This window comes from Gigantopelta aegis, chromosome 1 (assembly GCF_016097555.1).
Source record: "Gigantopelta aegis isolate Gae_Host chromosome 1, Gae_host_genome, whole genome shotgun sequence".
NCBI classification, from domain to species: Eukaryota; Metazoa; Mollusca; class Gastropoda; order Neomphalida; family Peltospiridae; genus Gigantopelta; species Gigantopelta aegis.
In genome coordinates, this window is record NC_054699.1 from 14,343,598 (window position 1) to 14,415,686 (window position 72,089).

The following is a 72,089-nucleotide window of genomic DNA, read 5'->3' on the forward strand; positions in this document are numbered from 1 at the left end:
TACACGAGACAATCGACGATTTCCCCAGTTTCTACGCTGTATACACCATTGGTGCCTGTTTACCATGTGGCAATTCTTTAACGTCGGCACAACACGTGGTGCATGCGGATAAGCTGCATGTAGACGATTTCAAATCGTCTGACCCGTAACTGGGATACTCGTAGTCTGGAATAACTATGCAGCGATTTAAGTCAATGTTTGGGTTCGAGTTTGTAGAACCTGTGTTCTAATGAATCGATCAAGGACTCGTGTGGTTAACTGGAACGCCCTGAACGAGGCCGATCATAAATATCACAGACGCGAAGCATTGAACGCATCGGCTGCATCACGCTGAAGCATGCCAATAGCCCTAAGGCGTTCTTCACGTCGCAGACACCACATTATTAATTCAAAGACAAGCAGTTCATAGTATTCAAAGAACAAAAGCTTAATTGATCATGAGATTCAGCAAAATTAACAGTAGTAATCACTCAAACAAATTTATCGACAGCTCTGTGAAGTGTGAAAATCCTGAATAACTCCCTACCAACGTGTACAGGGCTACTGCGTTTTACATGTGTGCATATGTGGCTGTGTTTGGTTGTAAAGCCATGAATGTTCTTTCCTAGGCAGTCATTTGTTAAAGCTAATCTCTGTTCCAATCATTGGTAAAGACATTTGCATGTTAAATTCCTCTAAAAAATTTAAAGAGTATATATGCGTTTACTTAAATATGCGTCTTCTCCCAGTAAGTAAAAATACATTTTGGTTGCTTGAAAATCATTTATTATTGTGTTGTTGCTGTTGTTTTTGTTGTTTTTGTATTTGTTATTGGGTTTCGTTTTTGAAACATCAAGGTGAACAGTTAAAACTGAACATCTTGAAACACATTGCACAAGATTTGCTAAACATTACAAAATTAAGTTTGTTTTATTTAACGACACAATTAGAGCACATTGATTTATTAATTATCGGCTATTGGAGGGCAAACATATGGTCATTTTGACACAGTCATAGAGAGGAAACCCGCTACTTTTTTTCCATTAGCTGCAAGAGATCTTTAATATGCACCATCAAACAGACAGGATAGCACATACCACGGCCTTTGTTATACCAGTCGTGGTGCAATAGCCCAATGGGCCCACCGACAGGGATCGATCCCAAAGCGACCGCACATCAAGTGAGCGCTTTACCACTTGGCTACGTCATATATGCCGTTTAGATGGAGAGTTGTATATGAAATATCCCAATGTGAGAAAACTAGTTACAAATAGGTATTAAAGGCGCTCAGTCACGGATGGTTGACTTAATTAATGACCCAACAAAGTACTATATGACAATATATACATTTGATTTGTACATAAAAGCACTTTATTGACATAACTACCATATCCCGCTTATTATTGATATTTTATAATAATAATTGAATTATGTCGACGGTCCATAATTCAGAGAAAAAAAATAACGGCTATTTGGAGAGAAGAGGTGTGAAGTATTATTTTGAGTCACGTGACGGGCATCCCGAATAACCGCAGTGTCAAAACGATTTACCAAGCTCATGTAACGAGAACGTTTGATCGTCCTAATTAATAAATTAATTAATAAAAATATGTACTGAATGATAAAAAGCTTATACATTAATTTATTTTAGTAACAGAAGCATGTTAAACGTCAACAATTCTGACTAGTTAGGCCTTTGCATTTGTAGTTAAATTTATCGTTAGTCATAAGCAAAACAATCTAAACATCTGCATCACAAACATCTTCATTTTCCACCTTGTCAAATTCATTATTATGCAAAATATGCCATAACAGCTGACTTGAACTAGACGGTGTTTATATATAATGTGACTATATATACGACGGCCGTGTATATAGCCTCCGCTAACGAGGGCTGGCTATATTCACAGCAAAAATGTATATAGGCGGTAAATAAGTATTTGATTGATCCATATTACCGAACCATCTGAAACAGGAGGAATACATAGTAAGTACTGTACGAACAGTGCGTTTTCTGAACAGGCGAGGAGGGGTGGGGTGGGGTGGGGGGGGGAGAGATTGTTTATGAATCTAGTGGACCCTTTTGTGTACGTTTTCAATAGACATATGAATAGCGTAATATTGCCCCAACAGTACTAAAAAAAATTAAAAAAAATAAAAAATGTTTTTTTTTAAATACAAAATAAATAATAATAAAAAGAATAATAATAATAATAATAATAATAATAATAATAATAATAATAATACGGACAGTACACAAACTAACAAAAGGGCCTGATCTTAATCATTTTTCACTGATTGCAATTTTGAGGCTGCTTACGTAAACAAAAAGAAGAAAAAAGAAGTTAATTTTACCGCAACTAAATATGACTGAAAGGTTATTTTGCTGTATTTAGTCGTATTTCAAATGTGCAAGTGGCAAAAAAAATTAAAAATATATTTCTTTTTATACCGTAACGCTGAGACCACTCCCGGGTCCCCCTCTAAATTTATGTAATGTCTCTGTAACTGGATTCAACTGGGTTAAGTAATAATTAAGCCAACATTTGGACGGCAAAACATGCGACAGTACACTGTTGGTTTTATGCTATACATTAAAGGGACATTCCTGTGTTTGCTGCAATTTTTAAGATGTTATCAGACTTTTTAACAATTGTAATTACGTAGCAAATATATTTTTCTTCATAAAATATTAGTGATTGTGTATTAAACGATGTTTCTGATCGTTCTACTATTAGTACTATTATCCTGTTCAATTATTTAGACCCAAAGTTTTTTGCAAATGTTACGTTTATTTCTTATTCGATATTTGTTTTCTTTGCATTTGCATGAAAACAAACCCAAACCCCGACAGGTTTTATATACAAATCATCATATAAAATGCACGAAGTTGACTTAATTCCACTTTTTAAAAATCTCTGTGTCTTTTGAATGCACGTTATTTCGCCTATAAATAACTAAGGTCATTTGCATATCAAAACATTGGGATCTGAGGCTACGTGAAGGCCATTATAGCTTGTTTCACTAAATCAAGGTTATTATTGTTTTGCAGTGTGTAACAGCATTGTCTAATCTTTCCGTTAAACATAGATGTAAACAAACAGAACATGTAACCCTTTCTTGTAGGTGCATTATATTTATAAATTTAGCTAATGTATTATGTATTTTTATTTTATTATATCAATTATATATTAGCATTCCATACCTAACCTAACACAACTGAGGTGTAGCACAGTAATAAACACAAATCACCTCACACACCGCAGAAATGTGCTTTCCAAATTTATAAATAAATTTAATGCAGGGCCGGACCCAGAAGACCAGGGGGTGGGGGGGGGGGGGGGATAAAATGTCAAAGGCCATCAACATCAAATAATAACAAAAATGTTATTTAATTTGCCTCTAAATTGGGAACTCATACGTGTATATATATATATATATATATATATATATATATATATATATATATATATATATATATAGTATTTAGGGTGGTGCTAGGGGCTGGGGTTTGGGGGTGGGTGTTACATTTGTAATGCGAAAAACCAAAGGGCTATCGTTCGGACTCATATGGGTTCAACCACTTTTTCATCCCGCAGACACAGCCCTGAATGTTCAAAATACGATAGCATTGCTTGGTCAATAACATCATTATTTCGATCTATGACTGCACGTGCTATTGTAGCAATGTGTAAACCACGTAAAATACATGTTAGGTATGGTATATAAATTCATTGAAAATGTATTAGTCGACATTCTTGTTATTGTTATTTGAGGAAAAATATGGGTAAATCAAAAAACACTTCAGTTGATGTAAAATCGTGTATTAAGAACGTTTTCGATTATTTTGAAGATGAATATTAGCGCGGTAGACCTAGGTATGCTTCTTATCGTATTGTCGATCGAGTTTCCGCTGCACTTAAAGTTTCGGTTTCAACAGTAAAAAGAACTGTGAAAAATCTAAGTTCTACGAATCCAAGCACAGAAATCACTGTTAAAAAACGCGACCAAAAACTCCTCGATTTATTTGATAAAGATGTTATTAGACGACGAATATACAGATTTTATAGAGAGGGCGAATTACCTACATTACATAAGATTAACGTGGCTTTAAGGGAGGAATGTGGAATCAACATATCCATATCAACTTTACGAAGAACACTCCATGACCTCGATTTTAAATACCAACATATGTCTACAACCGGAAAAGTTATTTCTGAGGACGCCAATATATCAGACAGGAGACTGTCCTATCTCCATGAAATATCCAGTTTACGAGAACAGGGGTATTTAATAGTGTATCAAGATGAGACCTGGGTGAATGTCAACCACACAACATCCCACCACTGGACAGATATCCACCCGGGCACAAGTACCGCCAATCACCTGCCGAAATCAGACGCTGCTGATCGAGTTCCTAAACTCTGTTCGGTGACTGGGAAGGGAAAAAGACTTATTATTTGTCATGCTGGCTGTGATAAATATGGATTGATAGATGGCTGTGAATTGATCTTTGAGGCTAAAAAAAACAGACGGAGACTATCATGGTGAGATGAATCATGACAATTTCATCAAATGGTTTGAAGAACAACTTATGCCTTCTCTACCAGAACCTTCTGTTATCGTCATGGATAACGCAAGCTACCACAACAAATTAACTGAGATTACACGATGTCCTGCACTAAACGCTAAAAAGGAAGAAATTCAGTCGTGGCTACATGACAAAGCCAGTTCTTTATGAACTTGTGAAAAGTAACAAATGTGCAAAGCAATTTGTTACTGATGATATTGTTGAACGCCATGGGCACTTGTGTCTAAGACTGCCGCCAAGACATTCTGAACTCAATCCGATAGAACTGATCTGGAGTCAAGTCAAAGGGCACATAGCTCGTCATAATGATGGTAAAATGACCACGGTGCGGAGAGAACTTGCACATGCATTGAACTCTGTCACACCTACACACTTCTCTGACGCAGTTAAACATGTAATAAAGATCGAAGAAGATTTTAGAAAACAAAATAATTTTATAAGAAATAAAATACCCCCTGTGATAGTTCCCCTTAACGAAGATAGTGATGAAGAAATGAGTTCGTCAAACTGATTAAGTTATTTCTCCATACCCATCAGGAGTATTACTTTAATGTATGCATGAACTCTTTAACACCAAAAACTATTTATTTCCATATCATTCACTATCAAACAACCTAACAACCTATAAACTAATCGACTAGAAATGCATATACGCATACATACGAGAGAAATGTTTATTTAACGACACACTCAACGCATTTGATATACGTTTATGTGGCGTCAGACAAAACGGTTAAGGAGCATTATGACAGTGAGAAAGAAACTCGCTACCGCCACATGGGCCACTGTTTCCGATAAGCAATTTTGATAAGCAATAAGGGACGTTTTATATGCACCATCCCATAGACAGGATAGCACATACCACAGCCTTTATACATCAGTTGTGGTGCACAGGCTGGAACTAGACACAACCCAATCGGTCCACCATGTGGGATCGATCAGTCGACCTACCATGAGCGAACGCTTTACCTCTGAGCTACGTCCCGCTCCATATACAAAAGAAGCCTCAAGTGGGGTTGGGGTTGTGCAGAGGGTCACACCTCCACCAATCGCATGCATACCATATTCTTCTCTCTCTCTCCCTATAACCATATAACCATAGATTAAAATATGTTGAGTGCGTCGTTACATAAATGACGTCTCTCTCTCTCTCTCTCTCTCTCTCTCTCTCTCTCTCTCTCTCTCTCTCTCTCTCTCACTCTCTGTCTGTCTGTCTGTCTCTCTCTTCAGCGCGCGCGCTTGTGTATTCCACAATATAATTATAATAATTGATACTTTTTTTTTTTAAACTGAGGTTTTGTCACTTGAACTCCCCACCTGAATCCGCGCCTGCTTCATGTTTACAGATGTTTTCTTAAATATAGGTCGTACTACGATTTGTGCGGATAGGACGACAGAACCGAACATTAGTTTGAAACGCACTATAGGCCTAGAATGATGCTTTTGATATGCAAATGACCTTAGTTATTTATAGGCGAAATAACGTGCATTCAAAAGACACAGAGATTTTTAAAAAGTGGAATTAAGTCAACTTCGTGCATTTTATATGATGATTTGTATATAAAATCTGTCGGGGTTTGGGTTTGTTTTCATGTAAATGGCAAAGAAAAAAATATCGAATAGGAAATAAACGTAACATTTGCAAAAAACTTTGGGTCTAAATAATTGAACAGGATAATAGGTTAAATTACATTTTATTTCCTAAAATAAATTTTAGTTTCAGCTTCTTACAAATATTAAGACGATCAGAAACACACTGATATTCTAAACAAGAAAATATATTTAATATGTAAGTTTAATCGTAGAAATATTTCATTTTTCGGAAACATCTTACAATGCAGCAAACTCAGGAATGTCCCTTTAAACCGAATGACCACTTTGCGAATCAGTCAAAATAATTTGCAAACGTTTAAAGGGACATACCCTAGTTTTTAAACACTAAGGCATATTTTTTACTATTAGAGCCGTTTTTGATAACTGAAATCATGCTTTACTTAGATTTTATTGTTTAGATTATCCATTTCCGTACATTCGAAGTGGTTTTGGTCATTCTAGTGTTTTAAATATCAAAATATGCATTTCACGCATTTTTTTAAAAACACGTGCGTCTGAGAAGTAACAACTATGGAGTCCAGTTTTGGTCTATTTTTAGAGAGTATTTTACAATTTCAAAGTCACAGACTCATGTTTCACTCAATTGTAACTTTATCCAAATGTGTTACAGGCTTATAGATTAACTGAACTTAGTGTTAATTTTCACGGGGTGAAACTAGGGTATGTCTCTTTAACGAAAAACGACTGGCTGGTCGTAGCCCACATTGGTGATGCTGGAACCAAGCACTATAACGTTGTAACCGTCTAGACTTTCTCCCCTGCTAAATTCCATGCACGCGCGCCTGATAATAATAATAATAATAATAATATTAATAATAATAAATGGTGAGTTTATGTTCCGACTGTTTATTATTTTATTTCAGCGTATTCGCAGCTATTTTCGTCATGAAATAATGTATTTTTTATTATTTGACATGCATATAGTCGGCCCTCACTTGCCAAATCTCTATACACGTCGGTCGTTTATATAAAATTCACAAATACATTATACGGTTGTCGTATATATAGCCTCATCACTACAAGTCTGTTTTGCCGTATTGTTTGTGACTTTTCACAAGAAGAGATCCAAATTTTAAAAATGAAGCGTGTCTTGGAATCCCCTCGATCGTAGTTCAATTAAAATGTTTTGGATCATAAAATAACTAGGTTTGGTATTCCAAATGAATGTAATTTCCATTTGTGATCCATATTTAGAGAAACAAGGCCCACTAAATCCGTGACTGCGTGTCTTTAAAGGTAAAATTATCAAAATACCGTATGAAGTGAAATTTTTGACACGGTTAGTCTATATCAGAGTTCTGTTGAGATATAAGTGATCATTCCACAGTATAGAAGAAGCAACCAGAAATGGCGGTGGGGGAATTCAAATCAAACTTAAAGATGGGGGAAAGATTCGGATGTCCATTGCAACAGGAAATTACTTCTCCAATTATCAGGCAACAAAGCTGATCAACAATATGGAGCTCGCTCACACACAGGAAAGTGGTCATCTTCACAGATGCGCGCTCTCTCTCTCTCTCTCTCTCTCTCTCTCTCTCTCTCTCTCTCTCTCTCTCTCTCTCTCTCTCTCTCTCTCTCTCTCTCTCTCTCTCTCTGTGTACTCCAAGCTCTCAAAGACCCAAAAAACAAAGACCTGAATGAACTTGCGTCTACTCTTTCCGCACTGAGCTGCACCATTGAACAAACAACAATACAATGGATACCATCACACTGCAACATGCCCGGTAATGAGGAAGCAAACAAGTTAGCAAAAGAAGGAGGGAAAATGTTCCAAGAAGAGCTACAAATGACCAACGAGGAGATGAAGGTCATTGTAAAGCGCACGTACAAGAGACGGTGGCTCCTTCAACACCCTGATCATAACAGCAGAGACAGTTACTACCAACTTTCAAGAGAAGGCCAGGTGATAATGATGCGACTGAGAACAGGCCACTGTAGATTCAACTACCACATCTATACCCAATTCCGTGTGGGAAACAGTGGAACCTGCCAGTGTGGTACAGCAACCATGACTGTGAAACATTTCCTGCAACATTGTCCCACCTACCAGAACTAAAGAAAAGCAGTCTGACCTTCAGATGAACCCATGAAGGAGAAACTCTTTGGCACCTTGGAGAACCTACGGAATACAGCAGCTTTTGTTCGAGTCACTGGGGTCCCTGTCTGAGCGTACGACGAAGAATTCCACAGTATTAGCTGAATGTGAAAATGTAAAAAAAAAAACATGTTTTATTTAACGACGCACTCAACACATTTTATTTACGGTTATATGGCGTCAGACATATGGTTAAGGACCACACAGATATTTAGAGAGAAAACTCGCTGTCGCCACGTCATGGGCTACTCTTTCCGATTAGCAGCAAGTGATCTTTTATATGCACCATCCCACAGACAGAGTAGTACATACCACGGCCTTTAATATACCAGTCGTTCTGCACTGGCTGCAACGAGAAATAGCCAAATGGGCCCACAGACACTAGGCTACGTCCCGCCCTTATGAAAATGTAAATATACACAGACAAAAACAAATGTACAACATACAATAATATTACACGAAAACATTAACAGATATTTTAATACGTTTATTATCCAAGAAACAAATAGGGTAGTGTCAGGGATGGGGCCCTGATTTCACTACCTTATATTCGCAATGTGGAAAAGTATTCTACAGAAGATGAATTATATAGATACAATCATAATCATAGTATATTGCAACAGAAATAACAAACATTGATATATGGAAACACAGACATTATTTATTACCCCAGCAGGCACTCATAACGGGGAAAATAAAAATAAAAATCATAATTTCTCACTGAGAAATTATTATGCTTTGTTTTAACATACACTACTATTGGACAATTTGATGTCAACAAACCAATCACCTTGTCGATACTAAATATGACGTAATCACGATTTGGCAAAGCACACACAATGACGTCACGTACTTTAAAGCGTTGCGTTTACTCTTTTTGGTTTCAGTGTTAAACTTGTAATCAATGATAGTTTAATGCAATTCATTATTTACAGAATATATAGAACTTTAGGTTTTGAAAATTATTTGTCATCCGTGAATAAAATACAAAGTTAAAGCAATACCCAGAACAGTAAAGTAGTTTCCGTCGTTTCTATATACATGGACGTGTAGCCGATGTAGGGTATATCGAAAATAAAGGATTTTTAAAAACCCAAATAGCTGAGGTAATAAATAGTATAACAAACTCTGTACCAGTTATTGTCAAATCGTGATAAGTGAAAATTATTTCACTTGGGACATAAATTTGATAATAACTGGAAACTCGTTTATTACCATCTATATATTTGGGGCCGACAGTGAAAACTGGAGGTAAAGAAAACATATTTACAGATTGGAAAAAGAGAATAAAGACGTGAGAGAGAGAGAGAGAGAGAGAGAGAGAGAGAGAGAGATGTGTTTTATTTAACGACGCACTCAACACATTTTAGTTACAGTTATATGGCGTCAGACATATGGTTAAGGACCACACAGATATTGAGAAACGAAACCCGCTGTCGCCACTTCATGGGCTACTCTTTTTGAATAGCAGCAAGGGAGAAAAGATGAAATATTGAATGGCTTTGAAGATCTATAGAAGTTAGTGCCTTTTGTAATGTGATAAATTCATCTACCGAGATGGCAGAAATAAATTACTTATAAGCATATCGGTGTGATTTGAGCTCCATACTTAATTAACATATGTTTGCATGCATATGTACAGTTTCTGTCTTTTTCCATCTAAGAGAGAATATTATCCGTGTGGTTCAACATAACCGAGTTAATAATAATCATACGAAACACGTATAATAACAAATGTAATGACGTAATTTTTGGAAGCTACGTCATAACATGACGTTGCTTCTCCAGTCCTAGCTCAGACTGAGCATTTGAAATATGACTTGTGTCTTGTTATTCATAAAGAAACCAACAATAATAAAATGGATAATAAAGAAATTATTACATTCGCGGGTGAGTCGTACTAATTTTACGAAACTCGCGTCAGGATTCATAATTTACACTGCTCTCCCTCGGGCAATATAGAAATCATGACACACGTTTCGTAAAATCAGTACAACACACAAGCTCGTATAATAATCTCTATTTATTGCATACCTATTTAAGCTTACTATAGTGATAAAGACAGTTTCAAGCCGTGTGATAAATGTATCTGTATCACTCATATGTGCGATCTGGACCGGAACTTGTAAATAGAGACTTCCCTTTTTACTTTTATTAAAGTTAGCACCTTTTTTTTACTGACGTCATGTGTGATTTACATATTACGTCATATGTATTTCAAACATTACATAGAATATGATTCTAAACGTTAAGTAAATCCATGAAAGGAGGATTGATCATATATTTAAGAAAGTGTAATTATGACGTTAAATTAAAAACCGACTTCCTATTTATTGGACTTGTTAATTTTGCGCAAGAACATAACACTCAACCGCTACGCGGTCTCATGGTATATATATTCTTGCGCCAAATAAACTTGTGCAATATATAGGAAGCGTAAACAACGTATGTGAAATTTTGTATACCGTATATCCTCTAATATGCCCCGGCCTCCAATAAGTGCCGGGTTTGTAACATTTAGCAACAAAATAAACGCCGGGCCTCTACTAAGCGCCGGTGTAAACGGAATGCAAGTCCGTAGGAACAGTGGTCTGCCCGGACTTAATCTTCTAGGAATGCAGGTCCTAGGTCTAATATACCTAGGAATGCAAGTCCTAGGACTTACGTTTCTTAGGAATACTGGTCTGATTGCCAGGATATGAAGTCCGGGCCGGAGTTGCATTCCTGGACAATCAAAATTTAAGTCCGGTCGTACACATAAAAATTAAATTATAAATGTAAACAAAACGAAAACTTAATTAACTTAGGATATTAGCGCGTCTCTTTATTTAAATATTTTCTATTTATTCCAATATTTTCCATTTATATAATTTGCAAGAGTTTGTACACATTTTGTTGACCTTATTACATGAGCAGAACCAAGGTTTTTATTCAATGCGTATTGTTCCAACTAATAAAACTCAAAAACATTTACCATAATTCGAAGCATATTAGTACTCGCAAATAAGTATAACTTGCCCATATGATATACCAACACAATTATCTGTTAGACATTATATATTGGTATTTGATAATAATAATAATAATAATAATAATAATAATAATAATAATTTGACTATAAAAATGTGATATTTGCGTTATATACAATATCTTGTTATTATATAATTTTAAGTTTGTGCCTTTCTGTCAATAATGTTGCAGGCGCGTGTACATAGGGTGTGAGGGTGGGGTGGCGTGTTCTAAACACCCCTCTTCAAAGCACATTTCTTGACCTCTCCCCTGCATAGCTTACTGAAAATGTGCCTGCTTTGTCAATTTTGCTCATTTTACAAATTAATTTGGTCTAACATATGACATATCAGACTCTAGCCTCTATGATATCTTAGTCCCAACAAACCATACCTTCGATAAATAAATATGTTAAATGGTTTTTATTAATGTTTATCAATTAATAAAAATATCAATGACTAAGAGTGGGTTTTAGCAGCTCAATGGGCTACTAGACCGACTGAAACAAAACAGTAATCATAGAACAATTATCATACTGTTAATAATATGCACACGCAATTTACAAAGATCCTTTTAAACAGATTACTACTCATGACACTTTTACACCTGACCGTTTTGGTCGCAATAGGCATTCAGACTCCCTTTTTGGGGGAGGCATGCTGATCATTATTGCCCGAAAGAAATCTGGAACACAACGTATATTTATATTCGCATTACTACCAAGACGCTAAATAGGATTCCAAACAAATCAGTCTGCAGTTTTACATGGATTACAACTAATATTGTGAGTAAAATTATGGAAATGCATGGTGAAGATTTTAGGTCATCTCATTTAGCCCGAACGTGTCCATTGCCCCCCCCCCCCCCTCCCCCACTGGGGGAGTGACGTGACACCCCCCCCCCCCCCCCCCCTCGACTCACACCTCCACCCAGTATCGAACGCTTATGATGTTCCTAACGGCCAGGTATTATAGTAGAGACCCTTTCCCCAACTCATATCTTATGCTTTTTATGGTCGAAACTGCCATAAGGCAGTCAGTGATAATTAATTTCAAGTGTTTTGATGCTATTTTTAATTGTCCATCAATAAAAAATCTAATTTTCATCCTTATTATTCCTGTTATTTTATATTGTAGTAACTGGTCATTATAGTACTAGTTATAAGTACTAACTACTAGAACTAAGTACAGTTTTTAAAGTTTAATTTCTGGGATTTTCAGGAATCATATATATGTAATAAGCAAACTATCGGAAATAAATTCCAGAGGACTAGGAATACTAGGATTGAAAGGCCTGTGGACTAGGAGTACCAGAAATAAAAGTCCTACGGACTTTTATTCCTAGAGATACAGGTCCCACAGACTAGGATTCCGAGGAATGGAAGTCCGATCGGACAAAGATTAAGAAAATCACAATTAATCAGATTGTGACTTACCGTCAAAATATAAACTTACAAAACATATTATTATTGGTGCATATAGAAATTGTCTTTTGTTGTTCACCAAATTTTAGTTTTTTTGGAGTTACCAGTTTTCATATATATATATATATATATATATATATATATATATATATATATATATGAAAACTGGTAACTCCAAAAAACTAAAATTTGGTGAACAACAAAAGACAATTTCTATATGCACCAACATATATATATATATATATATATATATATATATATATATATATATATATATATATATATTTTTTTTTTTAATTTGGGCTACATATTGAAAGGGGGGGGTATATTTCATCGTGTTGGACACATGGACATATAGCCTACTTTATATCTGTAGTTGCTGTATATACTTTTGAAAAAAGCAAGATATTCGTCCTACTTCAATATTGTAACAAAAATGTAAGACGATTACAAAAATTCACTTACGTGTCTGATCCACAAGTCTATGACGTAAAAAAAAATTAAGTTGATATTCAAACCTAAAAATATTTTTTGATATGGAGATTTGATCCCACAATAATCTTAAGGGACTCGTACACTTAACCATCACACTACGAGGGAAGGCTGCCAAAACCTCTGTTTTGTTCTCGTGTCTTTCTGGTAGGTCGTGCAAATTGCAGAGTGTAATAAACGGACATCTAATTTGCCGGACTAGTATTTCTGTCACTGTTGTAGAAGGAATGTAAGTCCGATAGGAATACAAGTCCTAGGATAAAAACAACTTTAAAATAAACCAGGAATGAAAGTCCAGGTAGGACTATGGTTCCTAAGCTATGGAGGTCCGATAGGACTACTGTTCCTTTTACACCGGGCCTCCAAGACAAGACGAAAACTGATTACTCCCTAATTTACGCATAATTTATGCAGTTTACGTGGACAAGTAATATTAATTTATTCATTGTTTTGTTAAAGGGACATTCCCGAGTTTGCTGCATTGTGAAATATTTCCGACTAATAAAATATTTCTACGATTAAACTTACATATTAAATATATTTTCTTGTTTAGAATATTAGTGTCTGTATATTCAATGTGTTTCTGGTCGTCTTAATATTTGTAAGAAGCCCAAACTGGATTTTGTTTTCAAATAATTTCGTACGTACGAAAAAATATATTTTAGAAAATATAATGAAAATCAACCTAGTATCAATATTAGAACGATCAGAAACACGTTTAATATACAGCCACTAATATTCTAAACAAGAAAATATATTTAATATGTAAGTTTAATCGTAGAAATATTTTATTAGTCGATAACATCTTAAAACATTGCAGCAAACTCAGGAATGTCCCTTTAAAGTTTAAAGTTTTGTAACAGTTCGAAATTAAAGTAAAAAAACAAACAAATTGTAAGTTTGTAGTTTTTAGATTTAATTTCTAAAATTGGTTTTAAAAAATAAAGGCGGGGTCTCCAATAAGCGCCGGATCTGCGACCATTTTGAAATGAATTTGCGCCCCGAGGAAATACAGTATTTATAGTCTTAAAATGTCTGTGTGGTTGTGGGGTTTTTTTGTTTTTGTTTGTTTGTGTGGTTTTTTTGGTCGGTTTTTTCTTCCTTTTTTTCTTGTTTTCTTGCAGCTTTGGTGGAAAGAAACGTGTGCTGGAATCGAGTACAGTGCGTACTTGTAGCTACCCTTGAGCACCGAACACCGAGCATCTGTTTTCTACCGACCAGGTCCCATCGGTGTTACACGTCGCCGCGCTTGATTCGTAAGACGGGAGTTTACACGTGTAGGTCAACCTGGTGCCTATAGACCGATCAGCTGTGGCTGGGTCGAAGTCTGGATGCGCTGAGGAGATAACGGGTGGCGCAATACATCTCACTGAAATATTCAAATAAAATATGTTCCAATAGCTTTCAAATCACGTGTGTTTGTGTGTCTGTTTGTCCGTGTGTGTGTGTCTGTCTGTCCGTGTCTGTCCGTGTGTGTATGTCCGTGGTTGTGTGTGTGTGTGTGTGTGTGTGTGTGTGTGTGTGTGTGTTTGTATGTGTGTGTGTGTGTTTGTATGTGTCTGTTCGTGTGTGTCTGTGTATGTGGGTGGGTTTGGTTGGGTAAGTGGATGGGTGGGATTTGGGTATGTATACAATTTAGTTTCTCTATGTATGTGTGTGTGGGTGCGTGCACGTACAGGGACGGATGCACAATTATTTGCAAAGTGGGGATGTAAGGAAGGAACTGTTTTATTTGACGCACTCAAAACATTTTAGTTACGGTTATATGGCGTCAAACATATGGTTAAGGACCACACAGATATTAAGAGAGGAAACCCGCTGTCGCCACTTCATGGGCAACTCTTTTTGATTAGCAGCAAGGGATATTTTACATGCACAATCCCACAGACAGGGTAATACCGGTACATACCACAGCCTTTGATATGCCAGTCGTGGTGCACTAGCTGGAATGAGAAATATCCCAATGGGTCCACCGACGGGGATCGATCCCAGATTGACTGCGCATCCAGCGAGCGCTTTACCACTGGGCTACGCCTTGCCCCCAGAGGGGATGGAGTCCAAAACTACTTATATATGAGAATGTTTTTTAAACAAAACTGTGTCTAGCGTACATTTTTTAATTAGCCAAACAAACAAACGCAAAACCCTGGGATCTGTGTCTGAGTGTATATATATATATATATATATATATGTATATATGTATGTATGTGTCTGTCCGTCTATCTGTGTCCGTCTGTCTGTGTGTGTATGTCTGTCTGTGTGTGTCTGTCCGTCTGTCTGTTTGTGTCTGTCTGTGTGTATGTCTGTCTGTATGTGTGTGTATGTGTCTGGTCTGTCTATCCGTGTGTATGTTTGTCTCTGTGTGTGTGTGTGTGTGTGTGTGTGTCAGTCTGTGTCTGTCTGTATGTGTGTGTATACAATGTAATGTTCTCTATGTACGTGTGTGTGTGTGTGTGCAGGCACTGATGCACAATTGTTTGCAAAATGGGGATGTAGTCCAAAACTACTTATATATGAGAACACATTTTAACAAAAACGTTTAGTGTACGTATACATCTTTTAATTATCCAAAAAAAAGAAGCAGAAGTGTAGAGACCCAAAATGTACACTCTGTGTGTGCGCGCGTGTGTGTGTGTGTGTGTGTGTGCGCGTGTGTGTATTTGTGTGTGCGTATGTACGTGTATGTGCGTGCGTGTGTGTAACATGGTTTAACATGATGTGTGTGTCTGTGTGTGTGTGTGTGTGTGTCTGTGTATCTCTGTGTGTGTGCGCGTGCGTGCGTCGGCGCGAACGCTCACTGATCTAAAAACACCATCAGAGGGTCACCTGGATTAACTCGACAGATGTATCCATATTCGTCTCCGTTGCAGCTTTTATCCTTGATCTGCCCACTCTTGTGCCAACTAGCACAGTTTTGGCTTCTTTGTCCTTCAGTTTCCCCGGCTTTCCACGGAATAAAGCCGTCGGTAGTTCCGTCGATCCACTGCCAGACGCCCTCTATCTGTTTGTCCGATAGGCCAATCCAGTAATTAATGTTGGGTCTGTAAGTGTAAAGTTTGCTGCAATTTGTAAGATGTTATCGACTAACAGAGATTTTTTAACGACTGTAATTACATATCAAATACATGTATATTTATCTGCATAAAATATTAGTGGGTGTATATTAAACGTGTTTCTGGTCGTTCTAATATTTGTACTAGGTTAAATTTTATTTTATTTCCTAAAAAAGATTTTTTCGTACGTACGAAATCCAGTTTTGGCTTCTTACAAATATTGAGACGACCAGAAACACATTGAATATACAGACACTGATATTCTAAACAAGAAAATATATTTAATATGTAAGTTTAATCGTAGAACTAATTTATCAGTCGGAAACATCTTACAATGCAGCAAACGCGGGAATGTCCCTTTAACATTAAACCCAGATACAATAGATTTTCTGCCAGAAATTATATAGTATGTACTAAATGTAATCTCAGTTTCATTCAGGGTTGCTATATTTTCCTTTTAAAACTTTGTTTAACTGAAAACTACTAGAGCACATTGATTTATCAGTCATCGGCTATTGGATATCAAACAGTTGGTAATTCTGACATATACTAGTAGTTTTAGATAAGAAACCCACAACATTTTGCGTTGGGAGACTATCGATTTTAAGGTATGGAGAGTAGGGTACCAGTTTAAAAAGAAACGCACTGAAACTGAATAAAACGTGACAAAACACACCGCGTCTGTGCGTGCGCGAACTACAGCAGCAGAAGACATAGAACTTGCACTATATTTTGACAGCGCTAGATTCAATTTCTGGGGGTTTGGACCGGGTCTTTCTAAAACTAGACCTCAAAACGAATTGCAGACATGCATGTATTTTTTTTTAATCTGGAAGTCGTCTGTTTACTGGAATGGACTGGATGCGCCATAATTATCTAGTATACCTACTTTTTGACAATTGTTATTCATATTTAATTAGCTTATACTATTCTGGGACAAAATCAAAATCAATCTTGTAGTTTTTATTCACTCTAACGTGAGATCATGCGCCCATTTAAAAATAACAATGGAATTGTTCATTCCTACATTGATTATTCCAAAGGTCAGTTAATTGATTTCTGGTTTAAGTTCAAGCGATTTGCATGAAATAAGAACAGATCAGATCTAAAGTCTTGACACCAACACTTACATGATGACATAACCATCCAAATATTCCTGTAATAAACAATAAGTAAGTGTTTATGCTTTGTAATATGATAACAAAGTACATCTTATATTTTGGTAAAATGTTGGGGGTTTTTAACAAATTTATTTTTGTTTCGATATTTATTTTATTAATAGCCTATTACTGTAGCATTTACAATATCCAAATTAAACGCACACGTGTGCGAGCGCGCGCGCACACATACACACATTATTATTATTATTATTATTATTACATTTTACTGAGGCAGACCATTTTCATTTTTGGGCTATTGTCCGTTTGCTTCAAAAGGGAACCAATGTTAGATCTTCGTTTCTGATACAGGTTTTAAGACAATTGATAGAACATCCAAAGTGATATGAACGACAAAATCCTGATTCATTATCAGGGACGTATCTCTGCACAATGTAAAGTCGAATGGGCATTTAGCAAATTAGTGGATGATTCCGTGGAACTCTATCTAGTGCCTCGTCTATTGGAGGACAGCCACTCCCAAGGAACTCGTTTACTGAAAATTTGACACCTTTTGCATCGGCACACAGTTTATTTCATACCATAGTTTGACATCCAATAGCCGATGTATGTTTCGTGCTAGGGTGTCATTAAACATTCATTCATTCATTCATTCATTCATTCATTCCCTCTTGCATCTCCAAAAAGAGGACTGCCGCTCAGACTAGTTTACTAAAGCACGCGAAGTTTTAATTTAGTCTCTTTGTACTGCATTATCTTTTACTTGCAAGTCAAGCTGCATACCTTTGCTGTTCTAGGTTTAAAACATAATAATATATTTGTATATGAATTTTAACTTTATTCATTAAGAGATTACATGCTAATTCATCGCTTTCCTATTGTATACGGTGAGCACATCGTCATTATTCAACAAAAAAACTTTCTAGTTTAGATTTTGGCTGTGCAGTTAAAGGGACATTCCCGAGTTTGCTGCATTGCATGATGTTTCTGACTAATACATTATTTCTACGATTAAACTTACATATTAAATATATTTTCTTATTTAGAATATCAGTGTCTGTATATTCAATGTGTTTCTGGTCGTTTCAATATTTGTAAGAAGCCAAAACTGAATTTTGTCTTCAAATAATTTCGTACGTACGAAAAAAAATATTTTTTAGGAAATAAAATGAAATTTAACCTAGTCCAAATATTAGAACGACCAGAAACACGTTTAATATACACACACTGATATTTTATGCAGATACATATATTTGATATATAATTACAGTCGTTAAAAAGTCTCTGTTAGTTGAAAATATGTTTCAAATTGCAGCAAACTCAGGAATGTTCCTTTAAATTTCAATGTGATAATTGGAGGGCTTGTTGAATTTGAGAAGGGCCAGTAAAATTTTTGTTCAACTGGCCCTGCTGGCGACCATGGTTTTTATGTTAATCTTCAACCCTGCCATCTACCTTCATACAGGTCGGGACGTAGCTTAGTAGTAAAGCGCTCGACTGATCGACTGATCTAGGATCGATCGCCGTCGGTGGGCGCATTGAGCTATTTGTCGTTCTAGCCAGCGCACCACGACTGGCATATCAAAGACAGTGGTATACTAGGTATACTATGCGCTATCCTCTGTGTGTGCGTTCGTGTGTGTGCGTGCGCGCGCGTGTGTTTGTGTTTTAAAAAGTAAACACTCACGTTACAATGCTTGCTATAAAATTATAGTCCTCTTCTTTTTTGATGTCCGTTAAAAAGCCAGTTTTAGCACACTTGTTCTTCGCTTTTGACCACTTCACCTCTTCAGTGGTTAACGAGTAGCACTTGGTCCTCGCTGGGTCATAGTATGTCGAAGCAGGACATATAGTGTCTGAATAATAATAATAATAATAATAATTATTTGCGAAATTTTGAGATTTTAAGTATTTTAGTCAATATGTGAGCAATTGTTATATCCCTTTAGGCGTCATTAACAAGTAACTATAGCGCGCTAGAATAAGTTTCATTATTACGATATTAAATTTATCGAATATTGGGGGCTGGATGTAGTCCAGTGGTAAAGCGCACGCCTGATGCGCGGTCGGTCTTGAATCGGTGAGCCCATTGGGCTATTTGTCGTTTCAGCCAGTCGACCATGACTGGTATATCAAAGGCCGTGGTATGTGCTATCCTGTCTGTGAGATGGTGCATATAAAAGATCCGTAAAAGCTACTAAATGAAAATGTAGCGGGTTTCCTCGCTATGACTATGTCAAAATGACCATATGTTTGACATCCAATAGTCGATGATCAATAAATCAATGTGCTCTACTGGTGTCGTTAACCAAACCAAACTTTATCGAATACTGTTAACAGATTACTGTAAATCATGCTGAAAGAGGCGTAAGACGGGGGGGGGGGGGGCGTTTGGCAGCAGCAAAAACAGGTTCTAGAGCTTTAATCGCCTGGAGAAAGTGTTATGTTGGTGTACCGCGTGGCAAAGCAAAAGTGCCAAAAAGCCGGCGGTACGATCTCGACTCAGGGGTGGTGCTATAGGAGGTGTCCGGCTCGACCCAACCAGCCCGTGAGTTTGAAAATCATACAGGTCAGTTTGAGAGTAGGAAAAACATATGTATAATTGACACCGACATTTTAGCTTCGTGTACAATTGTAAATTAACAAGAAATGCCCGAAATGGCTAGGCGTATTTCACCAGAACTGGATATCCATTAACAAAAGTCACAATTGGGGGATTAATAATGGGGGGGGGGGGGGGGGGGGGGGGGGAAGACTTATTCTATTGGCCAAGAAAAAAAACTTTCATTAATTTGGGAGTGTTGTTAAGAGGTGCTAACGAGGTTACCTCCCCTTCCGTTAATGAGCATGGGATGCTACAAATAACGAAATCGTCAGCACCCCATAAAACTATAACCAGCTTTGTCGAGAGGATAACAGCGTTCATAATTTACATATGAGTGTCTATTTGGAGGCTTTACCTTAACGGCATCAGGAGTTGTTAACTTGCGTCAATACAATCAGGTGAGCCGCCTTGCGTTTTTACAATATGGGTTGGAAAATTTACGACGAACAGTTTAGGCAAAAGCTCTATCTTAGCCAGACGCGAGCAACGCGAGCGGTTATTTAGAAATCATTGACTTCATTTCCCCGTGTCCTAACCGGACGCATGTGATGCGACATAGAAGGATACAGCGATTCAAATCCATGGTTTCTAAAATAATCGCTCGCATCGCTTGCGTCCGGTTAGGATACAGCTTAAGGCAGGCTAAATATCCAAACAACTCTAGGGCAGAGTTGAATGTGCAAGTGTGGGTCCTGCACTTTATTAGTGTGTTCTCATGCCTAGGGTTGCAAGCACCTTTATCAGTCCTCTTCAGATTGGGCAGAGCTTCCTGGGGTGTTTATACCAAAGAATGCAAGTGGGTGCAGAAATGCAAATATAGACACATCTGCATGAAATATCAAGGCCCTCGTCCATCCTCAGTCTGTTTTCGCCCAAATTCGTCATTTCAAAAAGGGAATAAAGGAAAATCTAGTCAATAATTTATTACATGTTGGGAAATCTCCATCTCTTGATGTTCAAGTTTATGTTCAATGGCAGAGGGTAATCCAAACAAACAGACGTCAAAATGCGTTGCAAATGGTTTCACATAAGAGTCCATATTATAATATAAAGGTGATCATGTAAGAATAGAATCACAGAATTTAAAATCCGTTGATATATGACCATCACTAGACAAAGAAGTGGAAATGGGAAGGTTTGCAGAGACTATCATTCAGCCCCGACTTTCACAATTTGCGAGATGGTCACTTTGGTTTTGTCCCTAAAAGTAGCCGGAGAATATAGGCTGATCCATCATCTTGTACACCCTATTGGAAGCTCAGTCAATGGCTATATTGATTATGCTGTGGCATCCGTGAAATACACTAATTTTAGTAGCACTGTGGATGTAAATATTAGGTAAGTGTTCATTGCTAGCAAAAGCAGAAATTAAAAGTACATTTAAATAGATTGTGACTTTGATCTTCTTGCCTTTGAATTTAAAAATATGTACTATTTTGACAAACGTTTACCTATGGGTTGTAAAATAAGCTGTTCCATCTTTGAAAACATATCTACATTCTGTTGAACACAATTTACCAGAAACACATTTGTTGCACGATGTGGACAACTTCCTTCGTAGTGGAGTAAGTAAAGCTTAGTATTGAAAAACTTTGAAAACTTGTATGCAGGTTTGTTTTGATCTCAAAGTTCCAATTGCTGAAGAAAAAAACCTGTCGGTCCTTACACACAGTTAGTATTGTTGGGTTTAGAAATTGATACCATGAAGATGCAAGTAAGGGTAACGGGTTCCATTAGATAAAGTTAATGTGTTCAACGTCACCATAATTAAGTTTCACCATATCAAAAAGATCACCTTAAATTAAAAGAAATACAATCTTCGATTGGGCAGCTTAATTCCATCAATAAAGCGATGCCAATGACTAGGTCAATTAATGGAGGTTAATCAATTCAACGTCACTGCAAAGTAAACACTCCTCATCACATGATCAGGCCCAATACCCAATACTAAAAATGACCTTGCAGTTTGGTCTGGACTGTTTTGCAGGAGCATAATGTTTTTTTAGTAATGTTAAACAGATTTTGGACAGATAATAACCATTATAACCATTAAAGTTGTTTACGGATAGTGCATGGAGTCTAGGTTTTGGCATTTACTTTGATGGAAAACGGGCTTGTAATACGTGGCCACTAGCATGGGAAACTGACGGCATTACAAAGAACATAACTTTGCTCGAGTTTGTTTCTATTGTTATTGCACTACGAGTATGGGGTAAAGATTTAGCAAACAACAAATTAATTTTTAATTCAGACAACCAGTGGGTAGTAAATATTCTGAATAGCAATGTATTACGCTGTCTCTGTGTGATGCATTTGGTACGTTAATTGGTGGGTATATGCTTACATTTTAATAGTTTAGTGCGAGGTCAATACATTGCTGACTCCTTGTCCCCATTTCAATTCCATAAGTTCAGACTACTTGTTCCAGAGCAAGATATATTTCCGACTCGTATTCCGGTGGAAGTATTGAGCACCGATTACCATAGAGATAGTGTCAAACCTGTCGGAATCAGATGTTGTTTGTTCTTCCATCTATGAGGCTGAATGATTTAACGCTCCTTTCTCCTTAGCATTCTTTGCGTTTGTAACGGTGGAGGAAATGGTATTTACAACTCAAGCATATACTGATAGGTCTCTTAAGGTATCAGTTGTATGCGTTCAGTAACAGTTTATAGAAGTCACTGTTAGGTTTTCAGAGACTGGTCAAAGTGGCCATGAAATAACCATTAGGCTGCCTCAGTTGCAAAATATCCAGTTGTGCCCATTGCATACTATGCGCAGATAATTGTGTGTCAGAAAAAGCAGGGGTGTTTATCTTTTCCAACACATTGATGGTAAATGTGTTACACGTTCACAGTTTAGTAAAGTTTTGGCCAACGCTTTAACCTCCTTGCAGCTAGATATTTCACAGTTTAATGTTCATTCGTTTAGGATAGATAGCAACCGCGGCAGCTATTCAGAGGGTGTCGAAGGAAAATAAGCAGATGTGGGGTCGGTGGTCTTCTGGTTTATATCTAAGATATATCCGAGTCCCCTGGGTTCTGTGAATTATGTGTAATAATGTACATGTAACTAGGTTTTGCAGATTGTTGGATTATTAGCTCATCAGTTATTTTACTGAGCGCATAGAAGAACAGTTAGACTTGGGTCTGCAGAATACATCATTAATCTGGTTTGGCCATAGAGGCATGGAGTGGGAGTGGCTTCTACCATGTATACAGCAAAAACTTGAGATGTATTGTAGATCTAATAGGTCTGGTTCATCTGGGTTCCAATGACCTAGTTAGCTGCAGTGGAAAGGATTTAGGAACAACGACTTGAAAGAGTTACCAAACATCCACAAAAATTGTATGGTCCGAAATTGTACCGCGGTTGAACTGGCATGGAGCAACTTCATGGTTGGGAATCAGGGGGGAAAAAACCAGAGTGAACAGATATGGGTTTACATGAGTCGGAAGAAATAATTTTTCGCAATTAAGCATGACACAACGCACACAGATAGATGCTTATTTAGGGCTGACAATGTCCACCTCTCTGATATTGGCAATGACCGTTTCATTAATACATTTCAGGATTGCTTAGAGGTAAACCTTAAATAACTGAACACACATATATATATGACGCTTTTAAAGTGACAGACCCCAATTTTAAAGGAACAGACACTAGTTTTTAAAGACTAAGGCATATTTTTCACCTAGACCCTAGTTTCAACGCGTAAAAATGGACACTAAGTTTGGTTAGTAGCAAATGTGGTTACGATAGAGTGAAACAAGAGTCTGTGAGGTTGAAATACCCTTAAAAATAAACTAAAACGCTACTCAATAATCCTTACTTCTCAGACGCACGTGCATTTTTAAAAACACTTCGGTTGTACGGAAATGGATAATCTAACCAATAAAATATAAATACTGTTTGATTTCAGTGATCATAAACGGCTCTAATGGTGAAAATAATATGCCTTAACGTTTAAAAATTAGGATCTGTCCCTTTAAACACTACGGCGTATTTTTCACTATTATACACTTTTTGATGATATAGACCAGACATTTAGATTTTATTCTTTAAAATATCCATATCAGTATTCCAAGGTGTTTATGGTCATACTAGTGTTTGTAATGCCTCAATATGCATTGGGTTGTTTTTTGTTTTTGTTTTTTTGTGTGGGTTTTTTGGAGGGGTTAAGATTTTTTGTAATTCAGGTGTTCAAACTATTAGTTTCTACGTTTATGTTGTTATGAGTGCAGTGGGATGTCCTCGTATAAATGAGTCCTGTGGTGGATTTGAATGAATGAATGAATGAATGTTTAAAGACACCCCAGCACGAAAAATACATCGGCTATTGGGAGTCAAACTATGGTAATGGGTGTGGCGGATTTGTGTCAGTTTGGCAATCTCATTCGCGTGGGACACTCGTTTGGGATTGGTAAGCCACTGGTTGAGGATTAGGTGCATTCCACCATTTTGTAGGGGACCCTCAATTAGAAAATGTATATAAATAAATTTTGCGTTAAAATGTACTTGCTCAAGTTGTTATAGTAAACTTGCCTTAATTTCTTAATTCCTTGTGACAATAATAATAATAATTATTATTATTATTATTATTATTATTATTATTATTATTATAACATAAATAATAATAACAAATAAATAATGACGATGATGATAATGATAAATGTTTTCTTTTGCTTTCGGGAGGTCTTGCTTTTTTTTTTGCTTTTTTTTCTTGTTTTTTGTGGTGGGTTGATGTTGGTTTTGGGGGTTTATTTCTTGTTTCTTGCCTTGTTTTGATTTTGTCTTTTGTTTTGTTTTTATTGTGTTTTTTATTTTACTGTTCGTTGGTTGGTTGGGGTTTTTGTGTGTGTTTTACTTGTTTGTTTGTTTGTTTTGTTTGTTTTTTGTTTTTGTTTTTTTGGGGGGGTTGTCTGGGGATTGTTGTTGTTGTTTTGTTGTTTACGGTGGGGTGTGTGTTCGTTTTGGGTGGGTTTTTTTTGGGGGGGTGACTTTTCTCTGAAGACTCTATGTCAGAATAACCAGATATTTGACATCCAGTAGCCAATGATGAATTAATCAGTGTGCTCTAGTATTATCGTTAAACAAAACCAACCTATTTGAAAACATAATTTACAACGCACATGTACAAGAAAAGCTTGTCCAGGCACCATTGCTCTGACATCTCATTTCTCCAACTCCCACATAGTTCTGACTACAGGTGTAACTGAGAACGACTCCAATCGATGTGTCAGGCTCATCTATATCAAAGTCTGGGCTAGCGTTCGTAACGACAGGTGGTGGAGGGCAGTCTGCAACAAACAAAAAGACAATTGTAAGATTGTCAAAACAACAGAAATGACTATATACATTAATTTAACAAGAAACCAATTGACTTGACTCCGAGTCGGATAACAAAATGACTTGTAGTGAGTACATACTTGTTTTTTTAGAGAGATATACTACTGAGAGTCTAAATCAAATAAAGACTGATATGTATTAAGGTAGTACTAAAACAAATAACATCCAGCTGGGTCAACGTTCGAGATGCACCGAACCTTTGATAGTTCAAGTTCAAGTTCTTTATTTGCGTTGAGTTTTACAACTCATCAGCTGAATATATAACATATATAATACAACATAGTTATACAAAATACACACGGGCAAAACAATGGTAGGTGTGGTTTATATATAACCATGGACAAATAAAGTGATATAAGTTACATTTATTACATTAACTATTATCCTGCATTAACCGATCTCTAATTGTATTCGCTTGCGCTAAATATTTGCCTAGATTATTCAATTCCTTGTTGTTACCGGTGGTTGGCCGCTTATAATAATACATTTTTATATAATATTTACAACGCAAATCATTGTATTGTGGACGCTCTATTATAAAGTGATATTCATCTTCTATAGCATTAGCATGACACAGAGTACATATTCTTTCTGATCGTTCGATGTTTCGATGCCTGCCAGATTCTACATTTAATTTATGAGTGCATATTCTAATGTTACATATTTCTTTTATATAACGCGTTTCCATTGGCAATCTTAAATAGGTTTGTAATCTAAATTCATCTAATAAATGTTGATGTAAAACTCCTTTAGGCGTTGTCATTGTTTGCTTTAACATAATTGCTTAAAAATATCTAATATCCTTTCTTTGATTATAATGTAGATACTGTCATCAACATACGATCAAATCAAAATATAGTTTAATCCAAGTGAATACAGTTCGTGCCTAATATTAATTAACCAATTATCGTTATAGTGTGCCATTTCGTCATATATACCCCTTAGAATACAATTTTTAGTGTTACGTAATTTTATCCAATATTTAAAAATTCTCAGTTTTCTTGTTATTTGAAGTGGAAACCGTCCCAGTTCGCTATAAACAAATTCGTTACACGTTCCTTTTCTTACACACAATAATCGTTTACAAAATTGTATATGTACTTTTTCAACATCATGACCTGGGTGAAAGCCCCAAACTTCAGCACCATAACTAAGGATAGAGTTAATATATGTTCCTGCATACATTCAATATTGAAAATAATCCCTTGCGTCCTTGTTCTGCAAATCGTTTCTGTACATGCAAATTTACCATTATAGAAAAATAAAACACCAAGATAAATCAATTAATTTACAACCTCTAGTTTACACCCATTAAATACCACTTCTCATTATCTCGTAATTTACCTCCGTTTCTAAAAACAACACTTTTTGTTTTATTTGTATTGACAGTTAAATCCCAGTTTTGGGTATAATTAAACAAAGAAGTGTCAATTTTTTGTAACCCTTCTGCTTTTTCAGCTAACAGAACATTGTCCATTTTTTTTTAACCCTTCTGCTTTTTCAGCTAACAGAACCATGTCATCAGCGTACATTATCAGGAATATATTTAACATTTGTATATCGATATAAGGAGAGTTGTCTGATATTAGCTGCATCTCACAGTCATTGATGTACATGGAAAATAATATTCTCCTTGAAATAAACCATTTTTGCTTATAACGAAATCAGAAATTACATTATTATGTTTTACACAACATTTAACATTTTGATATAACGACCTTATTATAGCAAGAATTTTCCCACTTACGCCTCGTTTAATTAATTTATAGCATACATTTTGTCTATTTACAAAGTTAAATGCTTTTTTGTAGTCAACAAAACAGCAATAAAGCCGTTTTCGTGCATTATACATTCTGTTTATTAAGGACTGTAGAACGAAAATTGCATCCACAGTGGACAAATGTTTTGTAAAACCAAATTGGGCGTCAGTGATAATATTACTTTCCATGTCGAAATTATATCATCTTTCGTTTAGTATATTGGTGAACAATTTACCTAGGCAGCTAACTAGAGTAATACAGAGCAGTTCATACCACAAGTCCTGTCATTGGTGATAAATGTGATAGTGTTTGTTGTCCAAACATTTTGTTTCATCTGGGTTATAAATGTATGCAGTTTTATTTCATCTATTACCACTGTGTCAAGTAGCCGTGTACTTGAAACATGTATGGGGTACCTGTAAAACTAAGTACTATATTTTTGTGCGGAACTAGGGGTGTTGTAAAAATATTAAGTAATATCCAAAATGAGACATGAAAGGTTCCACTTTTCTTAGTTAATATTTCGAGGGAGATGTTGTTATAAGTCATAGTTTGGTTGATAAATTGCACTTACGGGTTTAAACCATAAATGTTAACATTGTCGCCTACGTCATTTTATTTGATATAGTATAACCTAAAGCAGCTAAATAACAATGACAATGCTATCAAAAAAATAACACAACGGAAACGACCATCTACCAAATACTATCCAAAAACTAACAACGGAAACGACCATCTACCAAATAAGTGAGTTTCCAAATCAGATAATAAACAAGACTCATATTGAGCAGCCACCTATTTAAATAGACCAAACGACTGCAACTTGAAACTTGAAACTGAATATTAAGCAGCCATCTGTCAAAAGGGGAAACCGTATTTCTTTCAGAAACAGAAAGATAGCCACCTGTCTTAAAATTGCACTTTTTTCTCTACCTTCTTATAAATTGCTCATTGTCGTCATCATCACCAACATTGTTAAGATCGTCTTCATCAGAATCATCATCGTTAATGTATTATAATGATCACCACGAGTGTTAGTTATCATTGTAGTAATGTAGTAGTAGTAGCAGTATTGTTGTTGTTGTTTTTCTTGTTGATAATGTGTTTCTTGTTGTGATGGTGATGGTGGTGATAGTAGTGGTAGTAGTAATAGTTGTTGTTGTTGTGATAGGATAGTAGTAGTAGCATCATCATTATTATTATCAATAAGTTTTAACAAAGATTACATATTCTATACATATTATAAAATATTATGACTAAAGAATAAATTTTGATATCTAGATAGATAGATAGATATTCAAAGTGATATTTTTCAGACCACATACTTTCAGAATTTGATATCTTTGCAAAATAGATGTAAATTGAGGTCACGGCACTACGTTTATTGACATGTGCATGCATATAGTCAGTAAACAAAAAACATTTCAATAGCAGCTTTACACTGAATGCTCTCCAGCGTTCAGAAAACAAAACACGTTAAGCACTAGTGTATCCAAAATAACGTCATTCATGTTTGACGTCAATTCCATTCAAAACGACAGCATGGCACATATTGTTACGTTATATGAATATCGAGTAATCAGTTAGCCACCTTTTGTTGCGCCAAAAAAAAAAAAAAAAATGATAATAATAAAGGCGCATGTCCTCTGATGAAAAAAACATTTCAGTCTTTTTGTCAAGGGCCGCTTTCATCGCTGAGTAATGGCTGACTGGTATTAAGTTGTTTATACATTTTACAAAAACACATATTGAGCTTCAGATTATATGATACAGAGCTTATTACCCTCGTGTGCTTCGGTATCGTCAGTATCAGGGATACAACTAGATAGATAGATGGATAGATAGATAGATAGATAGATAGATAATTGTCATGTCATAGGGTTTAACGTGCACATTCAGAGCAAGCTGTTGTAGCGCACGCCGATAGATAATTAAAAACTTTCTGCTTTTATACGATTTCCTCAATTCTGATTGGACGACGTCGAAGAAAATCTTAATGTTATCCTTCGATAAACCTAAATAAAAATGACGTCATTACGCCAGCTGGGATGTCATTATGTGAAATAGGTCATGGAAAGGACGCTAGATGTTGATTTATGTGCATATTAACTAAATATGGTGTGTACAGGTGCTTGCGTATACATTTTACAAGAGTAGCTAACTAAATTTATGAGTAGTTAAGACATGCTTGATTGTTATGTTACTGCTTTTTAAAAAGAACAAATGGATTAGGCACAAATTATACAACTTACTAGGCTTTCTCCATAATACAGTAATATATTTTTGCAATTTAAATATGGAGTAAACAGGCTAACTGATTTATCTGTTCTAAAAGGTCATTAATATACTCCCTTATATTTGGTGACGAAGGTCATTTTCCTGGAGCATCTTCGTGGATTTGCTTGAAGATCAAGACCGGCCTCGGTGGCGCAGTGGTTAAGCAACGGGACTACAGGCTGCAAGGTACAGGGTTTGCTTCCCGGTACCGGCTCCAACCCTGAGCGAGTTCTTAAGAGCACAATGGGTAGGTGTAAGGCCACTATACCCTCTTCTCTGTCACTAATCATTAACAATTAACAACTAACCCACTGTCTTGGACAGACAGCCCAGATAGCTGAGGTGTGTGCCCAGCACAGTGTGCTTGAACCTTAATTGGATATAAGCACGAAAATAAGTTGCAATGCAATGAAATGACGATCAAGCTACATATGCGATCCCTGCTCTGAGCTCAATACTTTCCATAATTACAAACATGGTATCATATTTGCGGTAAATATCATTATTATAATCGAAGACCCTAGTTTCAGCCTGTGAAACCTGTAATACATATCGATCAAGTTACGATAGAATGAAACAAAAGTCTATGACTTTGAAACGGTTACGGGACAGGACGTAGACCTGTGGTAAAGCGTTCGCTTGATGTGCGGTCGGTCTAGGATCGGTCTATTTCTCGTTCCAGGCAGTGCACCACGACTGGTACATCAAAGGACCTGGTATGTGCTATTCTGTCTGTGGGATGGTGCATATAGAAGAACCCTTGCTACTAATGGAAAACGTAGTGGGATTCCTCTGTTAGACTTGGTGAAAATTACCAAAGGTTTGACATCAGTAGCCGATGATTAATAAATCAGTGTCCACTAGTAGTATCGTTAAACAAAACAAATTTCTTGAAACAGGGAAATATCCTTAAAATATATCACAGCTCGTGAGTCACGCGCGGGTTTTTTTCAATATGAAAAACCAGGATGTCCAAAAACGTTACGAATGTTCGGAAATGGATAATGTAAAATATAAAATCTCAGTAATGTATGCTTTCAATTTTTTAAAACGGCTCCAGAAGGAAGGAATGAAATGTTTTATTTAATGACGCACTCAACACATTTTATTTCCGGTTATATGGCGTCGGAATGCATTCTCAAAGTTGCAAGTATCATATTTCAGGGGAGGGTTTTGGGGTTTTTGTTTTATGTTTTGGGGGGGGGGGGGGTTAACAGAGAATTGACCGCAAATATAATCATTGCATAATTAAAAAAGTGTAACATGCCGCTTCTGTGCGTAAACAGTTGTTTCCTAGGGAATAAATATATATAAAGTTGATATCAGTTGATATGGAGATGAAATTAAAATTAAAACTATGACATCAGGTATTAACCTATTGGTAATCCTTATTAGATAATGCAATTAATATAAATTTATAAAATAGTGGAAAAAAGAGACTGCCCCTTTAATACAATCTGCTACCTACAAAACATTAACAGTAGACAAAATATAGTTGAAATAGAATGTTCTAAGATATCGATAAACACAATCTATATCTAGTGCTTGATATCTTAAGAAATCCTACTTGTTCTCTCGCAAGCAAATCTGGCCCAGGTCCCATCGCGTTGACATCTCATTTCTCCTGTTGGTCCATAGTACTGGTTACACGTGTAACTGAGGACAGACCCAACTGACGTATCTGAATTGCTCACATCAAAGTTAGCGACAGCATCCAATACGTGAGGTGGTTGAGAGCAGTCTGTAAAACAAATAATGTTCTATGAATATTTTCTGGCGTGGCTTTTTAAGTAGGGGCTCAATGTCCAAAATTGTACTTCAAATGTTTTTACATCAAAATCAAAATCAACGACAACATTCCAAATACGAGGTGGTTGAGAGCAGTCTGATATATATATATATATATATATATATATATATATATATATATATATATATATATGAGTATGTATTTATATACCTAATCTAATGGAAAGTCAAATGTTTTATCCTAAACATGGTTGCTAGTACTTTTTAATGCCCCCACCCCTCCACGTACCAACAAAACATTCAAAACAGACAGAATTTTGTTGAATTAGAATGTGCTATGGTATCGATCGACACAATCTATATCTAGTGCTTGATATCTTAAGAAATCCTACTTGTTCTCTCGCAAGCAAATCTGGCCCAGGTCCCATCGCTTTGACATCTCATTTCTCCTGTTGGTCCATAGTACTGGTTACACGTGTAACTGAGGACAGACCCAACTGATGTGACTGGATTGTTCACATCAAAGTTAGCGACAGCATCCAATACGTGAGGTGGCTGAGGGCAGTCTGAAAACAAATAATGTTCTATGAATATTTTTAGGCGTTGAAGCAGAACCTTTTTAAGGAGGGGCTCAATGTCAAAAATTGTACCAAATTAAGCAACAACATTCACAATGCGAGCTGGTTGAGAGCAGTCTGAAATTATTTATACAGATGTATATATACATGTGTATGTATGTATGTATGTATGTATGTATCAGTGTTCTATGAATAGCAATGGTTAAATAAAAGCCAGTATTTTGCTAATTTTGAGAATAATTTTATATTCAAATCGCGAGGTCACATGTTAACTTGTCATTCATTGGATCCTTTAATAATATGATTTTTTGTATTAAATTAGTAGTAAATGAAATTATTTTGTGAATATGCAGTGTATTATATTTACATTTCACAGGAAAAATTAATATATAGTTTTGTCATTATACAACTTTTAGACGTCGCCTTTAAATATTTTTTAAAGAATCAACATTGTAAAAAAACCATCATCATCACAATCATCGTCTTCATCATGACCATCATCATAAATAGCAATATAATTACTATTACTGCCACCATCAACCACTACCATCATCATCGTCATCATTATCACTACCACTACCACCATCGGCGTCATCAGTGTAACTCAAGAAATCCTACTTGTTCTCCTGCAAGAAAACGACGTCCAGGTTGCATCATTTTGACATCTCATTTCTCCCACTGGGCCATAGTACTGGTGACACGTGTATTCGAGGACGACTCCGGCTGACGTGTTCAGGTTGTTCAGGTCAAATTGTGGGTCAGCATTCGCAACAGTAGGCGGTGGAGGACATACTAGAAAAGAACGTAATGTTTGGTGCAAGGGTTCTTTTTAAGGTGTCTTGGGAGTGGCAGTCCTCCTACAGTAGGCACAGCAGGGATGAAACATGTTACTGATCTCCTAGGGGAGTGGCTGTCCTCATATGGAAGAGATATGATTTTTGATCACGGAATACTGTTTTATCATTCAGATTCAATTATTTTTTAAACTATGGGATTTTTCATACAGGCTATAACCGGTGGGGAAGGATACACTCATCTTTCGCGAACACCTGACATCATCATTGGTTTATTTCTTTTGCAAGGGGACTGAAGACATGACAATGTTCCATGATAACACTCTTTACATTGCAAAAATTTCCTTTTGATTTTACTTTATGCAGAGATACTAATTTTGTATTTCGGTGATAAGTTTTGTCGTTAAGTATATATGCATTTTTGCACACGTATGGCATTGATTGGAACGAAAAATAAAGTAATTTCGAAGAAGTCAGTTAAGTAAAGTTTGTTTTCTATAACGACTATAATTGATTATTAAATATTTGATAATTTTTATAGAAAATCCGCTACATTTTTTCCATTAGTAGCAATGGTATTTTATATGCACAGACAGGAAAGCACATGCCACGGCCTTTTGATATACCAGTCATGGTGCACTGCCGTTAACAAGAAATCGCCCACTGGGTCGCCTACGAGTATCGATTGCGCATCAGGACAAGTGCTACATCCTGTACTCATTCAAGTAAGATCCAAACATTATGACCTAGGCACACACGTCCGCCATCTACTCTGTCTTTCCACACCATGGCAGTGGGACAATGGTTAGTTGTTAGTGGTTACGTACAGGTTAGTTGTTCACATACCTTACATATTTCCATTAAGCTGTTCCGGTTCACTCTGGGTTAGAGCTGGTACAGGGAAGCGATCCCAGTACCTACCAGACTCAATGCAGATGGCATATCCAATCCGTGATTCCACTGCCTCCGCACAGATATACGTGTACGTTTTACGAATTTAAAGGGACACACCCTAGTTACGGCTAGTTGTTAACCATTACGGCGTTGTTTTTCGCTATTAAACCCATTTTTTCACAAATAAAATTGCACTTTATTTACCGTTTATTATTTAGAATATACATTTCCATTCACCTGAAGTGTTTTTTGGTAATCCTAGTAATCCTGGTGTTTGTAATACCACAAAATGCATTTTTCGTATTTCTGAAAAATGGGCGCACGTTTGAGAAAAAACCGTTGAGCAGACAAGGTCTAATCTATTTTTAGACGGGATATTTCCATTTCAGTGTCACAGACGTTGGTATACCACGTGACCGTTATCATTTTTGTTCGGTTTGTTTTCTTGTGCACGGTTCGCGCGATCGACATCATTTGTTGTTGTTCAGTTGTGAGATTTTTCTTCACAATTCGTGAACATTTTCAGTAACAATAAAGTTCAGACAAGTAAGTATCTCAATACAAAACGTTACAAACCCTTAGAACCAATAATTTTGCTAAGTCCTACGATATCTGGAGAGGGGATACAACCAGGACAGAACAGTTGGAACATGTCCAGGAGAGGTGAAAAGAACGCACCCCAAGTCTGTGAAATTTGTCGTGACGTAGGCATTGTGTTGCTTCGAGCGACACCAACCGGTGACATCAGAATACAAACTTTCAAAATTATTTCAAGCAATTGGGACATGGGGATTCCCATGGTATTTATCGATATAAAACCTGCTTTTTCACTCCATTTGATAAAAACGTGATCTAAGTGTGTTACAGGTTTGTAGATTAACCAAATTATAATTTATTTTCGCTGGATGGAACTAGGGTGTGCGGCTTTAATAACTTAGAACATATCCTAACCAGTGAGAACATAAAATTCGATTTGACCGCTACGGACTGTGACGTATGTCTCATTGTATAAACAAAAACCGGGAGCGGGATGTAGCCCAGTGGTAAAGCGCTCGTCTGATGCGCGTCGGTCTAGGATCGATACCCGTCGGTGGCCCATTGAGCTATTTCTCGTTCATATTGTATCATAGGGAAATATTCTGTATTGGATAATTTGACGCTTACAAACAAATCACCTTGTCAGCACTAAATATGACGTCATCACGATTTGGCAAAACACACAAATGACGTCACGTAGGTTAAAGGGTTTGACTTTACGTATTTGTGTTTTCAGTGTTAAACTTGTAATAAAATGGTAGTTTAATGTCCTTCATTATAAAAACATTTGTTAAACAATATACGGAACTTTGGTTTTGGAAAATAATCTGTGAACCTTGATTAAAATACAAAGTTAAAGAAATACCTAGTGTGTAAAGTGGTTTACATTATATATATATATATATAGGCCACTGTATATCGACAAAAAGGCTTTTTTAAAAGCAAACATCCCGGGTAATAAATAGAATAACAAACGCTGTACCAGTTATCAAATTCCCTCGTGAAATAATTTCCACTTGTCTCGAGCTTTCACTCGGGACATAAATTTTATAATAACTGGTAACTCCTTTATTACTCTCTCTCTCTCTCTCTCTTTGTCTGTCTGTCTGTCTCTCTCTCTCTCTCTCTCTCTCTCTCTCTCTCTCTCTCTCTCTCTCTCTCTCTCTCTCTCTCTCTCTCTCTCTCTCTCTCTCTCTCTCTCTCTCTCTCTCTCTCTCTCTCTCTCTCTGTGTGTGTGTGTGTGTATATATATATATATATTTAGAGGTTATTACCAGAGTGTTTTTAGACGCCAGGGAATTTTTTTAGTCGCCACGGCTAGTAATTTACTCGCTTTGGCGAGCATAATACATTATTTTTATTCCTAATATATGATATTGACGATACCGAAATACACGAGGGTAATAATCTCTTTATCATATAATCTCAAGCTTAATACAACGTGTTTTTGTAAACTGTACACGCAACTTTAATTCCAGTCCGCCATTACTAGATATTCAAATGACGTAAGAATATGTGGCGCGGTGTATTTTTGAATGGAAATGGATGTCCTTACATCAAAATAAAGTTATGCCTAACGTTTTTTGTTTTCTGAACGCTGGACAGCTTTCGGTGTCAAATTACCATTGAAATGTTTTTATTTGATGACTATGAATGCATACGTCAATCATGGAGTCTCACCCAAGTACGTTTGCTTAAATGTCAATAAACCTAGTGCCGAGACCTCGACTAATTTACATCTAATTTGCAAAGTTATCAAATTCTTAAAGCCGCACACCCTAGTTCCATCCAGCGAAAATAAATTATAATTTGGTTAATCTACAAACCTGTAACACACTTAGATCACGTTTTTATCAAATGGAGTGAAAAAGCAGGTTTTATATCGATAAATACCATGGGAATCCCCATGTCCCAATTGCTTGAAATAATTTTGAAAGTTAGTATTCTGATGTCACCGGTAGATGTCGCTCGAAGCACAACAATGCCTACGTCACGACAAATTTCACAGAGTGCGCACAGACTTGGGGTGCGTTCTTTTCACCTCTCCTGGACATGTTCCAACTGTTCTGTCCTGGTTGTATCCCCTCTCCAGATATCGTAAGACTTAGCAACATTATTGGTTTTAAGGGTTTGTAACGTTTTGTATTGAGACACTTACTTGTCTGAACTTTATTGTTATTGAAAATGTTCACGAACTGTGAAGAAAAATCTCACAAATGAACAACAACAAATCGGATGTTGATTGCGCGAACCGTGCACGAGAAAACAAACCGAACCAAAATGATAACGGTCACGTGGTATACCAACATCTGTGACGTTTACACAGGAAGATTCCCTCTAAAAATAGATTGGACCTCGCTTGCTTAACGTTTTTTTCTCGATAGCACGTCTTGTGAAAAAATTCAAAAAATGCATTTCATGGTTTTACAAACATCAGGATTACCAAAAAGCACTTCAGGTGAATGGAAATGTGTATTCTAAATAATAAAATGTAAGTAAAGTGCAATTTTATTTGTGAAAAATGGGGTTTAATAGCGAAAAACAACGCCGTAATGGTTAACAAATAACCTGTAACTAGGGTGTGTCCCTTTAAAGTATGTGATCTGAAAAATATCACATACTTTGATTGCACTGAAAATGTAAGATATTATATGATAAATATATATATATCATATATTAGCTAGCATGTCCAGTTTATCCAGTGTAATCAAAATATGTAATATTTTTCAGATCAAATACTTTCAGAATTTGATAACTTTGCAAATTAATGTAAATTAATCGAGGTCATGGCACTACGTTAATAGACATTTAAGCACATGTACTACAGTGACATTCCATAATTGACGTATCCATTCATAGTTATAATTCCAAAACATTTCAATAGCAAACTTACATTGAAAGTTGTCCAGCGTTCAGAAAACAGAAAACAAACGTGCAGTACTCATTAAAAGTTAAATAAAAGCATTCTGATAATATCTACCAGGCTTCAACGTGTTACTAGAAATTACCAATCAGCTACCTTACTTTTGGTTTAAATAATATTTATTTTCTTCACATACTGCCTTTGTGAATCCATAAATACTGTTTTTTTAAATAGTTGTGTCTTTAAAGCCGTCTAAAGTCAAGTCATGAAAATAGAAACATGTTTTTATCCTCCAATGGTGAACATGACTTCCGACGTGATTAAAACGACAGTCACGACTGGAGAAGTTGTTATCGTGGAGAGACCCGTTATCACGATAAGCACGAGACGATTGGAGCGCAGCATAACACACATATACGTTGATCATTTAAAATAATTAACGTTTGAGTTTCAAACAGTAAAGACACACAGTGACTCAACAATCTCATTTTAATACATAAATAAACCCGGGCTCTAAATGGGACAGGACCGATTTGGTCCAAAACTGAACGGGCCGAATTATTTCCAAACGCTTGAAATTAAAGTCAAGGGAGATAACATCATAACGAAGTATTACCTCCCTTAACGTGTTTACTCTTGAATATTGGAAAATCGTTATTCATAGTCCGATATAACTTGTCTCAAACTTTTATTTTTCAAATAAATTACCGATAGAAAACAAGTTTTATAGATGATAAATTGCTACTGGTCCACTGTGTTTTCCGATGTCCAGTTTTGTTTACAGATTGAAGTATTGGACAGTCGCCAACTAGCAAATGTGATTTTATTTTTTAGACGCCAGGGAATTTTTTTAGTCGCCATGGCTAGTAATTTACTCGCTTTGTAGAGCACTGGATTATTGATGGCAATTTTTCAAGAAACATTATTATTATTATTTTCACTGACATGAGTTGGTATGGGTTTATAACTTAATATTATGTTTCAATATGAGTTTCAACGTTATTCATTTTAGAGTTAAATGTCAAATCATCAATTTTATCGCTTTCCTTTTTGACGTAGACGGACTATAAATATTTTAATCTCCTTGACCTCAGTAAAAAGTGCATTTCTTTGCGCACAATGGAATCGGGGCCTAATCTTCCGAGATTGGCAATAGGAGTGGCTGGATTTAGCTCAGTCGTTGAGATGTCGCCTGTGATGCATGCGTCGTGGGATCGAACCACCTCGGTGGATCCATTAAACTGATTAGGGTTTATCTCGTTCCAAACAGTGCACCAGTGTGGGAAAGTGCATATAAAAGATCCCTTGCTGCTAATGGAAACTGTAGCGGATTACCACTGATGACTACGAGACAGAATTACCAAATGCTTGACATCCAATTAATTCATCGATGTGCTCTGGTGGTGTCGTTAAACAAACAAACAAAATATACCGACTCATTGGACGTTTTAACCAGCAATGCCTATCATTTTTTAACAACAAGTATTTGCATAGAAACAACAGATGGACTACAAATTAAATTAAGAATGAATGTAAACTCACCAGGTTCACATCTGAAGTCAGACCACGTTCCGTCTGGTAGACAGGTTCTGTTACCTACTGGGTGGAAGTTGACATCACACGTGTAGGACAGTTGACTTCCTACTTTTGTCGTCTCGTAGGTTGTCACGAAGGTAGCCTGGGCGTGGTCAACAGTTGGAGGGCTTGGACAGTCTAGAACAGGAAAGGAAATAAATGTTTTTTAGCTATACCTCAACACATTTTAACACATTTTAAACTACGGGTAATTGCTGTCTAACAAAACTATCTCGCCGAAAGAAAGAAAGAAAGAGAGAGAGAGAGAGAGAGAGAGAGAGAGAGAGAGAGAGAGAGAGAGAGAGAGAGAGAGGGGGGGGGGAGATACAGAGACAGCGACAGACAGAGAGACAGAGCGACAGAGAGAGAAAAAAAGCAGATGGACGAACATAGTGAACCAAATGCAGCCACACAGACTACTTCTATAGAACTGGTATACATAAGGCCGTGGTATGTGCCGTCTTGTCTACATGAATCTCTCTCTCTCTCTCTCTCTCTCTCTCTCTCTCTCTCTCTCTCTCTCTCTCTCTCTCTCTCTCTACTTGGGGGAGTGAGTCTTTATTTTTTGTAGTTCTTTTTATCACTTTCCCTAGAGAAAGAGACAGAGCCTGCTACCACAAAACTGGATTTTCTATGGAGCAAAACTTTCCTGGTTGGGATGGGAAACACCTCGAGTCCACTAAGAATGATTAATTCTGTTACGATACGCGTCACAGACGAGGGATTTACCACTGAGCTATATCCCGACCCATGTGGAAAATTATTTCTAATCACTTTTTTTAAAATTGGAATTGTTTGGGGTTTCTTCTTCTTCTTTGTGGTTTTCTTTTTTAGATGTTTAGGTATTTATTTGTGGGTGAAGGGTTCTTTTTCGGGGGAGTATGATGCATATATACGATCCCTTGCTACTAATGAAAAAAAATGTAGCGGGTTTCCTCTCTAAGACTATATGTCACAATTACAAAATGTTTGACATCCAATAGCCGATGATTAATAAATCAATGTCCTCTAGTGATGTCGTTAAACAAAACAAATGTGTTTTAATCAATAGCCAATGATTAATAAATCAATGGGCTCGAGCGTTGTCGTCAAACAAAATGGACTTTAACTTTATTGATCTTAGTGCTAAGGTCGCTTCGTAAAACGGAACCCAGATAGCTACGGTGTGTCCCCCAGGATAGCGTGCTTGAACTTTAATAGGATATAATTTCGAAAATAAGTATTAAACGAACAAAGCAATGACGCATTATATGGACTTTATACTATCAACGTAAGAATGGGTAACTACGCCTAGGTCATGAAAATAATGAAAAAGAGGTGGTCTATTGTTTGTCTGGTATTTTAACTTGTTGTCGTGTATCAATACAGTTAAACAACGCACTTTTTTTTTTTTGTGTGTCCACAATAAATACACCATGAAAACACGCTTTCGCTTTATTTATTTATTTATACGCTTAACAGTGTTGTGGTACTGGGTCCGCTAAGTTTGACAGAATCGTGTTATTTATCAAAAGCTAGTTGGTATTGTTCGCAGCACAAATTCTTCTGGGGTTATAGTTCTATTAATTTATTCATGGGGATTGTATGTCTGTCTGAAATGAAATGAATTGAATGGAGATATTGCATTTCATTTCAACGTATTTTCGTGCTTATATCCAGTTAAGGTTCAAGCACGCTGTCCTGGGCACACACCTCATCTCTCTACTTTGAATCCGTGACAATGGAGATTACGTCTGGCAAATCTACAAACCTGTAATACATTTGTATAAAGCAGGCCCGTAGCCAGGGGGGATCGGGAGGATCGGTCGACCCCCCCCCCCCACCCCTCCGCGGGATTGAGAGTTCCGCTCAAATGAAAAAAAAAGAGAAGGATTTTACGTAACATATAAAAGTCCTTGTCCCCAAATGACCGGGATAACATAGCCAGGTTTGCTCCCCGTCGGACTCCCCAATCACCAAATCAGTTATAGCGGTATGGTTAATAATGTATTATATACGATTCAAAAAGAGAAAGGCATAAGTAGATTGAAAGTGCATTTTATTACAAGATAATAGATATATAAAGGTCTTCAGAAAGTCAACACAGTCTAAACATAACAATATTAGTGAGTTTACAGACTAGAGTGGAAGCATAGTTATTTGTTATTTTTTGGTCAGAGGGGAAAGATTTAGCTCAGTCGGTTGAGCGTTCGCTTGAGGTGTTTGCCTCGCAGGATCTAACCACCTCAGTGAATTCGTTCAGCTGATTGGATTTTTTCTCGTTCCAACCAGTGCACCACAACTGGACAAAGGCCGTGGTATGTGCGTTCCTGTCTGTGGGAAAGTGCATATAAAAGATCCCTTGCTGCATTAAGAAAATGTCGCAGGTTTCCTGTATTGACTACGAGTCAGAATTACCAAATGTTTGACATCCAATCGCCGATGATTAGTAATCACTGAGTGACTGATAACACTTTTATTTCAGCGACATTTTAAGATATTTCACTAAATGTTATATAATAAAACGATGTTTTCAAATATCTTCGTTCTGCTAAAGATCGCATGCACATTACCGGTTACTTCGTGCGAGTGTGAACGAAGCTTTAGCACACTCCGGCGATTACATACATATATACGTGCGTCTATGGGACTGGGGCGCCTTTCTAATTTGGCGCTCCTAACCATTCATTATGACCAAGATATAGATGTGAACGAGATTGCTACATTATTCGTCCAACAGCACCCGAGGAAAATGCAACTCGACTTTGTATTTATACAATGAAATGGTATGATCTTATGCAAGTTAGGAAGCGGGACGTAGCAAGAACGTTTATCTGAGGTTCCATTTGCTGAAGGTTCGATCCTCCTCAGTGGGCCCGTTTGATTATTTACCGTCCCAACCAGTGATCCATAACTGGTCCATCAGAGGACGTCGGTTGTGCTATCCTGTTTGTGGGATGTGGGAAGTGCACATAAAGATTCCTTGCTGCTATTTGGAAAGAGTAGCCATGTGGCGACAGCAGATTTCATCTGTGACCATGCGTCGATATAACTGCGTTTGCCATCCAATAACCGCATGGGCGGATCGTAGCCCAGTGGGAAAGCGCTCGCTCGATGCGCGGTTGGTGTGGGATTGATTCCCGTCGGTGGCCCATTGGGCTATTTCTCGTTCGAACTAGTGCATCACGACTGGTTTATCAAATACCGTGGTATGTACTACTCTGTCTGTTGGATGGTGCATATAAAAGATCCCTTGCTGCTAATCAAAAAGAGTAGCACATGAAGTGGCGACAGCGGGGTTCCTCTCTCAATATCTGTGTGGTCCGTAACCATATGTCTGACGCCATATAACCGTAAATAAATTGTTTGACAAGGGCTTCTATATCAGTGTTTCTGCTAGAAAGAAATTTTTGGGTATGGCACTATGGAACTGATTTCAACCACAGTTGAACCTCCCCCAGAAAGAAAATGGGTTAGGTTTAGGGTTAGGGTTAAGAAAGGCATACAGTAATAATAAGATCAATTAATTTTGTCAAAAGGTTCACACAAAAAAACCCTGAATAAAATCTGCAAAAATATTTGGGTATGGCGCCAAACCCATTTTACCCTCTAGGGACCCCCACCCCCACCCCCACCCCCACCCCCGTCTACGGCTCCGCATTTGATGAGTTCCGTTCAAAGGCTACGGGCCTGTAAAGTTACAACAGACTGAAAAAAGATTCTGTGACGCTGAAACAGGGATTTATCCTTAATAATAAATAAACTAGAGCTCGTCTCCGTAACCGTTACTTCTCATAAGTACGCGCGTTTTTAAAATATGAAAAATGTATATCGTGGTATTAGAAACACCAGTATGACCTGACAAACTGCGGAATATACGGAAATGGATAATTAATCTAAACAATAAAGTCTAAGTAAGGTCTAATTGCAATGATCAAAAACGTCTCTAATAATGAAAAAACCGCCGTAGTGTTTAAAAAACAAGGTTCTGTCACTTTAAAGTTATTTATGTATCACTTATCTTGATTGTTTCAAATGTGGCAAATTCTCACTGATCACTTACATGCTGTGACGCATTCCTTCGAGTATCTGCTCGTCGGTTTACACACTTCGTAGTCGGAACAGCCATGGTTTTTACAAGGACCAGCGATTCTCTGTACAAATATATTTGTGTAGTTACTTTTTGAGACTAACTACCCATTATGCAGATACTTTCGCTAGCAGATAACATATCAAAATAGCAGATACACACACACACACACACACACACACACACATACATACATACACACACACACAAACATCACACACACACATCACACACACACACACACACACATCACACACACATCACACACACACACACACACACACACACATATATATATATATATATATATATATATATATATATATATATATATATATATATATATTATCTATCAATAGTTATAATCGTTTGGTACTGATGATACAATCGGTTAGAATTATACGAACATTAGGAGGGTTTGGATTATAAGGACATGCACATATTGCCACGTTTAGCAGGATCGGATGGACATACATACATATTTACATCCATCCATCCATGCATCCATTCATCCATCCATTCAATGTTCCATCCATCCATCCATACATACATACATACATAGATACATATAGATATATATATATATTGATGCTTACCGAGGGCCAGTCTTGTATGTTGCTTATATCAGTTCCAAGTGAATCAAAGACGGCGTTCCCGCCTTGTCCGATGGCATTTTCATAAAGCAAACATCTTCCACTGGAATGCACAAAGCTGAGTGATTTGCACTTTTTACGAAGTTTACATTCTGCCGCACATTCCACCAGTCCAGTGTCTTCTATGACGTCTATACCTCGACCCATTATTTTTTTATTCCTGCGAAGGAAGCTGAAGTTGTCCATATTTGTACATGTACGTAAAGAGGCTTTGACTTTTAACAGAAGACCCGTCAATAAAACCGACACAAGAATCATAGTCTTCATCTTGTAATTTTTCTAACTCACATTAAATTATAGACAGATAGCAACCTAGCATGTCTGTTGCCAAATTATTGTTCTGAAGCAGAGCAAAACGTCATTATAAAAGCCTTCAACAAACGCAAAAATATGGAATATATTTTATGTTTTAAGTTGACAAAAGTTTAATGAAGAAAACGTAGGAATACTTTTAACTAGAATAAAACATCAAAAAGTATTTTGAGTGATTTGCGAGCCTTGACGTCTATTCGGTAGAAAAAAATCACAAATGAAATAGTGTGAAAAGAAGTCAGAATAAAGGTTTGGCAACATTAAAAATTGACAAACGTTGTTTGTTTGTCCCCGGGAAAATATCGATTATATTTCAGTTTTCTACTGAACAAGAATACATGTTCCTTGAAGCGGTACTATGACAATAATTAAACTGTCTCGAAGGAGTAGTGGCTTATTAATGGAACTAAAGGTTGAAAGGTACCGAATTTGCGTCCTGTTAAAGGGACATTCCTGAGTTTGCTGCATTGTAAAAGATATTTCCGACTAATAAAATATTTCTACGATTAAACTTACATATTAAATATATTTTCTGGTTTAGAATATCAGTGTCTGTATATTCAATGTGTTTCTGGTCGTCTTAATATTTGTAAGAAGCCCAAATTGGATTTTGCCTTCAAATAATATTAGAACGATCAGAAACACGTTTAATATACAGCCACTAATATTTTATGCAGAAAAATATATTTGATATGTAATTACAATCGTTAAAAAGTCTTTGTTAGTCGATAACATCTAAATAATTGCAACAAACTCAGGAATGTCCTTTTAACGGACCACACACAAGCAAGTTTTTCTCATTGTGCAGGGTGTATACTACCAAATCAAATCCCATAGACGACAACAGTAACATATGTGGCTAAAACTCCTACCTGCAACGTATTAATCGACATAAATGCCACGGATATAAATACTACCACCCCTCACCTTTAAAGCGAATCAGAAAAAAATAGGGGTCAAGCTGATCATTTCAGATAACGGGATGCGTTTACCCTGGTTCCGCACAAAATTTTAGTACTTTTTTTAACAGATACCCCATACACGTTTCAAGCACAAGTAGTACTAAATAACTAGAAATAAAATTGCATACAGATGAAACTATTCTTTTTACAACCAACAAACTCACATTTATCACTAATCACAAAACGTGTAGTGCTCACTTCCCTATCAAAAGTTGAGTGCACCTCGAACTTTGACCCAACTATTTGGTTTAGTACTACCTATACTGATAACATTGTTCAAAAAGTGCCGAACTATGTGTTTTTATAACAACCAGGATCTGGTGCATTCTGAAATAAACTGACAACTCCACTGAAACTGTTGTTTTCACAGTGCAACCTAATATAATATACACCTCATAAAGCATATATATTGTATATAGTTTTGTACAAATGCAATATGTCATATTAAACAAAACAATGTTTTAAATAATACTCCTGCAGATATTTACTGTCCTTCGGGAGGGTGGGGGGGGGGGGGGCTCAGCTATATATGTAGAGTCAACATGAATATTCAGAGCACCTCATGGAAATATCACTATTAAAAAACAAACTGTGTCTGAGGAAGGAAAAATCAACATGGCTGTACCTGTATGACGTAATCACTTAATGTTATCAACATGGCTGTACCTGTATGACGTAATCACTTAATGTTATCAACATGGCTGTACCTGTATGACGTAATCACTTAATGTTATCAACATGGCTGTACCTGTATGACGTAATCACTTAATGTTATCAACATGGCTGTACCTGTATGACGTAATCACTTAATGTTATCAACATGGCTGTACCTGTATGACGTAATCACTTAATGTTATCAACATGGCTGTACCTGTATGACGTAATCACTTAATGTTATCAACATGGCTGTACCTGTATGACGTAATCACTTAATGTTATCAACATGGCTGTACCTGTATGACGTAATCACTTAATGTTATCAACATGGCTGTACCTGTATGACGTAATCACTTAATGTTATCAACATGGCTGTACCTGTATGACGTAATCACTTAATGTTATGAACATCGGGGGGGGGGGGGATCCTGTATGCTGGGTGTGGGTGTCTTCAAGTCACCACGTGTGGGAATTTCAAATCCATCGGCCATTTTCATAATGGACCATCAAAGTCGTTGGCAGCTACCAATATTCCTGACTATATTTTGTATATAGCCTACTGTAGTTGGAGGTTTTAAATATTTGTGATATCTGGAATTGTCATCCAGCTTTCACATATTAATTTTGATTCATTACTTACCAAAATTGATTTTAAATGACATAATTATCCGAACATCTATTTTCTTGCATTATTTTCTAATCCAGATGAATACAATATGTATAGTGGATTTATTCCTACAATCTGTAACCCAGCATATTATTTAGCTAGCAACATTGTGTAATACTGCTTTAACAATTTACTCCAAGGCAGATAATCAAATCTGCAACAAATTGGTTCTGAATCTGGTATAGACCTGCAATACACTTCATGGGAGCAAACTAAGTGATTTGTTTCTAATGTTTGATCTGGAGACCTAAAGATATGTTTAACAAGCTTATTGTTATGTATAATTAAGAACAGAAGGCACAATAGTGACAAGAAATTTAATTATGTCTTTGGTAATGTTGTTCTTCAAATGTTAATAAAGGTTTGCATAAAACTACAAAATTTGTCTAAAATATAATTGGATTGGATATGTGTGCGCGCGTGCGTGAGCGTGCGCGTGAGCACGCGCGTGTGTGTGGTTGGTTTTTTCTTTCATGTTTTTGTTTTGTTTGTGTCGGGGTTTTTTTTTTGGGGGGGGGGGTTGAGTAGGTGTTTGGGGGGGTTGTCGTTTTTGGGGGTTTTGTTTTGTCTTGGAGGGAATTGCTCTGTTTTGTTTGTTTCCTTGTTGTTGTTGTTGTTGTTGTGTGGGTGTTTTGGAGTTGTGGGGGGGGGGGGGGGGGGTTTGTGTGTGTTTTTGTTTTTGTTGTTGTTGTTGTTGTTGTGGGGATTTTTGTGGGGGTTTGGGGGATCTCTTATTTACAAATGCATCCCATGAGTTGTTTTCTATCATATTACCTTCAGCTTGTGTTAGGCGTAAAAATTATGTTATTTGTTTGTTTAACGACACCACTAGAGAACATTTATTTATTAATCATCAGCTATTGGATGTCAAACATTTGGTAATTTGACATATATCAGAGAGAAAACCCGCTACATTTTTTCCATTAATAGCAAGTGATCTTTTATATGCATTATCGCACATACCATGGCATTTGATATGCCAGCCGTGGTGCACTAGCTGGAACGAGAGATAGCACAATGGGCCCACTGACTGAAATTGCATGTTGTAATTCAAGAAATGTTCATTGTCTGTTGAGATAATTCTGTTAAAGTTGGTTTTGTTTAACGACACCACTAGAGCACATTGATTTATTAATCATCGGCTATTGGATGCCAAACATCTGTTAATTCTGATATATACTATTAGTCTAAGAGAGGGAACCTGCTACATTTTCCGATTTTCCGATTCCGAAACTTTATATACATTTCCCCACAGACAAGACAACATATACCACACAGTTCTCGAAATAATTTGTAGTCAGCGTAACCAATTAGTAAGTTACGTGGTATTTCTCAGTAGTAACCGATTCGGTTACTAGACCTACTTTAGTTGTCGAACTTACAGCTAGATATTTTCGATTAGCTGCAAGGGATTTTATATGCACAGGCAGAATAATACATACCACGGCCTTTGTAACACCAAGAGAAATCGCCAGTGGTTCAACCGACAGGGATTGATCCTAGACCAACAATCAATCAAGAGAGCGCTTAACATCGTTGTGCTACATTCTCCCCCCCCCCCCCCCCCCCCCCAGGGTTATAAACAGACAACTATCTGTTTTTAAGTATGTTTTTTTTAACTAAGGTAACATTACCCGTCAATTAAATGAGCATCATTTACCAATTATGTAGAAATAGTTTGTTGGCTGTTGTTGTTGTTGTTGTTGTTTTTGTTTTTTTGTTGTTTTTTTTTTTTTTGGGGGGGGGGGTTCAGCAATAGTCAATTAAGTGACACCCAGTGGATCAAATACGTTGACCAAAAGAAAAAACACTTTTATTTAACGACGCACTCAACACATTTTATTTACGGTTATATGGCGTCGGACATATGGTTAAGGACCACACAGATTTGGAGGAAGGAAACCCGCTGTCGCCACTTCATGGGCTACTATTTGCGATTAGCAGCAAGGATCTTTTTTATGCACCATCCCATAGACAGGATAGCACATACCACGGCCTTTGATGTACCAGTCGGACCACCAAAAGAAAAGCAAATCAGTTATGAATAGTTCGTAATCAGAATAGGTTTCCTCGATTCCAAACACTCAGTTGTGTGAAGTTATAAAACAGTACATCAAACTGTGATTTCCCTCAATCTCAATATGTATAAGACAATAAATTTCTTCTAAAAAAAAAAAAAAAGTAATGTTATAGCTTAAAATTATATTTGCGTTTCTTCTGGGGTCCAATATACAGTTGACGCTAATAACCAAACTAATCAACAATTCCGTGGCTTTGATCGCCAGATATCTCGCTATGTTTAGCTTTCGTATGGTTTGTTGGACAAAAGATGAAAAGCATCTGTAACATAAAAAGTTCTGGATAGAAAGCCAGGATCGTAAATATTAAAAATTAAAGATGGTTTTGTTTAGTTTTGTGCAAGTCACATTCTGTATACCAGCTTCCATTATTGATACAGCGATCTGCTAGATTTGTTATCACAACTCGCTGTGAGATAAATGGCATCTAACGGACATGAATGTATTATTCTATTTCTTACATATCCTAAAAAAAACAGGTTTTAAGTAAATTTTAACATATTGTTTTACTAAAAGTTATTTACAGTCTTTTCAACTGTAGCTGACGTTCGCGTCACAGAAACCGTGGTTGCCAGGTTAACTATACGTCACAGTGTAATCGATTTCCATCCCGCTGTTTTTTATTGGGCGTATGTTATTGGTGTTCTGGTTATAACCTAGGAGCAGTCAGTCGTATGTTCTGGAATTGTTAACACATGTACTGTGTTAACAACCCATGTGTTATGAAAAAAATAACGCAAGATATTCTCACATACGGGTGTGTAAGAAATTGTGTTAACATTAGGATAGGAGGCCCATGGAAATGGCATCTGGATTGGGGAGGGAGGCGCCAACTCTAGTGGGGGGAGGGGGGCACAAGCCAAATTTGTGTCTTTATATAAAGTAGGAAAACAACACTTTTTCATCCACGAATGAGGGGGAAAACTACACACACACACACACACACACACACACACACACACACACACACACACACACACACACCGGTGTACTGAGCTGACTCTTGTGCTATTCTAAAATACATGTATGTATTAAATAATCTATACTTATTTGTGAATACTCTGTTAAAATACCCATCCATTTTCGTGGAATATTTCTGTGTGCTTTTGTTTATGTTTGGGGCGGGACGTAGCCCAGTGGTAAAGCGTTCGCTTGATGCGCGGTCGGTCTGGGATCGATCACCGTCGGTGGACCCATTTGGGCTATTTCTCGTTCCAGCCAGTGCTCCACAACTGGTGTAACAAAGGCCGTGGTACGTACTATCCTGTCTGTGGGATGGCACATATAAAACATCCCTTTCTGCTAATCGAAGAGTAGCCCAGGAAGTGGCGACAGCAGGTTTCCTCTCACTATATATCTGCGTGGTCTTTAACCATATGTCTGACGCTATATAACCGAAAATAAAATGTGTTGAGTGCGTCGTTAAATAAAACATTTCATTCCTTCTTTCTTCTTTGTTTATGTTCATACATCGTTGTATATGTTGTATATTCAATGTGTTTCTAATCGTTCTAATGTAGGTACATAGCCCAAACTGGATTTGATATCCCAATAACTTCGTATGTATCAAAAACTATATATTAGGAAATAAAATGAAGTTCGACTAAGTGCAAACACTAGGACGATCAGAAACATGTTAAATGTACAACCACTGATATTGTATTTAGAAAAATATATTTAATATGTAATTACTGTCGATAAAAATTATCTCTTCGTCAACATGATCTTCACAATCGCTGAAAACTCAGGATAGTGTGTTTAACGGCACCACTAGAGCGCATTGGATATGAAACATTTTGTGATTATGACATTAACAGCATTTGTATCTTTTATACAAGTAGTTTCCCCAAGAGACAGGAGAGCATAAACCACGGTTTTATTGATAGAGATAGAAACAAGCCACACACACACCCTCCCCACACACCTCACCCCGATAGGAAAGGAATATGTTTAATGACACCTCGGCACATTTTAAACTACGGCTAGAGAGAGAGAGAGAGAGAGAGAGAGAGAGAGAGAGAGAGAGAGAGAGAGAGAGAGAGAGAGAGAGAGAGAGAGAGAGACAGACAGAGACAGAGAGACAGAGAGAGACAGACAGACAGACAGACAGAGAAAGAGAGACTGATAAAGACAGAGTGGAGGACCGCTGCCGTCACATATGCTACACCAACATAAAACAGCAATGGGTTTTTATATACACTTTCCATCATGCAGGACAATACATACCACAGCATTAGGGTGCTGGCTGGAACGGTGAAAGCTCCAGGATCCATTGAGGGCAATCGATCCCGCGACACATCTAACCTCGTGCAATCGCCTTACCACTGGCCCAAATGTCATTTGTAATTATTTCTGTATTATCGCTTCAGTGCACTCGATGCATAACTTAGAACATTTAGCTAATGATCAATAATTGCGATGATATCAAAAACGAATTCCTCTAAATGTTTAATGTTTGTATGGTTTAGTAATCATTGAGAATAGATTTTCAACAAAGATAGGTGAATACTTCCAATCTATTCAGATACCTTTCGACTGAACGTGCTGATACATTTTACTCTAAACGTTGGGTTTGGTCAGGGGTTTGTTTTCAAATCTGAAGGTAGCACAAATTAACAGTACTTATTCAGGTTGTAGCTCTATATTAGCTACGTTTTACCTGGGAAAATATATTTAACATTAAATCTGGTGAACACAGGTTCAGACATATCTTTATTGTGTACAATTTTAACTTTACCTTTTGGAGATTTTTTTTTTAAAATAGGCCCTTTTTCATATGAATTATAGGTGAAAGATGAAAACTGTTATTTTTGTGTCGGTGTTCTTGGCGAATCTCCTGTTACAAGTCAAAGCCTCATTACGTACCTGTACAAATATGGACAACTTCAGCTTCCTTCGAAGGGATAAAAAAATAATGGGTCGAGGTATAGACGTCATAGAAGACATTGGACTGGTGGAATGTGCGGCAGAATGTAAACTTCGTAAAAAATGCAAATCACTCAGCTTTGTGCATTCCAGTGGAAGATGTTCGCTTTATGGAAATGCCATCGGAGAAGGAGGGAACGCCGTCTTTGATTCAGTTGGAACTGTCATAAGCAACATACAAGACTGGCCCTCGGTAAGATTCAACACGATATATATACTAAATACTGTAACGTCATCACGATTTGGCAAAACATTAAATGACGTCACGTATTTTAAAGCGTTTGAGTTTATGTATTTCTGATTTCAGTGTTAAACTTATAATAAAATGGTAGTTTAATGCAATTCATTAGAAAACCTTTTTTTTTTCAAATATAAAGAACTTTGGTTTTGCAAAATCATCTGTGAACCATGATTAAAATACAAAGTTAAAGCAATACCTAGTGTGTAAAGTGGTTGTATATGTATATGTATATGTATGTATGTGTGAGGGGGGAGGGGTGCGTGCGTGTGTGTATCGACATAAAAAAAAGCAAACAGGCGGGGTAATGAAAATAATAACAAACTCAGTACCAGTTATTATCAAATTTATATGCCTCGTGAAATAATTTCCATTTGTCACGAGTTTCACTTGGGACATAAATATGATAATAACTGGTAACTCGTTTATTATCCTCACTTGGGACATAAACATGATAATAACTGGTAACTCGTTTATGATCTTCCCTCTCATGTCGTTACAATTCAAATCCTACTACTCTTCAAAAACTCGTTATATTAAAGGAACATTCCTGAGTTTGCTGAAATTTTTAAGATGTTATCGACTAACTAAGACTAGTTAACGATTGTAATTACATATCTGTCACGGGGATTCTATAATACCCGTAACTGAATAAAACACGATTATCCAAGTATCTCTCCTAACTGTATATCTATTAGATCTCTCTGTAACAGGCGGTTAAACCCTAGTATGGCTCGTCTAGGTATGATCAGAGATAAGATCTTATATAAAGTATATGTAATATAGCACGTTTAGTTCACTAGAAAACACAAAAAAACACAATACACTTTGGAATCTGTATTAACCTACGCTGACAAATGTACAGCCGCAGTAGTTAATTAATAACAACAATAATAACAACCCAGAACTGATCACTTAATTAGTTAATCGCTAGGTGTCTAGTTTCCAGGGGAACTTAATTAATAAAGGAATTACAGCTCTATTCCTAACTGGTTAATTTTTAATTAACCCTAACTACTCATTCAGTAACCTTGTAACACAGAATTAATACTGGTACCTATCACAATAAAGACAATAACCTACAGTTTACCTAGGTCTTCTAGGATGACTGGCTAAGCTTTATATTACCAAATACTCGTATAATGTTAGAACAAAAAGTCTACGATTTACTTCGTCAGATGACCGAAGACACTGTCTAAAGAATATTGGTATAATACAGTATTAAAATATACCTTCCTATCGTTCTTCTCGATATCTCTAAAACTCTAGCTATTTATTATAAAATCAGAAATCGCCTGGGGGTACAAGGCGGTCCTCTCCCTATCAAGTGATATATCCCCAACTCTCAGAGACGCATTTTTCTCTTTGATCGCCAGACTTACTGACGCCTTGGTCGCCAAAATCACGGTCGTCGAAACCGCACTCGCGGAGGTATTACGTAACTACTCGCCACATGGCCTCCGCATCTCCGCTGGGTGTGTATTAGAAAAGCTCGATGACCGTCGCGCACAAGTATTACGTAACAAGTTGCCCACCTGGGCTAAGTGCAATGAAACTGCACACGGCCCTCTAACACAATTAATATCGCCACAGGCGAAAACAAAATTAAGTGCATGTTCCGTCACAATATCCAATGTATTTTCTGCATAAAATATTAGTGGCTGTATATTAAACGAAATTATTTGAAGACAAATCCAGTTTGGGCATCTTACAAATATTAAGACGACCAGAAACGCATTGAATATACAGACACTGCTATTCTAAACCAGAAAATGTATTTAATATGTAAATTTAATCGTAGATATGTTTTATTAGTCGAAAGTATCTTACAGTGCAGCAAACTCAGGAATGTCTGCTATTTTAATATGTTATCTGTTTGCGAAAATATCGGCATAATGGGTAGTTAGTCTAAAAATATTTTGAAAATAAGTTTTGTTAACTTCTTAATTATGTTTGTGCAGAGAATCGCTGGTCCTTGTGAAAACCACGGCTGTTCCGACTACGAAGTATGTAAACTGACGAGCAGATACTCGAAGGAATGCGTCACAGCATGTAAGTAATTAGTAAGCATTTGCCAGATTTAAAATGGTAAGAATCAAGTGATGATGAATCAGAAGTAATTTAGATCTACCGTTGATAGTTTAAAAAAACACGAATCTATACGTGCGAAAAAACCGATAATCCATTCAAAATCGAATCTTTGCACAAGGCAAAATTAAAGGGTAATTATGATAAGGTCGTGACTGCTCTGAGTCAGTGTTTTGTGTCGCAGGACTGCCAATCCCCAGGACGATAAAGCTTATCCATGAATGTTAAAGGACTACCCTCCACAAGACAATACAGCCTATCCGTATCTGTTAGAGGACGGCCACTGCACATGACTATACAACCTACCAGTCAGAGGACTGCCACTAATATGATGATAGAGCCTATCCATGTATTATAGAGGACTACAACTACCCCGTGACGATACAGCCTACCCATGTATGTTAGAGGACTACCACTTCCCCGGGATGATACAGCCTACCCATGTATGTTACAGGATTACCACTTTCCCGGGATGATACAGCCTACCCATGTATGTTAGAGGACTACCACTTCCCCGGGATGATAGAGCCTACCCATGTATGTTAGAGGACTACCACTTCCCCGGGATGATACAGCCTACCCATGTATGTTAGAGGACTACCACTTTCCTGGGATGAATCAGCCTACCCATGTATGTTAGAGGACTACCACTTCCCCGGGATGATAAAGCCTACTCATGTATGTAATGGACTACCACTTCCCCGGGATGATAGAGCCTACCCATGTATGTTAGAGGACTACCACTTCCCCGGGATGATACAGCCTACCCATGTATGTTAGAGGACTACCACTTTCCTGGGATGAATCAGCCTACCCATGTATGTTAGAGGACTACCACTTCCCCGGATGATAAAGCCTACTCATGTATGTAATGGACTACCACTTCCCCGGGATGATAGAGCCTACCCATGTATGTTAGAGGACTACCACTTCCCCGGGATGATACAGCCTACCCATGTATGTTAGAGGACTACCACTTCCCCGGGATGATACAGCCTACCCATGTATGTTAGAGGACTACCACTTCCCCGGGATGATAAAGCCTACTCATGTATGTAATGGACTACCACTTCCCCGGGATGATAGAGCCTACCCATGTATGTTAGAGGACTACCACTTCCCCGGGATGATACAGCCTACCCATGTATGTTAGAGGACTACCACTTCCCCGGGATGATACAGCATACCCATGTATGTTAGAGGACTACCACTTCCCCGGGATGATACAGCCTACCCATGTATGTTAGAGGACTACCTCTTCCCCGGGATGATAGAGCCTACTCGTGTATGTTAGAGGACTACCACTTCCCCAGGATGATACAGCCTACCCATGTATGTTAGAAGACTACCACTTCTCCGGAATAATACGAATGAATGAATGAATGAATGAATGAATGAATGAATGAATGAAATGAATGTTAATGACACCCCAGCACGAAATATACATCGGCTATCGGGTGTCAAACTATGGTAATGCAAACAAATATTGGGTTTCAAACTATGGTAATGCAAACAAATAAAGTGATGATCAACATCAATATAAAAATTCTAGATTTAAACAAAAACACAGTGTAAAGAACTGTGCAAAAACAAATATTACAGATAGATACTGACGTTTACTCAAAACTTCAATTTTGTGCTGTACTGGCCATTTTCAGAGAATGATACAGCCTATCTGTGTCTTTTAGAGGATTGCCATTCCACAGGACGATACAGTCCACCCATGTATGTTAGAAGACTACCACTTCCCCGGGATGATACAGCCTACCCATGTATGTTAGAGGACTACCACTTCCCCGGGATGATACGAATGAATGAATGAATTAATTAATTAATTAATGTTTAACGACACCCCAGCACGAAAAATACATTGGCTATTGGGTGTCAAACTATGGTAATGCAAACAAATAAAGTGATGATCAACATCAATATAAACATTCAAGATTTAAAGAAAAACACAGTGTAAAGAACTGTGCAAAAACACAAATATTACAGATAGATACTGTGTGCTGTATTGGCCATTCTCGGAGAGAATGTTACTATCCTGCACCACAGTGAGGTTACAGCACACGCAGGGGCCGGGATGATACAGCCTATCTGTGTCTGTTAGAGGATTGCCACTCCACAGGACGATACATCCCACCCATGTATGTTAGAAGACTACCACTTCCCCGGGATGATACAGCCTATCTGGGTCTGTTAGAGGATTGCCACTCCACAGGACGATACAGCCCACCCATGTATGTTAGAAGACTACCACTTCCCCGGGATGATACAGCCTATCTGGGTCTGTTAGAGGATTGCCACTCCACAGGACGATACAGCCAACCCATGTATGTTAGAAGACTACCACTTCCCCGGGATGATACAGCCTATCTGGGTCTGTTAGAGGATTGCCACTCCACAGGACGATACAGCCAACCCATGTATGTTAGAAGACTACCACTTCCCCGGGATGATACAGCCTATCTGGGTCTGTTAGAGGATTGCCACTCCACAGGACGATACATCCCACCCATGTATGTTAGAAGACTACCACTTCCCCGGGATGATACAGCCTATCTGGGTCTGTTGGAGGATTGCCACTCCACAGGACGATACAGCCAACCCATGTATGTTAGAAGACTACCACTTCCCCGGGATGATACAGCCTATCTGGGTCTGTTAGAGGATTGCCACTCCACAGGACCATACATCCCACCCATATATGTTAGAAGACTACCACTTCCCCGGGATGATACAGCCTATCTGGGTCTGTTAGAGGATTGCCACTCCACAGGACGATACATCCCACCCATGTATGTTAGAAGACTACCACTTCCCCGGGATGATACAGCCTATCTGGGTCTGTTAGAGGATTGCCACTCCACAGGACGATACAGCCAACCCATGTATGTTAGAAGACTACCACTTCCCCGGGATGATACAGCCTATCTGGGTCTGTTAGAGGATTGCCACTCCACAGGACCATACATCCCACCCATATATGTTAGAAGACTACCACTTACCCCGGTATGATACACTCTACCCATGTATCTTAAAGGACTTTCACTCCAGGGGTCGATGCAGCCTAGCCGCGTATGTGAGAGAACTGCCAGTCCACATGTCTGTACAGCCTACCAGTCTGTTAGATGATTGCCAGTCCATAGCACGATATAACCCACCCATGTATGTTAGAGAACTGGCACTCTGCAGGACGATACAGCCTGACAAGTATGTTAGAGGACTGCCAGTCAGTATCACGATATAGCCTACCCATGTATGTTAGAGAACTGGCACTCTGCAGGACGATACAGCCTGACAAGTATGTTAGAGAACTGCCAGTCAATATCACGATATAGCCTACCCATGTATGTGAAAGAACTGCCAGTCCACATGTCTATACAGCCTACCAGTATGTTAGATGACCGCCAGTCCATAGCACGATACAACCCACCCATGTATGTTAGAGAACTGGCACTCTGCAGGACGATACAGCCTAACAAGTATGTTAGAGGACTGCCAGTCCATAGCACGATACAGCCTACCCATGTATGTTAGAGAACTGGAACTCTGCAGGACGATACAGCCTAACACGTATGTTAGAGGGATGCCAGTCAGTAGCACGATATAGCCTACGCATGTATGTTAGAGAACTGGCACTCCGCAGAGCGATACAGCCTAACAAGTATGTTAGAGGACTGCCAGTCCATAGCACGATATAGCCTACCCATGTATGTTAGAGAACTGGCACTCTGCAGGTCGATGCAGCCTAGCCGCGTATGTGAAAGAACTGCCAGTCCACATGTCTATACAGCCTACCAGTATGTTAGATGACCGCCAGTCCATAGCACGATACAACCCACCCATGTATGTTAGAGAACTGGCACTCTGCAGGACGATACAGCCTAACAAGTATGTTAGAGGACTGCCAGTCCATAGCACGATACAGCCTACCCATGTATGTTAGAGAACTGGAACTCTGCAGGACGATACAGCCTAACACGTATGTTAGAGGGATGCCAGTCAGTAGCACGATATAGCCTACCTATGTATGTTAGAGAACTGGCACTCTGCAGGTCGATGCAGCCTAGCCGCGTATGTGAAAGAACTGCCAGTCCACATGTCTATACAGCCTACCAGTATGTTAGATGACAGCCAGTCCATAGCACGATACAACCCACCCATGTATGTTAGAGAACTGGCACTCCGCAGAGCGATACAGCCTAACACGTATGTTAGAGGGCTGCCAGTCAGTAGCACGATATAGCCTACGCATGTATGTTAGAGAACTGGCACTCTGCAGGACGATACAGCCTAACACGTATGTTAGAGGGCTGCCAGTCAGTAGCACGATATAGCCTACCCATGTATGTTAGAGAACTGGCACTCTGCAGGACGATACAGCCAACGAGTCTGTTAGATGACTGCAACTCCTATGATGATATAAGTCTACCCATGTCTGTTAGAGAACTGGTACTCTGCAGGACATTTTACCTGTCTGTTCAAGGACTGTCAATCCCTCAGACGATTATAACATACCCATGTAACTTGGATTTCAACTATCCATGATGATTTATCATACACATGTTTGCTAAAGGACTGCCACTTCCAAGGACAGTACAGCCTACCCATGTATGTTGTATTTTCCACTGCCCAGGATTACGTAATCTACCTGTGTCGCACCAGGACGATACAACATACTCATGTCCAACGTAGGACTTCAGTTCCCCAGGACGTTGCAACTTACCATGTCTGTTGGTGGGCCACTCCCTAGGGCAATGCAGTCTAACCAGTGTGTGTGTGTGTGTGTGTGTGTGTGTGTGTGCGTGTGTGTGTGTGTGTGTGTATATCGAGTTACAACTAAAATTACGATCACCAGAAATGCATTGAATATGTTTATACTGAAGCGACCACTGGAAGAGAGTTAGCTTCCATCATAAGATGTTTTTGATTTACATTACATTATCTTACATACCCGTCGATGAGAACAGCACTCATTATTGTTTTATAACACATACTGTTAACACATATACGCGTGATAACAATTTCAAGACATACGACTGATTGCTTCTAGGTGACGACCAGGTCGCCAATGCCATACCATCTAATGAAAAAAAAACGCTTGATCGAGATCGATTGCACTGTACATTATAAGATAACCTGATATTGATTTGTCTGTGGGTAAATTAGCTACACGCGCAAGGGCTGTAAATACGTTTTACTCAGAAAAGACTGTTATATTTGTTTAAACCCTGGCTTTTGATGATATGTAACAAATACAATTCTACATTCGTATCCGTTATGTACCATTTATCACTTTCGTACGTGCGAAGAAAATGTAAATAACAAAGTAAACATTCAAAAACAGAATCATAAATCTGAACGACAAAACAGGTATCCACGATTAAAACCGTACATCTGCACAATGCAGAATCGAATGGGTATTTAACAAAATAGTTGTTGATTGCATGAATCTCTATCTAGAGCCTCTTCTATAGGTGGACAGCCACTCGCGAGGAATCCTTTTCTGAATAATGCATCTTACTTGCACCGGTCAAAGAGAGGCCCCTGCGCGTACTGTAAACTCACCGTGGCGCAGAGGTGTAACATTCTCTTTGCGAATGGCCAATACAGCATAAATCCCCCTTTTTTTTCTTCGAGATACAATTGAAATTTTGAGTAAAAGTCAGTATCTATCTGTGATATTTGTATTTTTTGCACAGTTCTTTACACTGTGTTTTTATTTAAATCTTGAATTTTTATATTGATGTTGATCATCACTTTATTTGTTTGCATTACCATAGTTTGACACCCAATAGCCGATGTATTTTTCGTGTTGGGGTGTCGTTAAACATTCATTCATTCATTCATTCGGTCAAAGAGAATGGTCATTTCCAGACTACTTTACTGAACTGAAACTAGTACAGGACACATTAATAAGGCTGCAAACTGAAAAAAAGGTTTATCTAATACGCTCATTTGGATATCGACTATGACTTTGGCCGAAGGCTTTGTAACTGTGTTACATTTTCTTGTTATGCTAGTGACCATAATGCTTCAAATACAGATACATTCATATTTTAAAGGGAAATTCCCGAGTTTGCTGCAATTTTTAAGATGTTATCGACTAGCAGAGACTTTTTAACGATTGTAATTACATATCAAATATATTTTTCTGCATAAAATATTAGTGGCTGCATATTAAATGTGTTTCTGATCGTTCTAATATTTGTATTAGGTTAAATTTCATTTTATTTCCTAAAATATTATTTTTTCGTACGTACAAAATTATTTGAAGACACAATCCAGTTTGGCCGTCTTACAAATATTAAGACGACCAGAAACACATTGAATATACAGACACTGATATTCTAAACAAGAAAATATATTTAATATGTATTTTATTAGTCGGAAACATCTTACAATGTAGTAAACTCAGGAATGTCCCTTTTAGCGAAGTTGTGTAAGCATATTGTCGGCTAAAACCCTTGATAGTCGCTTTAATTTATCGTTCAGACTGTCCAAGCCCTCCAGCTGTTGACCACGCCCAGGCTGACTTCACCGCAACCTACGAGACGACCAAAGTAGGAAGTAAACTGTCCTACACGTGTGATGTCAACTTCCACCCAGTAGGTAACAGAACCTGTCTCCCAAACGGAACGTGGTCTGACTTCAAATGTGAACCTGGTGAGTTTATAATCTATGCTTAATGTATGTTATGTCTTCGATTATTTATAGAGATAATAACAGGTTAATGACGTAGGTTATCGATTTTAAGCTGCGAAGGTAATAATTGGTAACATCTGAGGCTTATGTCAATCCATTAAAGTCCATTTGAGACTTTGAGAAAATGTTGGCTGTTATTAAAAAAAAATGTGCGCTGTTATTGATAGAATGTTGGCTGGTATCATATATTTGAGAGTACACTAAAATTTTATAAGCACGGTCCCTGATTTCTATAAAAATATACAACATGCCGAACATCATGGCAGACCCATACAATTTCAACTGTACTAATCCGTCGTAGACCCTCCGCAACAATGATTTCATCAAAAATAACCCCATAAAACTGCTGCTTGTCAACGGCAATCTGCGATAGATTATAGAGTTTATGGAAACAAGGGCCAGTGCTTACAAAACTTTAGAATCAAGACTCGAATCTCCTATTGTATGGCGTTTCATTATGTTAAAGACAGACTCTATTAGTCTTGAGTCTACAATATAGCAGTTTTGTAAAGATGAGGCCAATGTTTAAAAACGTTCTGGCATATTCTCCGATGGTTAGAACGTTCGTCTGAGGTCCGTTTGGTCATAGCAGCAATCCCATATCCCCTATCTGTCGGGTGTATGACGTTATTTGAATATTCCATTCCATCTTGTGTTCCATGACGATCAAATACCATGGTGTTTGTGGTCATGTCTTTGAGAAAGTGCACATAAGCGCACATAAAATATGCATAGCTTCTATTCAGTAAAAAAAAAATCTCTCTCTCTCTCTCTCTCTCTCTCTCTCTCTCTCTCTCTCTCTCTCTCTCTCTCTCTCTCTCTCTCTCTCTCTCTCTCTCTCTCTCTCTCTCTCTCTCTCTCTCTCTCTCTCTCTCTCTCTCTGTCAGGCGGGACGTAGCCCAGAGGAAACGCGCACACTTGTTGCGCGGTTGGTCTGGGATCGATCCCTGTCGGTGAACCCATTGCGCTATTTCTCGTTCCAGCCAATGCACAGCGACTGGTATATCAAAGGCCGTGGTGTGTACTACCGTATAAATGATCCCTTGCTGCTAACTGAAAAGAGTGGTCCTTGAAGTGGCGACAGCGGGTTTCCTCTCTCAATATCTATGTGGTCCTTAACCATATGTGTGACGCCATATAACCGTATATAAAATGTGTTGAGTGCGTCGTTAAATAAAACATTTCTGCCTGCCTGCCTGCCTGCCTGCCTCTCTCTCTCTCTCTCTCTCTCTCTCTCTCTCTCTCTCTCTCTCTCTCTCTCTCTCTCTCTCTCTCTCTCTCTCTCTCTCTCTCACTCTCTCTCTCCCAAATTTGGAAATCATATTTTGACATCATAAGGTTAAAGGGACATTCCTGAGTTGCTGCTATTTTTAAGATGTTATGGACTAATTATTAGTTAATTAGTTAATTACTCCCCGCATTATTTTTCACATAAAGGTCTGCTGCTCCAAACGAATATGTTTTTCAATGTATTTTCTGGTGGAGCATGACCTAATTCTCTTAACAAATTTCACTCGACATAATCTAGATCCCCACCCTTGTACAATTTCCAGCACATTCGCCTGACAATACGCTCCAACAGTCAGTAGCACGTTCAGGCCTACTATTAGTGCCAGACACGGGTGTTGTTTGAGCTAGACGGTCTGTGAGCCTGTCGCTTGAGTTTGTGGCGCCAATCTCTCTTCAAACTATCAGACATTTCACATTTAATTATTATCTATGAATAGGTGTTCATCAAGTTCTTCACCATTCATCCGGGATTGTGTACATTGCAAGTGATGACTATTTTTAAAAAGCGACACAGATTTCGCCTTACTGTGACTGGCACGGCGAAGTCAGGCTAATCAGATCGAAGTTTGGGCTCACTTCGCCCGGTCGCGTGAGCCCTGCTAATAGAGACTTTTTAATGATTGTAAATACATATCAAACATATTTTTCGTCATAAAATATTAGTGGCTCTATATTAAACGTGTTTCTGATCGTTCTAATATTTGTGCTAGGTTAAATTTCATTTTATTTCCTAAAATAAGTTGTTGTTTTTTCGTACGTACGAAATTATTTGAAGATAAAATCCAGTTTGGGCTTTTTACAAATATTAAGACGACCAGAAACACATTGAATATACAGACACTGATATTCTAAAGAAGAAAATATATTTAATATGTAAGTTTAATCGTAGAACTATTTTATTAATCAGAAACATCTTACAATGCAGCAAACCCAGGAATGTCCCTTTAACAGGAATAATTGAAGTTTGAAAATTTCCCGAGGTGCTATTATACAAACGTTTATTTTATTTCTTTGTCTTTTTCCAGTATGTCCTCTTCCGCCTACTGTTGCGAATGCTGACCCACAGTTTGACCTGAACAACCTGAACACTACAGCCGGAGTCGTCCTCGAATACACGTGTAACCAGTACTATGGCCCAGTTGGAGAAATGAGATGTCAAGATGATGCAACCTGGACGTCGTTTTCTTGCGAGAGAACAAGTAGGATTTGTCTGTGATAAAATAATGATGACAGTGATGGTGGTAGTGGTGGTGGTGGTGGTTGTGGTTGTGGTGGTGGTGATGATGATGATGATGATGATTATGATGATGATATGATGATGATAAATAAGGATGATGAGAGATAATAATGATTATATGATGATGGTGGTGGTTTGTAATGATGATGATGATGATGATGATGATGATAAATAAGGGATCTGCTGCTTATGGAAACTCAAAATGGATTTTAGGCGAAACAACCGGCCTCGGCGATGTAGTGGATAATATATGTAGGCTGATAGGTAATGGGCTCGTACCTTTGTACCAGCCACAAGCAAGAGCGACCTTTAACCTTTAATTTGAAAGATGTAAGTCCACTGCATTGACGTCTCTCTCACTGACCAATAACAGACCACTAACTCACTGTCCTGGACACACAGCCCAGACAACTAGAGATGTGTACCCAGAATAGTTTGATAGTACCTTAGGCCGAAAAAAAATTACTTGTTTCCTATTACATGCTGAAAAAATATAGGGTAGGTAGGTAGGATAAACATTTTATTTTGGAAAATAATTTTATTTATGGATATTAAATAAAGGTGTTGACTACCGGTATCCAAAATAACCTCTGCATGTATAGAAATGCATTATGCAAACCAACAATACCATTCATCACAGTGTTTTTCCTAGAAATGAAGTAAGGCATGGTAAAGTGACGTTTTGATGGCATATTTTATGTGCAGTTTTAAATATAAGGTGGGGATTTTTTCCATTATACAATTTTCAAAAGGACAAAAACCTTATCGCCATTTTATTTTCTATATCTATTTCATAACTTAATTAAAAAAAGGAAATATGTAGTACTATCCACATAGGTGTGTTTAAAGGCTTCTTTTAACATGGGCAACTTTTAAATTTATAAAAGGCAAGGCATTTTGATTTTGAGGGCAACATGGTGCTAACCTATCTGTGGGAGAGTACATACAAAAGACCCCTTGCTGTTTAATAATAGGCAGAAGGTTTACTCTCATACTAACACGTAACTTCTGTACTGGTCCAGGACAGACTTGGTTGAACCTTAATTGGATAGAAACCAGTAAATAAGTTATAACAATTTCTTTTAATGAAAACTGAAAAGAAGGGTTTTTTATGAATATTATCTTTCCTAGTGTATCTAAGAAATGGTAGACTTACCAATTTTATAATTTGCAATGTTAGTTTCATTCTGTATACATCCAGTATTAAAGTACACACTTTGTTTGAAGCAATCAATTGGTCCAATGAATAGAAATGCAGTACAAATGCTCAGGATGCTCAAACAAATGTTGAAAAGTAAAGTTTGTTTTATTTAACGACGCCACTAGAGCACATTGATTTTTATCTTTAATATCATCGGCTATTGGACGTCAAACACATGGTCATTCTGACACTGTTTTTAGCGGTAACCCGCGAAGTTCCCAGTGACCACTTACAAAAAATAACGGAACGCACTGAGATCTTACTGACATATTTAATCATTTGATTTGGCAGTAAACTCCATCAGTATCGGTAAACATTCCCTCCCCTAGTTTATCAGAAGGTCACTAAAGTTCTACAAGGCCAGTTTGTCGCTGGAGTAAATCATTAAATATAGTTATTATTATTATTATTATTATTATTATTAATCGGAACACTTCGCTACGCTAGATGTAGAGTAAATCGGAAAAGATCGCATATATTCGTGAAAACTATTTTCCGACTCTTCTCACGAAAGTTACCGAACTTCAATTTGAAGGGAAGTAACTCCATCAATCAACTGTTAGAAGAAAACATTTCGTGGCTAATACTAAATTTACGACAGTAAAACCACCGATATACGTCCGCAAATCGGAAAACACAGTCGGGTTATCCCCAAAATGACACCAAATTAATGCTTGTGATAGTTTTGGAATGTTTTCGTGGAACTCGTTGTTATATTAAAAAAATATTTTTGGATATACAAAAAAAGTTTTAGGGTCGGCAGGTTCAAATTAGGGTAGCCGGAAACAAACAATATTTTATGATACGCCTTAAGTGTAATTAAATACGAAAAATAATTCAAATAATAACAACATGTTAAAGGGACATTCCTGAGTTTGCTCCATTGTAAGATGTTTCCGACAAATAAAATATTTCTACGATTAAACTTATATATTAAATATATTTTCTTGTTTAGAATATCAGTTCTGTATATTCAATGTGTTTCTGGTCGTCTTAATATTTCTAAGGCGCCCAAACTGAATTTTGTCTTCAAATAATTTCGTACGTACGAAAAAACAATATTTTAGGAAATAAAATTAAATTTAACCTAGTACAAATATTAAAACGATCAGAAACACATTTAATATGCAGCCACAAATATTTTATGCAGAAAAATATATTTGATATGTAATTACAATCGTTAAAAGTCTCTGTTAGTCGACCGGCCTCGGTGGCGTCGTGGCAGGCCATCGGTCTACAGGCTGGTAGGTACTGGGTTCGGATCCCAGTCGAGGCATGGGATTTTTAATCCAGATACCGACTCCAAACCCTGAGTGAGTGCTCCGCAAGGCTCAATGGGTAGGTGTAAACCACTTGCACCGACCAGTAATCCATATCTGATTCAACAAAGGCCATGGTTTGTGCTATCCTGCCTGTGGGAAGCGCAAATAAAAGATCCCTTGCTGCCTGTCGTAAAAGAGTAGCCTATGTGGCGACAGCGGGTTTCCTCTCAAAATCTGTGTGGTCCTTAACCATATGTCTGACGCCATATAACTGTAAATAAAAATGTGTTGAGTGCGTCGTTAAATAAAACATTTCTTTCTGTTAGTTGATAACATCTTTAAAAATGCAGCAAACTCAGGAAAGTCCCTTTAAATTGAAAAGGTACATACATCAGAACTTTGGATCAGTAACTTTAAAAAGATAAAAGGAAAGGAATCTGAACGACAAAACAGTATCCTGATATCAAAATCGTATCTGCACAAGACAAGAGTCAAAAAGACGTTAGGCAAAGTCGTGATTGCTTTCACGATCCACTACCAGGTGTTTGTCTTTAGGAAGACCGCCACTCTCTAGGAGATCCGTAATAGGATGTTTCATCCATTTTACACCGTCCGTAGGAGGACTGCCAGTAGAGCACAAGAGAAAACGGTGGTGGTTAATTATATGGATTCGAAGCTAAAAGGGCGACCACTTAACACAGTTGACCCATTTAATATCTGTTTTTTAAAGGCCAGACCCTAGTTTCAACCCGTACAAAATAGACACTAAGTTTTGGTTTAGTTGCAAACCTGTAACACATTTGGATAACGTTACAAGAGATTGAAACAAGTCTAGGTGAAGTTGAAACGGTAAAATACTGTTAAAAATCAATTAAAATTCGACTCCATAACTGTTACTTCTCAGACGCATGTGCGTTTTTAAAAATATCAAAAATGCATTTTGTGGTATTACAAACACTAGGATAACAAAAAAAGCTTCGGTTGTACGAAAATGGATAATCTAAACAATAAAATATAAGTAAGGTTTGATTTCAATTATCATAAACGGCTCTAGTAGTGAAAATATGCATTAGTGTTTAAAAAAACATGGTCTTTCCTTTTAAGACAGAATGTGGCTTTTCAAAACGGGTTACTGTTTAATACAGGTCAGTTTATTATCTGGCTGAGAATTGATCTAACGTTTCCTTTTAAAACAGACGGCTGCTTAACAGAGGTAGACATAACATCCGATCTGGTAGAGAAGTGATTTAAATTACTGTTATAATAGTTTTCCCATTTTTGTCATTCTTTCATACTGTGAAAACATATGTTACAAGGATACATATGTCAACAAAAGGTAAAGAGGTGCAGCGAAAATATTCATATTTAGGTTACATATTATCATTACAAGAGTTTAAAAGACTCAACAGTATTGTGGTTTCAATATAGGATCCTATATAGAAAAATAACAACTAACACTTTTCTATATAAAATAAAATATGTAGATTCAAATATTTGTGAGTGTTGCCATGAACAGCCATTAACGTTGGAACATTAGTTGTATGACTGTTCCAAAGTCTTAGATGTATGGACAGAAATTGAAATGTGGAGCCACGACAAACGTGAACATATAAAATTTGACAAATAGACAGTTTTGTTTGGAATCAAAAATAACAAAACCCCCATAATACTATTTGCTAACTGGCTCATTATTAATGTAAAATATTATATATATATATATATATATATATATATATATATATATATATATATATATATATATATATATATATATATATATATATCATTATTTCTTTAATTTGTTTTTTTAAATACATATATACTGTACACTTGTTTTCTTTTATCATTTTTATTTATATATATATATATGCAAGTAAAATGCAAACACAGGAACCTAACGTATATGTTCTTTTATTTTTTTTAAATATAAAATACAAATTGAAAAATATGTACTGTATAAAAACTGTCAATTCAAAGAATATGAGGACTATTGGGTACCTTGGTCCAAATTCCTAGAAACAAGGCATGTCAGTATATTGTTCTAGATAAATTTCTGACAATACAAAATGCACTAAAGTTCTATCTCCAAGTTACGTCTTTTTTAATCTTTTTTTCCTTTCTTCCATCCTTTAACTCTTTTTCTTTTATTTCAAGTTTCCATTGTCAATCCCATTTATATAATGTGTATGCATTGATACATGTATATCCATGTATATTAGTATTGTTGTAATATGCCACAATTATTATATATATATATATCAATAGTATTCCTATTTTATGACATGACTGTAAGGTAGTGATATCAAGGTCCCATGCCTGACATTCTCATAGGTGTTTATGGGGTAATAAACATGTTACAAAAAATAATAAGTAAACAAAACTCTCGTTTTGACTTTATTTATTGTTGTGGGGGGTTTTCCATATGGATACAGTTTATAGTAGGAACCGAATACTCCTGAGATTTTAAATGAGTAGTTAACTTTCTATGAACTGGAACAGAAGAATAGTGAAAAAGCTAAGTATTTACTTGTACTGGATATAAAAAAAAATCATTACGTAATAGCCAACTCGTTTGTAATTTTGAAAACGTACTTTGGCCGAAACATCCAAAAAAGATAGTTTTGTAACTGATAGTTAGGTTTAGGATTATTTAGGGTGGTTTTCAGACTGCTTTTCATAACCTGACGTTTTTGAATACTAAGTCAAACTTTGATGTAAATAACCCAATGGCCGAAACGTCAAAGACTTTATTTATTGATAGTTTGTAATTGTTAGTTAGATTCAGGATTATTGTGGTTTTCCAGACTGCCCTTGGCCACCTGACGTTTCGAATGCCCAGGCAAACTTTGATGTATATAATCCAATAGACGAAACGTCAAAACAGAAAGATGATTTTATTTATTGGTAGTTTGTAATTGTTAGTTATGTGCAGGATTTTTTTGTGTGTGGTTTCTTTTTCTTTCTTTTTTCCAGACTTTCCTTCATAACCTATCGTTTTGAATACTAAGGCAAAATTTTATGTAAATAGCCCAGTGGCCGAAACGTCAAAACTGAGAGTTGATAGTTTGTAACAGTTCGTTAGGTTCGTGATTATTTTGGTTTTTCAGACTGCACTTCGCCACCTGAAGTTTTGAATGCTGACGCAAACTTTGATTTAAATAACCCAGACACTTCAGTTGGAGCCGTTCTCCGTTACACGTGTAACACGAACTACGTCCCAGATGGAGAAATGAGATGTCAAAGTGATGGTAACTGGACAGACTTCGTTTGTAATGCAGGTACTTGTTCCATTCTGTTTCAAATAGGGTTTATTTTATTTAAAGGGACATTCCTTTTGCTGCAATTTTTAGGATGTTATCAACTAAAAAAATGTTTCTACGATTAAACTTACATATTAAATAAATTATCGTGTTTGGAATATTAGTGGCTGTATATTACACGCGTTTCTGATCGTTCTAATATATGTACTAGGTTAATTTTCATTTTATTTCCGAAATTATTAAAGAACAAATCCAGTATGGGCTTCTTACAAATATTAAGACGACCAGAAACGGATCGCATATACAGATAATGATAATCTAAACAAGAAAATATATTTGATATGTAAGTTTAATCGTAGAAATATTTTATTAGTCGGAAACATCTTACAATGTAGCAAACTCAGGAATGTCCCTTTAAACTTTAGTTTGTTTAACAACACCTCTAGAGTATATAGAACAAGCATTCTCAGTGTACTGCTAAAACAATACCGGGTACAACAATTTTTTTATATCTCAGTTCAATGGCCATTACTTAGAAAATGGGTAAATCGCAATGAAAGTTAAACTTGATCTGTAACAGTACATATTAACGATGTATATAAAATTTCATCTCATTATCTTCAAACATTGTAACAAAAAAGTCAGGAAAACAAATGTTTCATATCTTCTTTATAAGTTCAAGGGCTATAACTGTGGAAAATGGGTAAATTGCCATGAAACTCCAACTCGATCTATAACAGAACATGATAACGCTATACAGAGAAATTTGTCTTGTGGCACTGCAAAAAGGTCGGGAAATTAGTTTTATATGTCCTACGTTCAAGGACTATAACTATGTGGCAAATGGTTAAATCGCCATGAAAGTCAAACTTGATCTGTAACATGTACATGATAAAGCTATACACATACGTTCATATCAATATATCGATGAATTGTGAAAAAAGACCGAAAGAATATATGTGCGACAGACGGACAAACAGACAAATAAATACAAACAGACAGACATACCGAGGACAGAGACAAAACCTACAGGGGACTAATTATTAGATGATAAAAAATTAACGATACCACTAAAGCATACCTATTACTTAGTCATATATTTAATGATGCAGTTAACGTGTATTTTCTTTAACAACATCATTAGTGTGCATTTTGTTAAACACCACTAGAACATATTGGATATTTAATCATAGTTTATTGAATGTCTAATACTTTCCCATTAGCAGAAAGGGATAGTTTGCAGGCACAGACAGGACAACATATACCATTCCGTTTAAAATTGTTAAAAGTGTGCTACCTGTAACCACACCAGGTGAACACTCTACCTTGCTAGGCCCATACATTCCAGAGGCGGGTCCAGGCTATTTTTTGCAGGGAGTGGCGGAGGGTCTGTTTGCAGCTACTTAAATGGAATTAAAATATGAAGAAAGAAACCACATTTGTTTATCCAGTCATTCCATAAAGTATTACACTCATAAAAATACAAAAATACAAAGTTAAAGTTTGTTTTGTTTACCGAAACCACTAGAGCACATCTGTGTGTTAATCATCGGCTTCAAACATTTGATAATTTTGACATATGGAGAGGGAACCTGCTACACTGTTTCCATTAGTATCAAGGGATCTGTCATATGCACTATCCCACAGACAGGATAGCACATACCAAGGCCTTTGATATACCAGTCATGGTGCACTGGCTGGAACGAGAAATAGCCCAATGGATCCACCGACTGGGATCGATCCTATACTCACAGAGCATCATCGGCTATTGGAGATCAAACATTTAGTAATTTTTAACCGTGTCTTCGGACGAAACCGCTACAATCAGAGAAGTGATCCACTAAGGGGGTTTGACCCTACGACCTTAGCACCTCAGGCGAGCGCTCTGATCCCGCTCCAAGATAACATGAAAACGACTCATGCGAGTCTCCATAGGGTGCATGCCACCAACTCTAATCCCATAGACGACAATAATAACATATATAGCTAAAACTCCTAGATGCACCGTATCAGTCGATATATACATCGTGGATATAAATACTACCACCCCAATCATTAAAGTAAATGAGAAAATATTGGAGGTTATGCTGCTAATTTCAGAGATAACGGGTAGCGTCTATAACTACCCTGGATCCGCTATTGTCGTGATATTTTAAGTAGGAGCAGGCACATGTTTCAAGCAACGACAGGATTTGTGGTATTAAATGCTTTATCAAAAGATAGGTGTGCTTCGAATTTTGACCTAGCCGGCTTTTATTAGGTGTTCTTGAGTCATTGTTAGAGCACTGAATTGAATAAAATTAAAATTTATTTGCTTTTTTTTTTTGGTTGTGTGTGGTTTTTGGGTGTTTTTTGTTTTGTTTTTTGTTGTTCTTTTTGTTGTTGTTGTTTGTTTTGTTTGGGGGTTTTGTGGGGTTTTTGGGGGGGTATAATGTTTTTAATTGTTTAAAGATGTTGTTTGTGGTGGTGCTGCTTTTTGTGGTATGTTTTAGTAGTGGTGTTGTTGGTTGCTTGCTTTGGTTGTATGTTTTTGTTGTTGTTGTTGCATTGCTTTCGTTGTTGTTGTGTAAATTTATTTTGTTTTGTTGTTGTTGTTTAAAAAAAAAAAAAATATATATATATTGTTTTTTAGCTGGTAGTATATGCCCCAGTTCAACATTCTATGATTCAGCAAGAAATAAGTGCTACAAAGTATCCAGGAAAAAAAAAACTTGGCAAAATGCTAACAAGCAGTGTAACACAGACAATGGTTTTTTGACCGATGTAGAAACAAAAGACGATTACAGGTTCATAAAGAGTATTGTGGGGTAAGTCCGTCATTTTAGACTATTTTAAAGGTTAAATTTTTAAATGTATTTTTAGCACTAAAGAACATTGATTTATTAATCATGGTAAAGTCGGGGGTGGGGGGTGGGGGCGGAGGGGTTGGGGTTGGAGGATTTATTTTGGGGTGGGATTGGGGGAATTGTTATTTGTTTGGTTGGGGAGGGGGGGGTGTTTTTTGGAGTTGGTATTTTGTTGCTGGGGTTGTTTTTTGGGTGTGTTTTTTTTTTTTTTGGGGGGGGGGGGGAGTTGTGTCACCCTACCGACTTCAGATATTGTTCCTTCGGCCCTGCTTGTGGTAAACTGCATATAAAACATCTCTTGCTGCTTGTTTGTTGAGTGTAGCCTATTTGGTGGTAGCGAATTACATATCTTTTTCGATTGGCCCATTGGGTTATTTCTCGTTTCAGCCAGTGCACACTTTCCGATTGTTAATTAACCTTTGGCTATTGGATGTCAAACGCTTGCCGATTGTTAATTAACCTTTGGCTATTGGATGTCAAACACTTGCCGATTGTTAATTAACCTTTGGCTATTGGATGTCAAACGCTTGCCGATTGTTAATTAACCTTTGGCTATTGGATGTCAAACACTTGTCGATTGTTAATTAACCTTTGGCTATTGGATGTCAAACACTTGCCGATTGTTAATTAACCTTTGGCTATTGGATGTCAAACACTTGCCGATTGTTAATTAACCTTTGGCTATTGGATGTCAAACACTTGCCGATTGTTAATTAACCTTTGGCTATTGGATGTCAAACACTTGCCGATTGTTAATTAACCTTTGGCTATTGGATGTCAAACACTTGTCGATTGTTAATTAACCTTTGGCTATTGGATGTCAAACACTTGCCGATTGTTAATTAACCTTTGGCTATTGGATGTCAAACACTTGTCGATTGTTAATTAACCTTTGGCTATTGGATGTCAAACACTTGTCGATTGTTAATTAACCTTTGGCTATTGGATGTCAAACACTTGCCGATTGTTAATTAACCTTTGGCTATTGGATGTCAAACACTTGTCGATTGTTAATTAACCTTTGGCTATTGGATGTCAAACACTTGCCGATTGTTAATTAACCTTTGGCTATTGGATGTCAAACACTTGTCGATTGTTAATTAACCTTTGGCTATTGGATGTCAAACACTTGTCGATTGTTAATTAACCTTTGGCTATTGGATGTCAAACACTTGCCGATTGTTAATTAACCTTTGGCTATTGGATGTCAAACACTTGCCGATTGTTAATTAACCTTTGGCTATTGGATGTCAAACACTTGCCGATTGTTAATTAACCTTT

General features: G+C 37.2%; 1 protein-coding gene across 1 annotated transcript; it reads right to left on the reverse strand.

Annotated features, from left to right (window-relative positions):
* Nucleotides 1–14,055: 14,055 nt before the first annotated feature.
* On the reverse strand, nucleotides 14,056–43,495 carry LOC121390047 (sushi, von Willebrand factor type A, EGF and pentraxin domain-containing protein 1-like). The gene is made up of 10 exons (XM_041521787.1): nucleotides 43,021–43,495; nucleotides 42,398–42,488; nucleotides 38,323–38,493; nucleotides 32,311–32,484; nucleotides 31,507–31,680; nucleotides 30,933–31,106; nucleotides 25,112–25,279; nucleotides 19,062–19,230; nucleotides 16,030–16,244; nucleotides 14,056–14,572 (listed from the first exon to the last, which is right to left on the reverse strand). Exons 1-10 carry the CDS (start codon nucleotides 43,342–43,344, stop codon nucleotides 14,379–14,381), a joined length of 1,854 nt encoding a protein of 617 aa, XP_041377721.1. The 5' UTR covers nucleotides 43,345–43,495; the 3' UTR covers nucleotides 14,056–14,378.
* Nucleotides 43,496–72,089: the final 28,594 nt, after the last annotated feature.

Excerpts from the sequence above, each read along its gene's own strand:
- LOC121390047 (XM_041521787.1), bottom strand. The coding sequence starts at position 43,344 with ATGAAGACTATGATTCTTGTGTCGGTTTTATTGACGGGTCTTCTGTTA. Across the intron at positions 38,494-42,397 it reads GAAGGAATGCGTCACAGCAT|ACTGTCCAAGCCCTCCAACT; the intron begins GTAAGTGATCAG and ends TTCCTGTTCTAG. Across the intron at positions 16,245-19,061 it reads TTTATAGCAAGCATTGTAAC|ACCCAACATTAATTACTGGA; the intron begins GTGAGTGTTTAC and ends TTACACTTACAG.